The sequence below is a fragment of the Chlorocebus sabaeus genome, chromosome 29, assembly GCF_047675955.1.
Source record: "Chlorocebus sabaeus isolate Y175 chromosome 29, mChlSab1.0.hap1, whole genome shotgun sequence".
Lineage (NCBI taxonomy): Eukaryota > Metazoa > Chordata > Mammalia > Primates > Cercopithecidae > Chlorocebus > Chlorocebus sabaeus.
Genome location: NC_132932.1, coordinates 11263809 through 11335897, shown reverse-complemented (window position 1 = coordinate 11335897; position 72089 = coordinate 11263809). Strand labels below are relative to the sequence as shown.

Here is a 72089-nt window from a genome sequence, read left to right as displayed (position 1 = left end):
TTAAACAAGAGGATATAACAATTATAAATATGTATCTAACCAACACAAAAGCACCCAAATATATAAAGTATTATTATATCTAAAGAAAGAGATAGACTGCCAAACAATAATAGTAGAGAGCTTTAACACCTCACTTTCAACAATGGATAGATTATCTAAACAGAAAATTGACAGATAAACATTAGATTTAACCTGCACTATAGAGCAAATGAATCAAACAGACATTTACAGATTATTCCATCCAACAGCTAGAGAAAACAGATTCTTCTCAGCTACATATGGAGCCTTCTCTCCATGTGAGATAGATTATATGTTAGGCCACAAAACAAGTCTTTAACAAATTTAAGTAGCTCATATGAAGTATATTTTCTGAACACAATATATAAAATTAGCTATGAGCAATAAGAAAAATTTTGGAAACATTACAAATACATGGACATTAAACAACATACTCCTGAATAATCAATGAGCCAATGAATAAGTTGAAATGGAAATTAAAAATTCTGAGATAAATTAAAATTGAAGTGCATCATTCTAAAGCCTATGGGACACAGCAAAAATAGTTCTAACAGGGTGGTTTATAGCAACAAATGCCAACATCAAAAAAGAGGAAAGATTTTTAATAAATACCTAATAATGCACCTCAAGAAAGTAGCAAAACAAGAACAGCCTAAACCCAAAACTGGTAAAAGAAAGGAAATAATAAAGCTCAGAGCAGAAATAAACAAAATAGACACTATAAAAACAACTCAAAAGATCAGCACAATGAAGGCTTGGGTATTGGCCAGATAAACAAAATCTACAAACCCTTAGCTAGGTTAAGGAGGGAAAAAAGAGAGGACTCAAAAATAAAATCAGAGATAAAAACAGAGACATTAAAGCTGATACCACAGAAATACAAAAGTATAAGAGACTATTATTAACCACCATATGCCAACAAATTACATAACATAAAATAAATAGATAAATGCCTGGACACTAAAATCTACCAAGATTAAATTGTGAAGAATTGGTAAAATCTGAACATAACAATAACAAGTGAGAAAATTAAATCAGTAATAAAAAGTATTTCATCAAAAGCAAGCCCAGGACTTTAGTGCTGAATTCTGCCAACATTTAAAGAGAACTAATACCAATTATTCTCAAACTATTCCAGAAATTTGAAGATGGGAGAATACTTCTGAACTCATTTAATGAGGCCAGCATTACCCCAATATCAAATCAGACAAAAACATCACCACCACAACAACAAAACTACAAGCCCTGATGAGCATAGATGCAAAATTCTCAACAAGCTATTAGCAAACCAAATTTCATAGCAGATTAAAAAGATCATTTACTATGATCAAGTGGAATTCATCCAAGAAAAGCAAGGGTAATTTGACACACGTAAATAAATAAATGTAACATACCATATTAACAGAAAAAAAAGGCAAAACCCATATGATCATTTAAATAGATACAGAAAAATTATTTCACAAAATTTAACACTCTTTCATGATAAAAACTCTCGGCAAATTAGCTATAGAAGGTATCTAATATACTGAACAAGGAAAAACGTATTCCTTATCAGGAATAAGATAAGGATGCCCAGTTTTATTAATGTTTTTCAATGCAGTACTGGAAGTTCTAGCCAGATCAATTAGGCAAGAGAAATAAATAAAAAGAATTCAAATTGGAAAGGAGGAAGTCAAATATCTGTTTGCAGATAACATGATCTTATATGAAAAAAAATGACTACCAAAATACTACTAGAAGTAACAAATTTTGTAAAGTTGCAGTATACAAAGACAACATACAAAAATCAGTAGCATTTTTATACACTAATAGTAGAATACCTGAAAGATAAATCTAGAAAAACTTTATTTATAATAGCTACAAAACGTAAGATATCTAGGAATACACTTGACTAAGGAGGAAAAATATCTCTACACTGAAAACTACATAACACTGGTAAAAGAAATTAAAGAGGGCACAAATAAATGGAAAAAATAGTCCATATTCATGGTTTGGAAAATTTATTGCTAAAATGACTGTACAACATGCAATGATAAATTTAATGCAATCCCATCAAAATGCCAATGACATTCACAGAAAAAAATTATAAAATTCATATGGTACCACAAAAGACCTTAAATCACCAAAGCAATCCTGAGCAAAAAGAACAAAACTGGGGATATAATGCTACCTGATTTCAAAATATAGTATAAAACTATAATGATCAAAATACCATGGTGTAGGCATAAAAATAGACACATTGACCACTACAGCAGAGAGCCCAGATATAAATTCACATACCTACAGTCAACTGATTTTTGATAAAGGTTTTAATAACACATATGGGGGAAAAGGCAGTCCCTTCAATAAATGATGCTGGGAAAATTGGATATCCACACACAGAAGGATGAGAATAGATCCCTACTGCTCACCGTATTAAACAACAACAACAACTTAAAATTAATGAAAACTTTAATGTAAAACCTGAACTCTTAAAACTACCGGAAGAACACATAGGGAAATGCTTCATGACATTGGGCTGGGCAAGAATTTTTAAAAGAAGCACAGGTAACAAAAGCATTAGTAGGCAAATGAGATTGCATTAAACTAAAAATCTTCTTCACAGCAAAAGATATAATTAACAGAGTGAAGTGACAATCTATAGAATGAGAGAAGCTATTTGTATACGTCTGATAGTGGTTAATATTCAGAATACATAAGAAACTTAAAGAACTCTATAACAACAACAACAAAAACCCTCAAATAACCTGATTTTAAAATGGGCAAAAGGTGCTCATAGACATATCTGAAAAGAAAATATATAAATGCCCAACAGGCATATGAAAAATACTCAACTAATCAGCAAAGAAATGTAAATCAAAGCCACAATGAGATACTATCTCACTCCAATTAGAATGGCTATGATAGAAAAGAAAAGAAAACAAGTGTTTGTGAGAATGTGAAGAAAAAAGAACACTTACACAGTGTTGGTGAGATTGTAAACTAGTACATCCATGAAATAAAACAGTATGGAATTTCCTTTTATTTGCTGTTTTTTTCATTTGGTTGGTTGTTTATTTTCAATCTCAAACTTATGGAAAAGGTTCAAGTAGGTTATAAGAATTTTCCTTCCTGAACCATGTGAGAGTCAGTTGCTGATCATCTTGTGCCCGCCCATGATACAGACACTGAATCAGAAGTCAGCATGGACATAGTACTCCCAGCTGGTCCTCAGGCTTGTGTCATGTCCTCTAGGAAAGGGATCCAGTTTGGCTGGATCCCTTCCTTACATCTTATACAAAAATTAATTCAGGATGGATTAAAGATGTAAATGTTAGACCTAAAACCATAAACACCCTAGAAGAAAACCTAGGCAATACCATTCAGGACATAGGCATGGGCAAGGACTTCATGTCTAAAACAACGAAAGCAATGGCAACAAAAGTCAAAATTGACAAATGGGATCCAATTAAACTAAAGAGCTTCTGCACAGCAAAAGAAACTACCATCAGAGTGAACAGGCAACCTACAGAATGGGAGAAAACTTTTCCTATCTACCCATCTGACAAAGGGCTAATATCCAGAATCTACAAAGAACTTAAACAAATTTATGAGAAAAAATCAAACAACCCCATCAAAAAGTGGGCAAAGGATATGAACAGACGTGTCTCAAAAGAAGACATTTATGCAGCCAACAGACACATGAAAAAATGCTCGTCATCACTGGTCACCAGAGAAATGTAAATCAAAAGCACGATGAGATACCATCTCACAGCAGTTAGAATGGCAATCATTAAAAATTCAGGAAACAACAGGTGCTGGAGAGGATGTGGAGGAATAGGAATATTTTTACACTGTTGGTGAGACTGTAAACTAGTCCAACCATGGTGGAAGGCAGTGTGGTGATTCCTCAAGGATCTAGAACTAGAAATACCATTTGACCCAGCCATCCCATTACTGGTGATATACCCAAAACATTGTAAATCATGCTGCTATAAAAACGCATGCACACGTATGTTTATTGTGGCACTATTCACAACAGCAAAGACTTGGAACCAACTCAAATGTCCATCAATGATAGACTGGATTAAGAAAATGTGGCATATATACACCATGTAATACTATACAGCCATAAAAAAGGATGAGTTCATGTCCTTTGTAGCAACATGGATGAAGCTGGAAATCATCATTTTGAGCAAACTATCACAAGGACAGAAAATCAAACACTGCATGTTCTCACTCATAGGTGGGAACTGAACAATGAGAACGCTTGGACACAGGATGGGGAACATCACATGGCAGGGCCTGTTGTGGGGTGGGGGAGGGGGGAGGGATGGCAATAGGAGATATACCTAATGTAAATGATGAGCTAATGGGTGCAGCACACAAACATGGCACGTGTATACATATGTAACAAACCTGCATGTTGTGCACATGTACCCTAGAACTTAAAGTATAATTAAAAAAAAAAAAGGATCCAGTTCGGGTTCATGAGTTGCATTTGGTTGTCATCTCTTTAGTCTCCTTCTGACCAGATGCTTTTTGACTTTCAGGACGTGGACACTTTTGAAGTGTTCTGAATTTATAGAATGTTCCTCAGTTTGTTTGGCTGGTATTTTCTCATGACTGAATTCAGGTTAAGCATCTTTGGCAGGAGTGTGACAGCAGTGACATTCTTGGGTGCACATACTTTCAAGGTGCCCATTACTGATGTGCATTTTGACCACTTGGTGAAGATGGTGTCTACTGGGCTTCTCCAGTGTGACTTTCCCTTTCTAACTGAACGGTGTTTTGTGGGGCACTCTCCAAATCTCTAAATATCCCATTCCTTAGGAAACTTCCAGATCAATTCATATGTATCGGTATGAGCATGTAGTTCCCTATAAAGGGCTGTAGTGTATTCCATTAATAGTTAATTGTTTTGATACTCAGATTGCCCCAGATTGCCCCAGATTTGGCCAGCGGAAGCCCCTTCACATAGGATCCTGCGTCCTTAAAAAATTAAAAACAGAAACATCATATGATCTAGCAATCCCACTGTTGGGTATATATACAAAGGAAATGAAATCAGTATTTTGAAAAGATATCTGCATTCCCATGAGTTTATTGCAACATATTTGCAATCGCAAGATATGGAATCAATCTATGTGTCCAAAAACAAATTAATGCGTTTTTAAAACGTGGTATATATGCATAATGGAATACTATACAGCCATAAAAAGGAATAGAATTGTGTCATCGTGACAACATGGCTGAACCTGGAGAATATCATGTTAGGTAAAATAAGCCAGACACTGAAAGTCAAATAGTATATGATATCAGTCATATGTAGAATCTATAAAAAAAGTTGATATTATTGAAGCAGAGAGTAGAACGGTGGTTTCCAGAGACTGGAGAGGCAAGGGGAGAGGCAAGAATTGGGACAGGTTGGTCAATGCATACAAAGTTACTATTAGGTAAGAGGAATAAGTTCTGTTGTATTATTGCAAAGTGGAGTGATGAAGGTTAACAGTAAGATATTGTGATGTTACAAAATAGCTAGAAGTGATGCTTTTGAATGTTCTCACAACACAGAAATCATAAATGAATGAGGTGATGAATATACTAACCACCTTGTTTTGATCATTACACAACATATATATGTATCAAAATGTAAAACTGTACTGTGTAGATTTATGATGTGTAAACTAAAAAAAAACCTGTAGAGCTGTTTTCCATCTGATACAACCTTGAGTATTTGAATAGCTACAATGAGTTTTCTCTTCCATTATGATCACAAAGTGTGAACCAGAAATCAAGTTTTACTGGTTTTCGTTCTAATATTTTGATTTTGGTTGCTGTCACAGAATGATAGAATTTACTTTTCATGATACATACATTGATTGATATGAAAATGTATTCTTGGCACATTGTCCCACTGAAAGGCAGGTTAGAAAATATATACCATATGATTCCATTTATCTGTGTGTGGCAGAGGCAAGGTTAAGAGAGTTTGAAAGGGTTAAAAGTGGCTGTCAGTGAGTAGGTGAAATTATGTTTTCTTTCTTTCTTTTTATTTTTGTTGGTGTTTTATAATTTTTTCTGTAGTAAAAAATTATAATATATAATTTTTTCTGTAGTAAAAAATTATAATATATAATTTTTTGTAATAATAAAGATAAATTACTGAACTAATATACCAAGTATACTCATCACAGTAGTTTTGCACTGCAGATCACAACAAACACAGTCTATACTGGTCATTCATTGGCACATCTGACCCATGGCATTTTCTTACATTACAAGTTCTTGGAAAAGTTTTGGCAGAAGGGGCAGTACAAATAACCCTCAATCTTGGAAACCTAGGTAATATTTTATTTTTTGTTTCTGCTTAGTAAATACTGGAATCCAAATACTATTTTTTAAATCATTAAAGCTAAGGTTTTTGTTTTTGTTTTTGTTTTTGTTTTTTTTTTGGTCAACTAGCTTCAGCTGAATTGCCTGCTACTTCCATTTACTGATAGCATATAAATAAATACGTGTATGGTGGCCATAAGGACAAGTTGTGGCAGAACATCCTGTACCCAGGCAGAGAGGCTAATCTTGGTGGAGTTGTTGACATCCTGTGTGACCTTGAGTGAATCATTTGACCACTGTTTCTGCCTGTCTTCCCTCTTCAAAAAATGGGACACATAACAAAAGCTTGATTTGGAGACTAAATTCGAGCAAAGAAAATAAGTTTATATAATAGTAAGAAATACAAATGAATAAGCTCAAGAAACAGGAAACAATTAAGTTTGACATTAGGAAAATAATTATTCACAAATGGAGTGGTAGTGCTTTTGGACAAGGACAAACCTCTAGAAATTCTAGAGGTTTTTAGTAAATGCAGATTTGACCTAAAATAAGTGTTTTAGATAGATTCAATTTTTGAAGCAATTTTTTCTTTTCTTTCTCTCTCTTTTTTTTTTTTTTTTTTTTGAGATGGGGTCTTGCTCTGTGGTATGATCTTGGCTCAATGCAACCTCTGCCACCTGGGTTCAAGCGATTCTCCTGCCTCAGCCTCCTGAGTAGCTGGGATTACAAGCATGCACCACCACACCCAGCTGATTTTTGTATTTTTAGCAGAGACAGAGTTTCAGCATCTTTTCCAGGCTAGTCTTGAACTCCTGATCTCGTGATTCACCTGTCTCAGCCTCCCAAAGTGCTGGGATTACAGGCATGAGCCTCCGCACCTGGCCTGAAGCAATTTTTTTCTACTCACACAGAATTAAAACAAAGAAACTTTTGTATTGTTTCGTTTAAATTATTCTCAAAAGAAGTTTGGAGTTGAATACTGTCATTTTTTCCATTTTTTCATTTATTTCTAATATTAAGATGCCAATGATAGAAAAATTTATTAGTTAAGATTTACCAGATGATCACGATGTTTTCAGATACTGTGCTAGATTCATTCACTTGATAACCTAGCAAATATTTGTTGAGTGCCAACTACATGTTAGGCTCTCTGTAATAACTACACACTTCCAGCTGCTGTGAGAACCAACCTGTGCTGTCATATAAAGACAGTATTTGCATTGAATAAATTTCCCATCTAAGTGAGAGAACAAATGCAAAAATAAGCCATTTAACTGCAGGACAAGAACAGAAGTTCATACTTGCACTAATGCAGGTGAGATGAGATACGATGGGAGTGTGGACCACAATAACCTTTAAACACAGTAACCTTTAAAAAGGATGCAGAAGAGGGAACAAATTCACATCAGCTTTAGTTACTTCATCTCTCTCGAGTTGGTGGTCAAGGGAGTGGGACAGAGAAGGAATGGAGAATTGTGTCCTGGGTGATCTTCATTAATACAGATTATGAAAGAGAATGTTGGGAAATTGAAGAGGTGATCAACTAATTAGGGTTATTTTAAATTTGGGATGTATATTAAACACAGAAGGTCCCTGAAACCCTTGAATATAGGATTCTGGAAGCACAAAGTTTGGTCTGTCCTGGATAAAAAAGGTAGTTGAGTATAAATACATGCTGGAAATTTATATTTTTGTTTCTCATATTTGGCTATGGATAGATTCTTCTTTGGAAATACAGAGACAGAGTAGAGATTCACAAAGAATTACTCTGCTGATAATTCTTTATGGTGCAATAGTCTGTTTTGGTGGGATAAGCAGAAGGTTTAGAGTAACAAGGCCAAATTCAAATAAACTTTTACCTACAGGATAAATGACCATGAGGAAATAAATTTCTCCAGGATTCAGATTTCTCATTGGTGAAATGAACTAAAGACTGTCCATTTTCATTTCTAGACCTCATGTTTCTTATTCAGAATTGCTTAAGCCATTAACTTTCCAGCTGCACTTGGATTTAGGGCTGGCAGATTGTTTGCATCTTCAGAATCTGTACTTCTAGTATGAAGTCAAAGAGGAAATCCATATTATTACTTATAAAGTCAAATCCAAGTTGCGTATTTGACTATTGACTCCAACTGTCTGGCATTTTCAGGTAGATGCAGTTTGGTTATTCTATCTGAATTTGACTTAATTTTTCTTGAGGGTCACGAAGGTACCATAAGTGTATTTTATTCTGTAAGATATAAAGGGCAATTATTCAAACAAAAAAGATCTATAACCGGATCCTGGAGCATGCATATTTCCACAGGTTTTTCTTCCATTTAGAGATGGAGTGAAGCTCTCAATTTATCAGTTCAAGTAATTTACATCAGATATTAGGGGAGTAGTCTCCAGGGGCCCTTGGTTATTTATTTAAAACTCTTATATTCTCTTTTCCCCAACATTTTTCTCCTTACATTTTTCTTTTTGATCTCATTTACTTGTAAAGTAATTGGGAAAAGTGTCACTTCCTCTCCATTCTAACACTTTTTAACAAGCTTGTACTATCAGTAAAGTTTCTATTTATTTGTATAGTCGTATTAACTCATTTATTCAACCAATATTTATTGACTACCTACTAAGTGCTAACAGGCTGCTGGGCTGGTGCTGAGGATGTAATGACAATAGAGAATGATGTGGCCCCCTGCCTCCGCCCCCATGAAATTTCCAGTCCAGCCCTCCCAGCGAGTCTGAAGGTGCAGTTCATTTTGTAATTGACATAGCTGAATGATCAGTAGTCAGGAAAGGGGAGGAAAGCTGCATGTACCATCTGTCCTGAAAACTGCAGGGGAATTTTAGGGAAATCAAACGTAATCACAGATTATATTTAGAATAGCATTGAACAGAGAATATTAACTTAAGGTCATAACATACCTTGCAAGTATTTATTCACTGTTGTGACATGACTTTATTAAAGCACTTAGACAACAGACAAAATTAAGTCTTAGTTTTTGTAAGATTAAAAGTTGAGTAGAAAAAGCAAATATAGGTTGGCATGGTATTTCTACATATAGTATTGCTGAGCGTGTTCATTTTATAAGGATGCTGTCAAGTAAAGGGTTTCTTAAGTGTAGGGTTAGAATCCAAAACTGGTATGATATTCTACATCAATTTAAGCAAACATGAAATTGAATAAATATTAATGAAATGTCAAAAACAACTTTATTCTGTATACTCTACTTGCTCTTATGAACATGGCTGTATTCAAGTACCTTATGAAATATTTTGTTTTCACCCAATTTCTTATGCCAAATACACCATCAGTTTTGAAAATTGAGATGGCAAAAGCTACTTTATAGTGATCAAAATGTATCTTATCAGGAAATTACTGACCTGCACTTCATTGTATTAAGTTGAATAAGAATGACTCCAAATCTTGATTTTTCCCTCTAAAAACATTCATCATTCATTTTCTTAAGATGATTTTTTAAAAAACAAACACGCTAAGCTTTCTTGAAAATAAATTAAAATGGTTAAGTTTGTTAACAATAAACAATTAGACAACTGAACTGAAGTAGGGTCCTCTGGGTGGGCAAATGACAATGTGTATTAAATCATCAGTTCTGGGACGGGATAAGGAGAGGGAACTGGGCCTTAGGGACTACATGGTTCATATTTATAGTTGAAGGTTCTGGGGAAGCCCACAGATGTGATCTTTATTAATCCCAATATTTTATTTTATACCTGAATTTATAATTGAGTCTTAAAATCAAATGAGATGTCATTGCATCACCATCTGTTGTTTCAAAAATAAGAGGCACACTCAGATGTTGTCAACGGCCACTTTAAACAGATGAATTCTTCTCGTTTTCTAAAGCTGTTTTTGAAATATTTTCGGAAAAGTTTTCAATTTAATAGAAAGAAAAATTACGAAGGTAAGTGGAAACATTCCCAACAGCCTTGCATCTACTGCTCAGAATAAATAAATGGCAAGATATGTTTTATTTCCTAGCGCTCTTCCTCACTCACTCACCACCCCACTGTGATGCTCACAATGATTTTAGTTCTTAGATGATGGAAGGACTGCAGTCTTCCATGCTCAGGCCCAGCCTAGAAGTCAACAGCATGGCAGAGAGTGGGTGCCATTTTGTTCCCGGGGCAGCCCCTTTTTAGACGTTAGTGGTGACATATCTACATCATATATGCATGGTGTGGGTGGCAGGATGTCTGGAAAAATTATATTGTCTCATTTTTCTAGATCTACCAATATGACATTGGGCCAAAACATGGGAAGATAGAGGCAAGGATGCTTTCTACTTTGTTTTGATTTTCTTTAACATACACCAAATAGTTTTATAGCAATCATTTTATTTTGTCCTCTAAATTATGCTGTAATTATTTCTGAGCTGTTTATCAAGTTATGCAAACATGTGTGCATATAGATTTTTTAATTTATGGCTACCTAAAATTTATGGACATATATACATACCATATATAATCTTGGTATTACATATGTGTATGTATATGTAAGCATACACATGTGTGTACAAGCAATTCAGTACCGTGAAAGCAATAATCCCAAATGAAAACACATTCCCGAAGTGTGACTTGTCATTCTTTATTCATTTGTCATCGTAACTCAAATATGAATTCAGGTTTCTAAAACCAACAGATTCAGTACAGAAACTCAGGGTATCATGTGCAGGGGTGGGGGTGAAATGTTCTGTTCATTCTGACCTGAGGGCTGGTTGCACCTGTCAGAAGACCTCAATTTTAACAGAACTAACGTCCATGACTAGTATGTTGCTTTCAAATCCCAAAGCCTGCATGTTCCTGAATCACACCATTAAATTCCACAGGAGAGATCCCTTTGAATGGTCTTCTACTTTAATAGAGGAAATTTCTGCCGATCACAAGAAGTTTAAGGAACAACCATTTTCTCCCGGTTCCACTTTCCCTACCTTCTTTAACCTACCTGTCATGCCTGGATAGGCCATTCTTTGTTTGAATGTCTAAACAAAGCATAGAGGAAAAACATTTAAAGAAATAAAAAGGAGGGTAACCATTCCAGCAATTTGTCATTGGAACTTTAATGGTGTATCTGTGGAAAAGTAATAAATGGGCTATAGTTCATTAGGCAAGAATAAATTTCCCTCCATAATTTTATCTTTGTTTAATTGAATATTTAATTAGTATAAATATAAAACTAATTTTTGAATGTGTTCAGTACATTTAGCAAGAAGACTTGGTGCTGAGCTCTGTCCAGAAACACTTCTGCAGATACGGACAGCCACTGTGCCCTCCGTGTCCTCCTCAGTGTGCTGATAGAAGTGAGTGGGTCATTTGGCATTAGCAAAGGAGTAAGTTCGCATTTGCACTGAGCTGGATCTTGCCAGACTGTGCATATTGGAACCCGCAGACAGAGGCTGCTTTCACGTTGATGAATGGGTTTTTTCAAGCGTTCTGCTCCCTAGTTATGAGAAGGGTGACCCGGTCAGGAGACGACTTTATGAAGCTATAAAAAATGTATGTCACTTCGGACTCTCTAATGTCATGGGGAAGGGAAAAAAAAAAAAAAAAAACCTGTACAAAAATGGCAGGGTAATAAGGCTGTTTTCAATGCTCGAAATAGCTTTCTGTCTGCAGTCATATGTAGCCCTGAAACCCGGGCCATAGAGGGTGTCCTGGATGCATTGTCATTGAGTAGATTAGAAAAAAAAAATATATATATATATATATATAGAGAGAGCTTTGTTTGGCTTTTCTTGCCTTCACAGAAATGCTTATGGTGATGACAGTAAGACATTTCAAAATGCAGGTCTGGTAGCTCTGTGTCAGAACTAGGAAAGGTGCAATGTCTTTTTAAAAGTAAGCAATCTACTCAAGGTGGTGATGACTTTTAAGTATGCAGAGAAGCTAGAAAGGGAAGCACTACAAAGCAAACACATTTTGAAAGGGCTTTTCTCATCTAATATTTTATAAAGTCTTTCCTCTGTATCACAAAGATGTTTCTTTCTTTTTTTTTTTTTTTTAAGGGAGGTTTTCCAGGTACACTTACCCCTTATGCTTTCCATCGAATACTCTGGGGTTTACAGATAGGGACATGTCGATTTTAACAAAAGCAGCCCTCTGTAGACCCATAATTTAGCATTCATGGAATTCTTTCATTCCTCTCATCAATATGCATATTTCCCAGTATCAGGTGCTTTCCTTTTTGATATGTCACGCATTTCATAACTCATGTTCAGCTGTTAATTTACACAAGATAGGGAACACAGAGGACAAAGGTCAGAGGTTTTGCCTTTATTAGGGCTTCAATTAGTCATAGGTGAACTTTGGAAAGCCTCAACTGGATTCAAACAACTGGTTGAATCTTACAACAGTGGAGCATTCCCTTCCAAATCCAGGTATACTTTATCATTCCTTCTCTGGGACTTGTAGATTTCCCCCGTTAACATACCTAGAAAGAGGAAAAATATGTAAAAGGCTGTAAGCTCAATTTTTCAGTTATAGCAAATGTGAGGCTCATAGATAGTTCTGAAGAGAGAAGGAGAGAACTGAATTTTTCACCTGTAGACACTAATATGACATTTCTTACCCTTTTCCTCATGAAGATGTATGCCTATCAGGTAGCTTTCTAGTCCCATTCTGAAGAACATTGGCCATGGACATTGATTTTGCTTGCCCCGGTCACTATGCTTTGCAGCATGCAGTCTCTCCATTCTGGTCCCAACTGACCCAAAGCCCATGAATTGCCTTGCTCTAAGAATATTCCCCCAAATGGGAAACTACTTTGTGCAACAACAAAACCACTCAATAAAGTCCACTCTCTTAAAGAAATAGGCATATGAGACACATACAAGGAGCTGGCAGTTAACATAAGCAGGCAGAGAGAAAAGTAGAGACAGGAAAATGCTGAATCATAGGAAGGTAGAGACTACTGAGATTGTTGTCCTGCACCAAAAAAGTAATGGCATCAGAGCACATTCCGGGACTCCTCAGGACCTCACTAATTAACCGCTCATTCTGACCTCCCTGGGAATTATAAAACTCCATCACCTGTAAAGTCCTGAGCTGTTTTCTTTGCAGCCTGAGTGAACTGACCTAATACAAGAGCATATGTTCATATTTTAAAAGAAGTCTCATTCTACTAAAGAGTTTTTTTGAACTTTACATTAAAAACAACCCAGAAATAAAAGGGGGACAGACTGATACTTGTCTTTAAAGCATTTTAAAGAAGAGAGTAAATATGTACTCAATGGAGGCTTAAGATGCAAGTTAAGATGAGAAACCCCGACGGGTGCGGTGGCTCATGCCTGTAATCCCAGCACTTTGGGAGGCCGAGGCTGAAGGATCATGAGGTCAGGAGATGGAGACCATCCTGGCTAACAAGTTGAAACCTGGTCTCTCCTAAAAATACAAAAAATTAGCCGGATGTGGTGGTGGGTGCCTGTAGCCCCAGCTACTCAGGAGGCTGAGGCAGGAGAATGGCTTGAACCCGGAAGGCGGAGGTTGCATTAAGCTGAGATCAGGCCACTGCACTCCAGCCTGGGCGACAGAGAAAGACTCCGTCAAAAAAAAAAAAAAAAAAAAAAAAAAAAAGGGAGACCCAGGGGGTAAAAGACAATAAAAGCAGGTTCATTAAAATTGCAGTGAACACTGATATAAGAGGGAGATCCTGTGGCATTTTCAGTCCTGGATCTCATTGGCCCAACATATTCTCATGGTTTAATATCATATGAAGGATGGGCGAGCAAGGAGTGCCCTCTGCCCAGGAGACAGGCCAAAAGGGGGTGCGTTGTCTGCAAAGAATCTTAAAATAATCATAAAACTGACTAAAGTAGATCTTTTTATTAACACCACCATTCCTTCCCTAACCTCAACCCTCAGAACTCTATTGCTATTTTGCACAGTGAAGAATGTGAGTCTTCACAGCATAAAACGGAGTTCTTGAGTAGAAAATTTGTGACTTTTCAGCCTCAAGAAATCAGAAGGTCTAACTTTGTCATAACAAATGCTCCCAAGAGAACTCTGAAGACAGATATTTAGTGTGAGGTTTCATTTTTCCGAAGTACCCATGCTTTCCAAGTCTTTTAGTCGATAGCATAAAACAGATTATTTTCTCAAGAAAAATTCCACATCACTTAAGAATTTATTAACAATTTGCATAATTGCTTAAGTAATCTGCATAATTGACAGGAAGTTTAATTTGACCCTAGTTCAACTGTAACACTTAGGTTTTAAACTGAAATTGGTATAATTCATTTATGAAAGTAATTAAGCCGTGGTGTCTAACAAATACATCGCATGCTGCCTGAGGCCCCCAAGACCAGAACATGCTATTAGAATGTTTTATTTAAATATGTCGAATCTGTTCATCTCCACAGTCACCCATGTTAAACTAGAGCAAATGGCTTATTTGACCTTGAGCTTCGTGCTTTTGAGAAAAGGGTGTTTGAGGCACATTAATTCAACTATTTTTCTAGACAAATCCACAAGCCAAAGTTTCTAAGAAAAGGCTGAGATTTACTTATATTTTACTTCCGGAAAGTGTTCACATTCTACGATAATCACAAAAGTGCTTAGACATATATATTTGTAGTAGCAAGACCAAGTAAAAACCCCAAAATAATGAATTATGAAGTTATAACAAGATGACGAATATTCACAAGTGTGAGAGAAGTGGTGACTCTGTTTACCTTCCCCGAAATGCATACTTTTTATATTTAAATGCATAGTTAATTCAACTAATCGAAGGGCACTCATCTCAAACAGAAAATAGTGGTACTGCAAAGTGCCACTGCATATGCCTAGGGAAGGGCAAAGATTAATCTGAGCAAGAGTTGGTGGCAGGTAACATCTCTTCACTTGGAAAACATCAGATCTCAACTTCACTTTGTGGCTGCCACCAGTGCAACGTTAGGGACCTAAAGAATACGGATGAAGACCAGCCTTCAGTGGCATGGTTATGTAGAAGAAGTCTCTGTTGGGCACACCCAAAGTGTATCCTTTTGCAACACTCCCATAAATATTCTGAAGAATATCTTATAATGCAGCCTCATGCTTGATACCAGACTCCAACACTGCAGGCCTCTTCACTCCTTCCCCTGTTCTGTCCCCAGCACTTTTTTTTTTTTAAGACTGAGTCTCACACTGTCGCCTGGGCTGGAGTGCAATGGCGCGATCTCAGCTCACTGCAACTTCTGCCTCAGAGATTCAAGCAATTCTCCTGCCTCAGCCTCCCGAGTAGCTGGGACTACAGGCACCCACCAACACGCCTGACTAATTTTTTTGTATTATCAGTAAAGATGGGGTTTCACTATGTTGGCCAGGTTGGTCTTAAGCTCCTGACGTCGTGATCTGCCGACCTCGGCCTCCCAAAGTGCTGGGATTACATGCATGAGCCACTGCACCTGGCCAGGACCTTTTTTTTTTTTTTTTTTGATGTTCCTTTTTTCTCAGTGATCCTTCACTTTCTTGTGCAATTTTTTGATTGCCCTCAATTCTCATATTCTCTCATATTATTCACTTCTTTCTGAATCTAGATTCTCTACCCAATCCTTAAGTTCCACCGTTTATTTGACAGTTATAGTTATCACTCAATAAGCATTTCTCCAATGACAAACACCACGTGAGGTATTTGGCATAATTTATGTTATTTAATCATCATTGCAGCCCTGCAAACTATGTTTATCGTGAAGATGAGAAAATAGAGACTTAAGAGGAGTTAAATGACATGCCCAAAGTGTCAAAACTTAGCCTGAGTGGCACCATGATCTTGTGACCATATACACACTTGGAAAATTCTATTCTGTTACATAACATATGTGATTATGACATTGTTTCCATTTTATTGTAAAATAAAATAATAGTAATAATTGTCATTATAGTAATTAAAAAATACAAATAGGGGAAACCACATAAAATAAACTTATAGTTTAATAAATTGTTGTAAGTTGAACAGTCTTCTATTTATTATCCTTGTCAAGAAATAGAATATTGGTCAGGCACGCCAGAAATCCCTTCTGTGTATCCAGTCCCAATCACAGTCTCTCTCCCATGCCACCACATCATTACAACACCTTCTGAATGATAAGGATCACTTCTTTGCATTTCTGTATAGTTTTATCATCCAAGTGGGCATCCTTACATACTATAGTTTAATTTCTTTTAAAATGTGATGTCTTTTAAACTTCTTTTAGCCTATTGATTTTCTTTCTATCTTTTATTCTTACGGTAAACTGTTGAAGACTTACAGTTTCCCACAGTCTACACGTTGTGGATTGCATATTCACAGTATAGTATTTCAGGCTCCCATGTCCTCTGAATTTTTTGAAAAGTGTCAAGTGAAGCCACAGACTCGACGAGAGTCAGGATTGATTCCCTTGGCAAGAGAGAAAGTGGTACTCTGTTCTTCTGACAAAAGGCTTCTAGTCTCTTCTTGTGTGTTTTTGTGATGTTTCCAATCATTGATGCTCAATGTCTAGATCCATTCATTCACTGAAGATTTACAATACGAGAGCTATTCTTATTTATTTATTTATTTATTTATTTATTTATTTATTTACTTTGAGATGGAGTTGCGCTCTTGTTGCCCAGGCTGGAGTGCAATGGCACGAACTCAGCTCACCGTAACCTCCGCCTTCCGGTTCAAGCCATTCTCCTGCCTCAGCCTCCCGAGTAGCTGGGATTACAGGCATGCGCCATCACTCCTGGCTAATTTTGTATTTTTAGTAGAGATGGGGTTTCTCCATGTTGGTTGGGCTGGTCTCAAACTCCCGACCTCAGGTGATCTGCCCACCTCGGCCTCCCAAAGTGCTGGGAGTATAAGCGTGAGCCTCCACACCCAGCTCTTTCATTTATTATTTTTTTACTGTGTTATCTAAAATATTCTTTATAAAGAGGTATTTTTCATTTGGTCATGTAATGGAATCATTCATGTAGTAAGCCAGGATGAATGCTTGATTCTTTCTCTTTATCACTTTGTATAAAATGAATATGTTCTTATCATTCTTTTGAAACAACTAATTACTTTGTTTTTAATATCCTTATGAACTAATGCATTTAAAACTATTTGATGAGTTTTAATCCATTGTAATTACTATCTTTGCTGATGCTCACATTTTCACATCTTTTGCAGTGTGAGTTTTTAAAAATTGGCTCTTTACTCCCTTTGACACAATGTTGGTAATATTTAGTGAACTTTGATAATTTTCATGCTATTTGGTAAGGCAAAATGTTTAAGGCTTATATTATTTATTTCTTGCCCCAAATCTGGAATCAGCCATTTCTCCTTTAGTGGGTGTTATGAATTTAATTGTTTCCACCTAAAATTCATGTGAAGTCCTATTTCCAATGCGGCTGTATTTAGTGATAGGGCCAAAAAGAGGTAATTCAGGTTAAATGAGGTCATAAAAGTGGGATCCTGACAAAACAAGATTAGAGTCCTTACAAGCAGAGGAAGAGACACCAGAGATCTTTCCCTTTCTATAAGGCCACATAAGGATGCAGAGAAAACGTGGCCATCCACAAGCCAGGAAGAGAGCCCTCACCAGAAACCAAGTCTGCTGAAACCTTGATCTGAGACTTCCAGCCTCCAGAACCATGGTAAAAATATATTTCTGTTGTTCAAGACCCTCAGTTTGTGGGACTTTATTATGGGAGCCCTCACAGACAACCACAGTGGGAAAAGGTGTTTCAGTACAGGATCAGTGTATTCAAGATAATTACTGCTCCTGGGATGGTTGCTGTTTCAAACACTATTCAGTGGACAGAGTTAGGCAAGCTGGATAGATATGTAGATAGATAGATAGATAGATAGATAGATAGATAGATAGATAGAAAATGTATCAATTCCTATTGATAATTCCAATTAAAATTCAGCACTACAAGATTTTACTTAACTGATCTTTGCTATTACATCATGCCACCTTTTTTATAGAACAAAAATTCTGGCTCCTAAGAGTATAAGAAATGATAGAAGTGAGTTAGGTGCGGTAGCTCATGCCTGTAATCCCAGCAGTTTTTGAGGTCAGGTGAGCAGATTGCTTGAGCCCAGAAGTTCAAGACCAATGTGGGTGACATGGCAAAATGTCATTTCTACAAACACACACACACAATAGCCAGGAATGGTAGCATATGCCTTTAGTTCCAACTACTAAGGAGGCTGAGGCTTGAGCCCAGGAGTTTGAGGCTTCAGTGAGCCGTGATTGTGCCATTGCACTTCAGCCTGGGCAGCAGAGTGAGACCCTGTCTCAAAAAAAGAAAAAAAAAAAAAAGAGACAAAGGTGAAATTCCCTAGATTTACTACATTATGCGCATATTTCTCTCAATATAATAATGCAAATATTACCAACACTCATATGATTACTGAAAACAGTAAATATTTTTGCTTATGTTCTCATTTTCCCCAGATTTTATTTTTATGGTGGTACTGCTTTTATAATATTGCAGCATATTTTCATTATATACTATATTTTCTGCTTTTTAACTCTCATGTAGTCATGGTTATCAAATAACTGCATATTTAATGCTCACAGCCAGTCTTACATCAGCACCTCTCTACTCATTTCAGATATTTCAAAATTAGTTTCTAGTATATTCATCAGGAAGATTTTATAAAAATTTTTCTGAGTTCTTGCATGTTGATAAAAGGTAATTTATAACTATTAAATGTATTTAAAAGGTAATTTCTCTGGAAATTTTTCATCTTTTGAAAAATTCATCCCATTTTCCTCTGAAATAAGCATTGATTTAAAAATAATAATCTAGTTTTATTTCTTAAGTGAGTTGCAGTATTTTAGTTTTTAATTTGATTTCTCTATTCTATATTTCATGTTATTTTTAAAATATGTTAAACTTCTTTTGAAATAGTAGAATATAAATGAAATTTCTTTCGTGAGCACATCTTTCCGATATACTTTAATTATCTATAGGAATGCTATTATCTTTCTTGTTAACTTTTTTCCTCTCCACATTGCATGATCTTTGGACTAGATAATTTTGTATTATTTACTTTTATGTGACATTGATTTTATGAACATTCAGAAGGAGGTGCAGTATATATCTGCTAAGAGTTCAGTATCCAAAATATATAAAGAACACTTAAAACTCAGTAACAAAAAAGACAAACAACCTTCTTTAAAAATGGGCAAATGGACTGGGCGTGGTGGCTCACGCCTATAATCCCAGCACTTTGGGAGGCTGAGGCAGGCGGATCACGAAGTCAGGAGATCGAGATCATCCTGGCTAACACAGTGAAACCCTATCTCTACTAAAAATACAAAAAATTAGCCAGGTGTAGTGGCGGGTGCCTGTAGTCCCAGCTACTTGGGAAGCTGAGGCAGGAGAATTAGGTGAACCCGGGATGCGGAGCTTGCAGTGAGCCGAGATGGTGCCACTGCACTCCAGCCTGGAAGACAGAACAAGACTCCACCTCAAAGGAAAAAAAAAAAAAAAAACAGAGCAAATGTGACTTCAAACCCTACTACAATCCTAAAGTAACCAAAGCAGCATGACAGCGTGATGCTGGTACAAAAACAGACACATAGACCAATGGAACAGGTTAGAGAATCCAGAAATAAAGCTGCAAACTGATAACCATCTGATCTACAAAGAAGACAAAAACAAACCATGGGGCAAAAACTCTCGAGTCAATAAATGTTACTGAGATAACTAGATAGCCCTATGCAGAAGATTCAAACTGGGATCCTACCTTACACCGTATAAAAAAATCAATCCAAGATGGATTAAAGATTTAAATATAAAACCTGAAACTACAAAAGGAAATAAAGAAAAAGGAGAAAACCTGGGAAATACCATTTTGGATATCATCCCTGGCAAAGATTTCATGACAAAGACTCCAAAACAATTGCAATGGAAACAAAAATTGACTAGTTGTATCTAATTCGAAAAAGAGCTACTGCATGTCAAAAGAAACTATCGACAGAGTAAACTGACAACCTACAGAATGGGAGAAAAAAAATTCACAAATATGCATCTAACACTGGTCTAATATCCAGAATCGATAAGGAAGTTAAACAAACAAGCAATAAACAAATAACCCCATTAAAAAAAACAGGCAGAAGATATGGACAGACACTTCTCAAAAGATACACGAATGCCAACGAACATGTATGCTCATCATCACTAATCATCAGAGAAATGCAAATCAAAATCACAATGAGATACTATCTCACACCAGTCAGAATAGCTATTATTGGAAAGTAAAAAAATAACAGATGCTGGAAAGGCTGCAGAGAAAAGGGAACACTCATACATTGCTAGTGGGACTGTAAACTAATTCAACCACTGTGTAAAGTGGCTTAGAGACTTCCAGAGAACTTAAAACAGAATCACCATTTGACCCAGCAATCCCATTATTAGGTATATACCCAAAGGAATATAAATCGTTCTTCCATAAAGACACATGCACACATATGTTCATTGCAGCCCTGTTCAAAATAGAAAAGAGATGGCATCAACCTAAATGCCCGTCAATGGTGAATTGGATAAAGAACCGGGCGCGGTGGCTCAAGCCTGTAATCCCAGCACTTTGGGAGGCCGAGACGGGCAGATCACGAGGTCAGGAGATCGAGACCATCCTGGCTAACACGGTGAAACTCCGTCTCTACTAAAAAATACAAAAATCTAGCCGGGCGAGGTGGCGGGCGCCTGTAGTCCCAGCTACTCGGGAGGCTGAGGCAGGAGAATGGCGTAAACCCGGGAGGCGGAGCTTGCAGTGAGCTGAGATCCCGCTACTGCACTCCAGCCTGGGTGACAAAGTGAGACTTCGTCTCAAAAAAAAAAAAAAAAAAAAAAAGAAAAAGAAAAAGAAAATGTGGTACATATGCCCCATGGAATCCTACACAGCCATAAAAAAGGAGATCATGTCTTTTGCCAGAACATGGATGCAGCTGGAGGACATTATCCTAAATGAATTAAGGCAGAAACAGAAAACCAAATACCACATGTTCTCATTTATAAGTGGGAACTAAATATTGAGTACCTGTGGACACAAAGAAGGGAACAATAGTCACTGGGGCCTACTTGAGGGAGGAGGCTTGCAGGAGAGTGAGGATCACAAAACTATCTATTTGGTACTATGCTTATTACCTAGATGATGAAATAATCTGTACACCAACCCCCCATTACATGCAATTTACCTATATAACACACATGCACATGTACCCCTTGAATTTAAAAGTTGGAAAATTTTTTAAAAAGCTAAAACTAAAATAAAACTGTGCAAATTAATTGAATAGACATTTTTCCAAAGAATATAAACAAATGGCCAATAGGCGCATGAAAAAAATGTTCAAGATCATTAGTCGTTAGGGAAATGCAAATCAAAACTGCAATGGGATATCTCTTTTAGACCCATTAGATTTGTTACAACAACAAGAAATAGAAAGTACTGCATATAGGCCAGAATGTGAGAAACTGGAACGCTCTTACATTGCTGGTGAGAATGCAGAAGTTGTCACCGCTGTGGAATACAGTTTAGCGGTTTCTCAAAAGCTTTCTCACAAAAGTTCTTGTAAGTTTCTACTTTGGCTCTCCAGATGCTCTGTTTGTTATGAAGGAATTTGGGGGAGTTCAAGAACTATGCCTCCTAAAAAGAAGATAATCTCTCTTTGCTCTTTGAATTTAGTGGAATCGTGTCTTTCCAAGTTTTTTCTTGCCTCTGCCATTCCTTATGCAATTCCTTTCAAGTGTTGATGCTCATCAAAGCACAGTAATCATTTATGTATGTTTAATATATGCATTTTTTCCCTTTTTTCTGTACACCTCTATTTTCCACTTGTTTCCTCACATACACAACCCAGTGTATCATATTTGCAGTTTTCTGACTATATCGTGCTCTTTAATTATACACAAATGTGCTTAGCTATGACCTTAAGCTTAACACTTTATCCCTCAAAGCTTTTTAAAGGAGAAGTAAAACTTGATAGCTAATAGGACAATTGAATTCCACCTCAAATCCCAGTTCCAACACTTTTTTTTTTTTTTTTTGGCAACCTTGGTTGCCAGAATTAGTTGATTAAATTGTATTTGTCTCTATTTAATCTATAAGAAGAGAGCAATCATTTTCTATTAACAAAATCTATATGAGTATTTCCTGGGTAAAAAAGAATGTTCTCTTATTTTCATCTAACTGTTCATAAGTGCATCACATTAACACCAGGTATGCCCGGCTACGTATTGGCAAGTTTATACTATTCTATACCTTCTATCTTCTCTCCTGTATTGTAGGACTGAAAACATGGCAACCACACCTCCCAGAATCATTGAAAGCAAATCTGGTTTTAGAGTCTGTCAGAAAAATTAATGAAAATGCCACATAGAATATTTGAAAAGAGGAAGTAAAGCAGCAACAGAGCTCTTCAACAGCAGCTAGAAGGTAAGGAGCTTTGGTAGAAACAATCAGGGGTTAGGAACTGCTGATGGCTTACAAGAATTCTGCTAATTAACCACTTTAGTGCAGAAGGGTGCTGAGATCATTGGTGTCTGTCTCCTATAGTTCCCACTGCCTCTGAAACCTAAAATCAAATAGTGTTTCCCCTAAGATTTGTTTCCTCGAATCTTCTAAAGGTTTTGTAAGTAACTACAGTCATGCATAGCATAACGATATTTCAGTCAACAACAGTATAGATGGCTCAGGTCCCATAAGATTATAACACCATATTTTTATTGTACCTTTTGTACATTTACATATGTTTAGATACACAAATATTTTCCACTGTGTTACAATTGCCTACAGTATTCAGCACAGTTACATGTTGTATAGGTTTGGAGCCTATGTGCAATAGTGTGTAGTAGACTATATCATCTACATTTGTATATGTAAGCACACTCTATAATGTGTGCACAATGATGAAGCTGCCTAACGATGCATTTCCAGGAACATATCCCCATCCTTAAGTGATGCACGACTGTATTTTCATCTATTTAATATCTTCCTGCCTGGACCGTCTATGGAACTCTCCGTTTCTGAAAGAACTTCAAGTGGTACATGGAGCATGCTTTTCTCCTGTTGCTGGTACATTTCCATCAGCCTGCATTTTACCAAACAGACCAGTTTTATTAACACTGGAAATCAATTGAAGCAGGCATTCCTCTTCTTTTGTGAATTCCACAAACTTTATCAGGAATGCCTTAACAGCTACAGCAGTTTGACATTTAAAAGGGCTTTGAACCTGTAAAACTTTCACTGTTAATCTTTAAGTTCTCCAATAAATTCCCAGATTTCTCCAGAATTATCATCAGAAAACCAGACATCCAGTGTTGAAACTGACCTTCTAGTCACACCCTTGGAAAGTTTTCTTTTTCCTTTTTGACAATCCCTTGTTTATGTATTTTTTTATTATCATCTGTTGCACAGATTAACACATTTTACATGTTTTATGATTTGTTTTGTGTCCTTCAAAATATTTGTCATCATTTTTCAGCTTCAAAATATGTCCTGGAGGATTTCCACTTAAGAAAATATAGAGTGGACTTTTTTAAAAAAAATTATCTCACTATATACAACTGAAAAGCCCTGAGCATTATGTAGAGAACAAATAAAATAAGACGCTCAAATGTCAGAGTGGAAGGTAGACAGTCTAGGAACCTCAGAACTTACGGAATAGCACATTGGGGAGCTCCGTGAGTTTTCTTTTTGCTTCATTATCACAAACCAGGAGCTAAAGAAACCAGCAACCCAGAAATGCCAAAGACCCAGAAAATAAATGCTCCAAAAAAGGCTTCATCTCTGTAGCTATAGGATCAAAAAAAGGGCAACTTAGCAAGACATCCAAATTGTAGACAATAACTATACTACTTCAGCCCAATGCCACAGTAAAATTGTAACTTCCTTTCCTCCCCAGCCAACAAAGCCCAGCTGGGCACCCTACACTTTCTCCTTCATGAGGCTCTGAAAAGAGTCCAGCACTCACTGAAGTGATGTCAAAGAAGTTGAGCAAAAATCTGGGACTTTCATCTCCATGAGGTGGTAATGGTGCTTCCTCACATGGTGTCAGTGGGAACACATAGGGCCTGAAATCCCTCCCTGACTTGGCAATAATGAGGCACTTCTTCCTCTCCTTTACCAAGTGATATCAGAGGAGGCCTACTGGAGGGTCAGGATTTTCAGAATCACCCACAATAATGAGGCCACCATCACTCTGTGTCAGCGAAGACCATGTGGGGAAGCAAGGCCTCCTATTCCTACCAAAGAGGAAAAAGAATGACTCCTGTAGCATGCCAATGGAAGCTGAGAGGAAAACCTGGACTTCTGTTTCCACCTGGCAGTAATGAGACAGTGCCTCTCCAGGCAAAGATTTTATGGCAAAGATGCCAAAAGCAGTTGCAACAAAAGCAAAAATTGACAAATGGCATCTGATTCAACTAAAGAGCCTCTGCACAGCAAAAGAAGCTATCAACAGAGTAAATAGACAGCCTACAGAAGGGCAGAAAAGTTTTGCAATCTATCCATCTGACAAAGGTTTAATATCAAGCATCTACAAGAAACTTAAACAAATTTACACCAAAAAGAAAATTAAAAAGTGGGCAAAGGACATGAACAGACACTTTTCAAAAGAAGACATACATGCAGCCAATGAACCTATGAAGAAAAGGTTAACACCACTGATCATGAAAGAAATGCAAATCAAAACCACAATGAGATACTGTCTCACACCAGTCAGAATGAGTATTATTAAAAAGTCAAAAAGCAATACATGCTGGCAAGGTTGTGGAGTAAAAGGAAGACTTTGACAGTGTTGGTAGGAGTGTAAATTAGTTCAACCAGTGTGGAAGACAGCATAGCTATTCCTTAAAGACTTAGAAATACCATTTGACCCAGCAACCCCACTTCTGGTTATATAACCTAAGGAATATAAATCATTCTATTATGAAGACACATACATGAGTACATTCACTGCAGCACTACTCATAACAGCAAAGACAAGGAATCAACCTAAATGCCCATCAATGATAGACTGGATACAGGAAATGTGGTACATATACACCATGGAATAATATGCAGCCTTTAAAAGGAATGAGATTATATCCTTTGCAGGGACATGGATGGAGCTGTAGACCATATATCCTTTGTTATAACTAACAAAGGAGCAGAATACCAAATGCCACATATTCTCACTTACAAGTGGGAACTAAATGACACAGGGAGGGAAATAATACACACTGGGGCCTGTCAGAGGAGAAGGTGAAGAGAAGGAAAAAGATTAGAAAGAATAGCTAATGGAGGCTTGGTCTAATATCTGGGTGGTGGGATGATCTGTGCAGCAAACCACCGTGGCACACATTTACCTTTGTAACAAAACTGCACATCCCGTATGTGTACCCCTGAACTTAAATAAAAGTTGGAAATAAAAAATAAAAAACATAGTGTCTCTCCTTCGGTTGCTGGAGCAGTGGCAGAGAAAGCCACCTGAAGCAGAACTTTAAATAAGATCCAGACTCTCATAACATGATACCATATGTCAAGGCTTCATACTGTGAAGCAAAGGATTAACCTTGCCTGAAGAAAGACTTAGCCTTTCCCCCTGGATCCTGGGTGCTAACCTACAAGTTCTCAGAATCTCCTGCTTAATAAGGGTATCTTTGTTTACACGGGAGCCTTGTGCTATGCAGCATCGTCTGTGATAACAATGTGATTTACAGTGGGTCTTTGGGCCACGTGACTTCATCTCTAAAGGGGCTAAAAACTAAGGTCAACAACATGAGCAGTCAACCACGTATATGTAACCAATACCCAAAGAAAACTGTAGACACCAAGGCTTGGTAGAGTTTCCCTGATTGGTGAAACTCCATGTATTGTCACCCATCACTGCTAAGACAAATGAGCACTGCCTTCCCATTTCCAATGGGAGAAGACAATTGAAAACTCCAATGCAATCCCATCACTTTAGGAAGCCAAGGTGGGTGGATCACCTGAGATCAGGAGTTCAAGGCCAGCCTGGTCAACATGGTGAAACCCCATCTCTACTAAAAATACAAAAATTAGCTGGGCATAGTGGTGGGCACCTGTAATCCCAGCTACTCGGGAGGCTGAGGCAGGAGAATCTCTTGAACTTGAGAGGCGGAGGTTGTAGTGAACCGAGATCATGCCACTGCACTAAAAAAAAAACAGAAAGAAAGAAAGAAAGAAAGAAAGAAAGAAAGAAAGAAAGAAAGAAAGAAAGAAAGAAAGAAAGAAAGAAAGAAAGAAAGAAAGAAAGAAAGAAAGAAGGAAGGAAGGAAGGAAGGAAGGAAGGAAGGAAGGAAGGAAGGAAGGAAGGAAGGAAGGAAGGGGAAAGGAGAGGAGAGGAGAGGAGAGGAGAGGAGAGGAAAGGAAAGGAAAGGAAAGGAAAGGAAAGGAAAGGAAAGGAAAGGAAAGGAAAGGAAAGGAAAGGAAAGGAAAGGAAAGGAAAGGAAAGGAAAGGAAAGAGGAAAGGAAAGGTCCAGTTGAATACTCCACCTCAAATGAGAGAAGACGTCAAAAACTTATATCCCTTGGACCCTGCCCTATATGCCTTTTCTGGTTGCTGATTTTAATCTCTATCTTTTCTCTGCAATAAATAACTATAAGTTGCTTGAAGACATAAAATGATCTTTGTTGAGTTCTAAGTTCTGTGAATGCGTCAGTGAATTACTGACTTGAGGTTGATTTGGGAGGTCTCCTAAACTTTTCAACCTGCTGAAAACCAAGAGATCTCAAACTGTATTAAAAAAGACAATAAATAGATGCCACCATTGAGATCACAGAAATATTAGAACTATCTAACAAAATTCTAAACCAGCTATAATTAAAATGCTTCAACAATAAGGTATACAAACCTTCTTGAAACTAATTAAAAAAAAAATAGATGGCCTCAGCAGAGAAACAGGAAATCTCAGCAAAGAAGTAGAAAATATAAAGAACACATTTTATAAATTTTAGACATTTGAAATTATAAAACCAAAAAATACAATGACCAAATTAAAACAAAACAAAACAGAAAAATTTGTGAATGAGCTAAACAGCAGAATGGAAGGGTCAGAGCAAGAAATTAGTGAACTGGAAAACAGAATAATAAAAATTGCCACATTTGAACAAAAGATAAGAAATAGACTAAAAAAAACTGAACAAAGCCTCAGGGACCTGAGGGACCATAACCAAAGTTGTAGCATTTATGTCTTTGTGGTCTGAGAGAATGGAGGAGAGAGAGCACAGATGAAAAAAATACTCAGAGAAATAATGACTAAAAATATAGTTTTTTTGTCAATTAAAAAAATAAGAACAGCATTAAATGTTGAAAAAGAAGTCCAAATTTTTCAAATCATAAGATATAAATCTACCGATTTAAGAAACTGACAAAACCTCAAACAGAAGAAGTCCAAAGAAATACATGCCAAGACGGATCACAATTACAATTCCAAAAGTACATAAAAACAAAAAAAAATCAAAGTGGTGAGAAAGAAAAAGAAAACCTTACCTATAGGGAAAAAATTCAAATGATAGGAAATTCATCCTCAGAAACCATAGAGACCCGAAAAATGTAGCACTATATTTTTCAAGTGCTGAAAGCAAAGAACAGCCATCCCAGAATTATATATCCAACAAAATTTCCTTCAGTAATGAAAATAAAATCAAGATACTTTCAGATAAAGAGAATCTAAGAGAATTTGTTGCCAGTAGATGTATTCTAAAAGAATAGCCAAAATAACTCATTTAATCAGAAAAAAACAATAAAGAAGGAACATTAAATATAATGAAAGAAGAAAGTATATGGTAACCCAAAATATGAGTAAGTTCTACAGAATGCCCTTTTTTCAGTTTCCTCTATTATTTCCCCTTCCTCCTTGTGTGATTCTAAATGTATGCAAAGAAAATATTTAGGATAATTATATTCTAATTGGGGGAAAGTAAAGAAATATAAAGGTAGGCAAGATTTCTATAATCAAAGTTGTAAGATCACTACACTAGTAGACTACTATTAGTCATGTATATTTAATATAATACTTAGAGAAAACACTAAAATAACTGTAAAGGAGACACACTGAAAACATTATATCAAAAGAGAATTCCAAAATATGTTCAAGTAACCCACAGGAAGATAGGAAAGATATAACAGAAACAAAAAACAGAATGAATAAAAAGAATGCAAAACAATAACATGTCAGACTTCATCCTAACATACAAATAATTACACTAACTATAAATGGTCTAAATGCACCAGTTAAAGTACTGGTAGAGTGATAGTAAAAGGAAGAAAAAAGAGATCATGCAAACATTAATTAAAGCAGTAGTGATTATATTAATATCAGATAATGTTAATTTTAGAGCAAGGAAAATTACCAGATATAGAAAGGGACATTAATAATAAAAATGTTATACAATACTCTTTAAGATTCAATACAAGAAGACATAACAATACTAAATGTATGTATAGCAAATAACAAAGCTGCAAGATATGTGAAGCAAAAACTGACAGAACTGAAAAGACAAAGACAAAGTCACAATTGTAGTTAAAAAGCTCAATTTCCCTCTTTCAACAGCTGATAGAATACCTCAACAGGAAATCAGCAATGATATAGAATAACTCAACACCATCAACCAACAGAATTCAATTGACATTTATAGAATCCTTCATGAAACAGCATGATACACATTCTTTTCAAGTACTCACAGAACATGTACCAAGATAAAGCATATCCTTAACCATAAAACAAACCTAAACAAATTCAAAAATAATAAAATCATACATAATGTGACATAAGATTACAATAAAACCTAGATAGAAATCGACATAAGAAAGATGGCAGTAAAATCTTCAAACATTGAAAAACTAAATAATGCATTTCTAGATAGAAGGTCAAAGAGAAAGTCTCAAAAGAAATTTAAAAAACTAAATTGAACCAAATTAAAACGAAAAACAAGAAATCAAACTAGTGGGATGCAGCTAAAGCAGTATTGACAGGAAAATTTGTAAGTCTAAATGCATACATTAAAAAAGAAGAAAAGTCTCAAAATAATCTAGTCTCTTACCTCAAGGATTTGAAAATAAAAAGAGCAAAATAAACACGAAGAAAACAGAAGGAAGAAAATAATAAACATAAAAACAGAAAATGAAACTGTGAAAAAGAAAGACAATAGAGAAAATCAATTAAACATAGCTGGTTTTCCATAAAAAGTCAATATAATTGACAAAACTCTAGCATGATTGACAATGATAGAAGAGAGAAGACACAAATTACCAATAGTAGGAGTGGAACAGGAAATATTACTGCAGATCCTGCAAATATCTAAAGAATAAGGAAATATTTTCCATAATTTTACACACATAACTTTGACAATTTAGTGAAATGGACCAGTTACTAAAAAAACACAAACTTCCAGAATGTATTCAATATGTCATAGATAATTTGAATATTTGTATAAATATTAAGAAAATTAACTTCATAATGAATTAACTCTCAGAAAAGAAATAGCTAGGCATGGATCAATGACCAAGAGAGGTTTATTCTAAGGATACAGAATGGTTCAATATTCTGACATCAATCCATGTAAGCCATCATATTAACAATCTAAAGAAAAACATATTGCATGACTCTATCAGCCCGTGCAGGAAAAAGCATTTTATGAAATTCAACACCCTCTCAGGATTAAAGGAATCAAACAGACAACTTGCAGATTAGTAGGAATAGAGGGAAAATTTCTCAATTTGAGCTACCAGGAAAAATCTACAGCTAACATTGTACTTCGTGATCAATAAGAAAGGGCAGAGATTAGTAGGAATAGAGGGAAAATTTCTCAATTTGAGCTACCAGGAAAAATCTACAGCTAACATTGTACTTCGTGATCAATAAGAAAGGGCAGAGAACTCAGACCCACACAAATATGCCAGATTAATTTTTGACAAAGCTGCCAAGGCAATTCAATGGAGGAAAGATAGCCTTTTCAAGGAATGGTGCTAAGGAAATTAGCATACTGAGAGGCAAAACAGAAAAATGAACTTTTATTTAATTCTTACATCTTGTACAAAAATTAACTGAAATGGCTCAAGGATTTAAATGTAGAATTTAAAACCATAAAACTTTTAGAGAAAAAAAAAACTAGGAGATCTTTGGAATGTAGGACTAGGCAAAGAGTTCTGAAACTAGTCACTAAAAACAAGTTTTATAAAAGAAAAAATTGATAAATTGGACTTCCCCAAAATTAAAAACTTTTTTTCTGTGGAACATCTTGTTAAGAGGATGAAAAAACAAGCTTCCAACTGGGAGAAAATATTTGCAAACTGACAAAAGACTGGTATCTAAAAATATATTAAGTACTCTCAAAACTCAACAGTAAATAATAATGATAACCCATTCACAAAATGTGGGGAGAAAACATGAAGAGACATTTTACCCAAGAGAATATACAGATGGCATATACGTGTATGATAAAATGTTCAATTTGATCAGTCTTTGGGGGAATATAAATTAAAATCACAAGATAGCCACTGCACACTTAACAGTATGGCTAAAATTTAAAAACTGTATACATATATATGCATATACATATATATGTAGACACACACATAATATACATATGTACACACAATATACATATATACACAATGAATTATGTATACATATATATTCAAAAGCAAAAAATAGTGAAAGGCAAAATATATATGTAGTCAAAAGCAAATATATGTATATATTTTGACTATATAGATAGAGAAAGAGAAAGAGAGAGAGAGTCAAAAGCAAATACTAGCAATGCTGCAGAGAACCTGGATCACTCATACATTGCCAGTGAGAAAGGTAGATGTCACAGTCATTCTGGAAAACAGTTTGGCAATTTCTTAAAAAACTAAACATGCTATTAATATGTGGACATGCGCTATTAACAAGTGCTGGATTTATACCAGAGACAGGAAGGCTTATATTCACACAAAAACCTGTACATGAATGTTTGTGGCTGTTTTATTTATAATAGACCCAAACTGAAAATAACCCAGAATGTTCTTCAATGAGTGAATGGTTAAGCTAACTGTGGTTCATTGATACAAAGAAGTATTACTAAGCAATGAAAAGGAATGAATTATTGACACACTCAACCTAGATGAATCTCCAGAGAATTATGTTGAATAATTAAAAAAAACTTCAGTCTCAAAAAGTTACATAGTATATAATTTCCTTTACATAAGATGCTCAAAATGACAATATTATAGAAATGCAGAACGGATAAGGGGGATTGGGGTTAAAGAAGAGGCTGAGAGAAGGTAGCTAAATGTGACTATAAAAGGGTGCCATTGTAAACCCTTGCAGTGATGAAAATGTTCTCTATTTTGACTGTATCAATGCCATTATCCTGGTTATAATATTATATTATAGTTTCCAATATGTTACCATTGGGGAAAAACTAGATAAAGGGTGAAAGAGATTTCTCTGTATCTCAAACTTTTTAAAACGTTTAGTAAAAAAATAAAATTGTTGATGTTTTCATTGTAAGAGTATGTATTTTTTTTTACCAATAGTTCCATTACTCTCAGTGCTTTTGCATGTCTCCCACATGATAAGCTTAATAATGCTGATAAAATGCTTCACATCTAAGCACAAGTACAATGCACATGCTGTAAACTAGAAAGCACAACGGATCCAAATGAAATTGCTCTTGCTACCTGTGAGTGGTAGCCAGAGGTGGCAATCTGCTGCTCTGAGGTAGAGCTTGATGTATTACAACTGATTGATCTCACAGCTTTTAAGTGTATGATCTTTCGTGAATGTTATCAGAAATGTATTAATAGAAATGCTATTATGGCTGATGCAGTGTAAATTTTGAAAATCGGAGTATTATTATTACTATATATAATTGATTATCAGGATTAAGGAAGCAAATAATACAACGTCTCATCATCATGCTTAGGAATTTCTCTGTTTATGCACATTCAACAATTGACTTTATACTTGCTGCTGTGGGTCCCCCACTTGTCTCTGGTGAATCCATTTCCCATTTTTCTGGCAGGACTTCAACTCCTAGGCACGCTCTGTAATTATCTTATCTTTGGTAATTCCTTTTGATTATCTATGGCATTGTACTCCCCTGCTTCATTTGCTCTACTTACTACCCCACCCCACATTCCCAACCAACACACTCACACACAAATGTGCACACACACACACCACATACTGCCAACCCCGCTTCAAGAGCCTATCCTTTACTCATACCTCAGGGCTCAGGTTACATGACTTCACAAGATCCACCTCTTTATCAGGTCAAGTGTTCCTGATGTTATTTTAATTATGGATTTTTATTTTTTATTTTATTTATACTTATTTATTTTGAGATGGAGTTTTGCTCTTGCTGCCCAGGCTGGAGTGCAATGGCACTACCTTGGCTCACTGCAACATCTGCCTCCTGGGTTCAAGTGATTCTCCTGTCTCAGCCTCCCAAGTAGCTGGGATTACAGGCATGCATTACCACACCCAGCTAATTTTTGTATTAGTAGAGACAGGGTTTCATCATGTTGGTCAGGCTGGTCTCGAACTCCTGACCTCAGGTGATCCACCCTCCTCACCTCCCAAAGTGCTGGGATTAAAGGAGTGAACCACTACGCCTGGCCTAATTATGGGTTTTTATATGACTTCTTTGCTAGTGTGTAAGCTTTTGGAGAGTAGGCTACATAATTGTGTTCTTCAACACTGTGTTCCAAATGCCTAAGTCAATGTCTGCCTTAGAGAAGGCAATCAACAAGAAGACATCCAGTGATGTATCATGCTATTCTGCAGAGGATGAAGATGACATGGTGCTGTGGTACCAGTGCTTGGGAGTGATCTGTGAGAAGTCTGAAAGTTTCAAAGGAAAAAAATTAAAAATTTTAGTTCACATACATTTTAAGTTTAAAATGTAAACTTTTTTTTTTTTACTTTTATTTTATTTTATTTTTTATTTTTATTTTTTGAGATAGACTCTCACTCTGTTGCCCAGGCTGGAGTGCAGTGGTACGATCTCGGCTCACTGCAAGCTCCGCCTCCCAGGTTCACACCATTCTCCTGCCTCAGCCTCCCCAGCAGCTGTGACTACAGGCGCACACCGCCACGCCCAGCTAATTTTTGTATTTTTAGTAGAGACAGGGTTTCACCATGTTAGCTAGGATGGTCTCGATCTCCTGACCCTGTGATCTGCCCGCCTTGGCCTCCCAAAGTGCTGGAATTACAGGCGTAAGCCACGGGGCCCTGCCTATTGTTATTTTTATAGAAATTTTCTTGCCTCATTATTATCAGTTTCTTAAAGATAGTTTTTTATCAAACGAAGAGTGAATTCGTCAGACAATGTTTATTTGTATCAATTCACCAAGGTACAACTCATCCCTGCTAACATTTTACAAATCATTTGAAGTTGTATTTTCTATGTTTCATTAACTACATAGTTTTTAATTTTTGCCATCACGACTGTATTAGGTTGTTCTTGCATTGCTCTAAAGACCGGGACCCTATAATTTATACAGAAAAGAGGCTTAATTAGCTCACAGTTCTGCAGGCTGTACAAGCATGGTGCCAGCTTTGCTAAGCCTTCGGGGGCCTCAGGGAGATTTTACTCATGGCAGAAGGCCAAGCAGAAGCAGGAATAGAGCAGGAATGTCACACGGCAAAAGCAGGAGCAAGTGAGCACTATATACTTAAACAAACCTTGCAAGAACTCACTATCACGAGGACAGCATCAAGTCATAAGGAATCTGTCCCCATGATTCAATCACCTCTTAGCAGGCCCCACCTTCAGCACTGGGGATTACATTTCAACATGAGATTTGGACAAGGGTAAACATCCAAACTGTATCAATGACTATATTGCTTTGTATCTTCAACTGCCCAAAATAGATATTCAGCTAGTTCATTGAGATGTAAAAAGTAATGCACTATTATAACCTAGAATATCAGCATACATAGAAACAATGCCCAGGTCTCCAGTGTGAATACATATTGTGAACCTGCATGTATTGTTACAATTTAATTTGGCCTGGTGGCCAGAAAGAAATGTGATTAGAAGCATGACAATGAATATCTGATAATTGAATTTTATAGTACAAATTAACCTTTCACTGGTTCCCAGAGTGTTAACTAGTGTGAAGTTCAGTCAAAGACTAACAAGAAACAGGTGCTTTGTGTTCTTACAAAACATAATCTATCACCTTTATGATAAGCCAATTGAGTTCTGTTTTTTTTTTCCTCCCTAAAATGAGCATAAAATACTTGTCATGCTTTTTAGTAAAAATAAAGAACAAACTGGAATCACTCAGAGGTCTTTCAAAGTTGCACAGCTTTCACCTTGAATAGCTACGAGTTACACAGGAGACTTGTGAAATTAGTCACATGTAAAAAAATGTATTGTTCTTGGAAGAAAAACGAAACTATCAATTGATCTTTTTTTTTTTTTTTTTTTTAAAATGGAGTTTTGCTCTTGTCGCCCAGGCTGGAGTGCAATGGCACAATCTCGGCTCACTGCAACTTCTGCCTCCCTGGTGCAAGCAATTCTCCTGCCTCAGCCTCCCGAGTAGCTGGGACTACAGGCGCCCGCCACCACGCCCCACTAATTTTTGTACTTTTAGTAGAGATGGGATTTCACCTTGTCGGTCAGGCTGGTCTTGAACTCCTGACCTCAGGTGATCCACCCCCCTAGGCCTCCCAGAGTGCTGAAATTACAGGCATGAGCCACTGCGCCTGGTAGATAAAATTATTTTATCAAGCAATATTGTTCTTATATAGATAACACTTTTCATAAGGTGGGAGCTGCAGTTCTAGGCCATGGATGTTCTTGCAGCTCTGGCATGGGTATACGTAACTTACATGGAGCCAAAAGAAAAAAACTTCATTCTCTCACACCTTCCCTCCATTATTCTTCACCCCTCCAAACTCACGCAGCGGGGCTTGCCATTTCCTGGCCCCTGAATTGAAAGCTAATTTGAGTCCTATGATTTTCAGACTTGAAAAACATCCTTTAATCTTTAAGATTTAAATAGTCTTTGTTCAGGAATTAAATGCCTAGGCAATAAGCAAAAACACATTTCAAGAAAGCTCCTTCTCTCCCCTTGGTTTGAGCCAGCTTTGATAGTTTCACATAGAACCTGTGATAAGTGGCCACCACCTTTATTCCCTTGATGAGTTTTTCTTCCTCTCTCTCATCATTGTGAGCCGAGGCTGTGTTTTTCTCTTGGCTGGTATCAGTATGATTTGCTTTCCTCTGGCCATGTTGGATTGATTTCCTCTGGCCATGGTGGATATCTTGAGCTAACTTTGTTTGGTCTCTAATGGTAGATAAATTCTCCTCCTTGTTTGGGGCCTAGTAAGGATACTACTATTAGCCCCCACTAGACCTTAGAGTCTACTTCTTATAATGAGAACAATTTAGTTTCTTCCAAAAAGTCACTCAGGTATCTATCAGCTATACTGTGTTTCATCCTATGTTGGTTCAATATTTCCTCCAGGCAGTTAATCTGGGAAAAATTAATATGTCTCCAGGCTGTTCCCTCTCCTTGACCTTGTCCCTATCTAGTCTGTAAGAAAACCCTCACTGATTCTGGTGGCTTCATGAGTGTAAATGCAACAGGCTTCTAACATGGGCCATTGATTTCCCCTTCTTTCTCCTTTGGCCAGTAGTGACAGGCATTCCTACCTAGATTTTCTATTGGTTAATATGTACTTAGCCTCCTATTTTTAAATTTTGCCCACCATGTCCCGCCTTAGCCTTCCAAACTTCAAGAATTATATACTAAAATTATCTAAGTAATCTCTAGGAAGCCTACCTCAACAGATTTAAGATAAGGAGAAGTATATCATTCTTCTGCCCTTTAGGAAGAGGAGTGAAAAAAACAGGCTGTAGGATTTTTAAAAATTCTCAAAGAAATCCTCCAATCTCTATCTTAGATTTTGTAGTCTGGAGGTAGGTGATAGGAGAAGGTTGCAAAACAAGTTTTTATATATAGTCTTTGCAAATCTGAAAATATTGCCTAATATCTTTTTTAGGGAATATGGATTTGATTGATGCTATTTTTAGGGATGCATAAGGGGGGACTCAGCAAAAATTGAGACAAAAACCCTGATTTTAATATTCTGTTATATATAGTGCATATATGAAAGAAGAGTGCTTGATGAAGTTGTGTTTACTGTTGAAAACCTGTGCTCCAGAAGATGTGAGTATTTAATTAATTATTGATCATTGGGCATAAGGTGAAGTAAGATTAGAAAAGTCACATTGGAACCAGGAACAACAGAACACCCTCCAAGTGTGCAGCAATAAACACCATTGCTGTAAGAATAAAACAGGTTGTAAGATAACAACAGAGAATAGTTGGCCAACAAGTTTACCCCAATCTACACTCAGTATTAAGAAGTTCTATAGAAAGTTGTTACTGTGATAATATTGAGGCCAGCCTCTTCAGCGTCCTGGAGGAAGAAATTATTAGTGAAGCCAAGAATCTGATTTTCCAAAGAAAACAATATTTCATCCATGCTAATGAAACTTTATCACTTGGGTTTATCAACTGTAAAATTATATACAAATGCTTTTTTCATGAGATGGATAAAGTCAGAAGACTCTTTTTATGACTTCAAGTGATACATCTTAGTTATTCATTATTTTGAATTACCTGAACCTAATTATAGGGTATTCATATCATGATTACTATTTTTGAAAAGAAAAATTAGCATTTTTAAGGGGGCTCAATATTTTTCATTTTGACAAAAATGAACTGATAATATATTATTGAGGCTATTAAAAATACTTCAAATACTGTACTACACATGAAGAAATATTATTCAGGGCTGAATCCAACCAAGAGAGGATTAAGAATCCAGTGCAGCCATCTCCCGTTCCAGTTTTTGAAGGTCAGGTGAGATTGAACATGGCACCTGAGGATGTGCTAAAAGTAGTCTTCTGGGAGAAACATCTTCATAATTCAGGGCACATATTAGATCCAAATATCTGGAATTATCTGACAGATGCCACCAAACAGTTGCTGCCATTACTGATAATCTATAATTGTGACTTAAAATATTTTCCAATTCAGGAAAAAGAAAAAGAAAATAAAGTGATAAGCAAACATATGATAGTTGAGCCAGCTGTAGTTTAGATAACAGAATATTTTCCACAGCTTTGAGACTATTTATTTCACTTTGTGTGGGTTACCATGCATTTTATTTTACATAATAAGGATTGTGGAAATTGCTAAATACCCATTACATGACATGAGCACCAAAATCACCATTGGTGTCTTTCCCCATCTTTGTACAGCTATCTCCTAGCACTCTGTGCAATGTGTAATTACACAAAATCTGTGTTACATCCAAAGAAGCAGAGACAATGATTTGCTCTGCAGCCACTGAACATAATAATACTTTTTGCAAAGATCTCTTCAACATATTTAAAGTTTCATTAGCATGGATGAAATATTGTCATCTTTGGCCTCAGTTAATCCTTTCAAAAATCTTATGTCATAGATTGAATAAGTTAAGTATTCGTCTACTTCAATTGGAGAAATTGGGGGTGGGAGAAACTGAATGACTTGCTGCTCTCTCTACAGCAAATTATAATTGAAATTAGGCCTGGCACCTATCGCTCCTGTGGCTTATGCTTTATCACCAAAACATTGAGAACCACAAAGATCCTTGACTCTGAGAGTAAAAGAGTCTTAGCATGGTAAGGAATATGAAAAAAGTACAAAAGTCCAAAACATTTTAAAAAATCATCTTCATTCTTTAAGAGTTTGAACTTACTGCCCATCATGTTCATAAGCCTCCCCTCCCCAGTTTTTTTCAGTAAACTACATAAAATTAATCTATAGTTTTAAAGTTAGGAGTTTCATCTGGGGCACCTAATATCAATTGTACATCATTCACAAAGGAACAATTAGTGTCTATAAATGTATATATACACACATATATAAAAATATTATTTTTAAATGAAACAATAGGAAATTATTGAGTTCATTTTTTAAAAAAACTGACCAGATTCCTCACACTCATTACAATGGCTACTGCCAGAAAAAGCAAAAAAAAATTGCCTGTATGGATGTGGAGAAATTGAAATCCTTGTGTACTGTTGGTGGGTGCCATGGACTGAATTATATTTCTCCAAATTTGTACATTTAATCTCTAACCCCAAATGTGACTGTATTTGCACGTAGGACTATCAGGAGATAGTAAATTTAAATGCGGTTGTATGGGCGGGGCCCTAATTCTATATAGAATTTGTGGCTATAAAAGAAGAAAACGAGAGTCTCTTTCTCTTTCTTTCTGCATCATTTAAGGACATAGTGAGAAGATGACTGTCTGCAAGCCAGGAAGAGAGCTCTCACCATAAAAGGAACAGGTGAACACATTAATCTTAGGCCCTTCAGCCTCTAAAACAGTGAGAAGATAAATTTCTGTTGTTTAATCCACCCAGTCTCTGGTATTTGTTATGGCAGCCTGACCTGACTGATAGAATAGGAATTTAAAATCTAACATTTTAAAATACCTTCATTCTTTAAGAATTTGAACTTGCCCATCATGTTCATAAGTCTCCCCTCTCCCCCTTTTTTCAATAAACTACATAAAAGTAATCTATCGTTTTAAAGTTAGCAGTTTTGTCTGGGTCACCAAATGTCAATTGTACATAATTAACAAAAAGAACAATTAGTGTCTATAAATGTACATATACATATATGTATAAATATTATTTTAATAATGAAAGAATAGGAAATTAATCATTTGAAAAACTGGCCAGATTCCTAGTAGTACAGTCACTATGGAAAGCAGTTCAGCAGTTCCTCAAATAATTAAAAATAGAAATACCATATAATCCAGCAATTCTCCTTGTTGGTATATGCCCAAAAGAATTGAAAGCTGGGTCCCAAAGAGATATTTGCACACCCATGTTCATAGAAGTAGTATTTATGACAGACCAAAGGTAGGAACCACCCTAGTGTCCATGGACAAATGAGTGGATAAACAAAAAGGTGTCACATACCTACAGCTGAAATATTACTCAGCCTTAAAAGGCAAGGAACTTTTGACACATGTTATGACATGGATGAACCTGAAGGCATTATGCTAAGTGAAATACACCAGTCACAAAAAGACCAATATCGTATGTTTCCATTTATATGAAGTATCTGGAGTAGTAAAATTTATAGAGACAGAAAGAAGAATGGGTGATCCCAGAGGCTGGAAGAAAATGGAAATGGGAGGTTATGGTTATAAGGAGTATAGAGTTTCATTTTTCCAGGTGAAAATGTTCTGGAGATTGCACTACAATGTGAACATATTTAATATAACTGAACTGTACACTTAAAATGTAAATGTTATGTTATGTATATGTTACTTAAATTTAAAAACAAATTGACCAGATTTACAGTCGGGATCTGCCGTGAGCATGGCCCTTTGCAGGACTGAGCACTTTTTTAACATTCAGAAACACCAACTCTTAACCACAGTTGATCATGATTGCAAAGGTCCTGTACGTTTATACGTTTATCTACATTTAGATTCCAAATGGTCTCGAATAATGGCTTTAGCTCCCTCTATTTTGCCTGTGTAGGACAATGGCGTTTGTTCTTCACTTTGATGGAAATGGGAGTTAGAGCAAGAAAATAATGGGAAGCCTCTCCACCAGGAAATTAAATGCTGCCTTCTGTATTATTTGTGGGTCTGAGATCCTTGGGCTTATATTATGGCATATGTTTTTAATATGTGTACATCAGTAGACACTTTATTCTTTGTATTTTTTGTGCCGGAGATTTCAAAGCACTTTGTGAATAACAATTTCCTGAGATGTAAGCTTCTGGAAGCTAAATTTTTTTTTTTTTTGTTTCCGAGAAGAGAGCAAGAGCTTTATCTTGAAAAGTGTAGGGGAATGTTGAAAAGAAACTTCATCTGTGTGTAGGTGCGGGTTGTGAAGTGTGAGGTGTGAGGGAAAAACAGAGGAAAGGAAGGTCCCCCTTCGGCCTCTTGAGGTGAGGTTTATAAAAATACTATAATAATAATTATGCTACTTATAATGGGATTTAAACATGATAACTCATTATTGACTTCCTTGAATAAATTAAAAATTCAAAGAGCATGCAACCATGGAAGCATTGAACCCTTGTTAAGAATTGGGAGTTGTGAACGTGAGTGGGGAACAGAAATGAAAAAAGTACTTTCAGTTTCTGACATTGAAGAACTTCCCATGTGTATTAATGTTCTGTTGCTGTGTACTAAATCACCACGAATGTAGCAGTTTGAAACAACACAAATGAGGTAGTCAGCCCTGGCCTCTGCTTTCCAGCGGAAGGCCAGTGTGGTTTAATGTCACAGTCTCTGCATGGACTCTCCTTAGCTGCCGATGTCTGCAGCAAACACATCATACCTCGTAGTCTCCAACTTAAGCTGGGCCTCAGTGTCATTTGTTAGTTCTTCTAAGACTCTGGTGGCCTCATGTAGGCCAGGATTTCTCACATTGTCGACTCTGGTCAAGAGCTCCTCCTCCGTGCCTCATGGCACCTGGAGCATGCAGCTCCCAGCGCATATCATTTTGAAATGACACCTTATCTAGAGATGTCCCTCTTTCCTTGAATAGATAATGTGGTGGGCAGTATTCTAAAATGGTCCCCAAGATCCCCACCCCTTCCTATGCATGCCTTGTCTTAGTTCTTCCTTGTAAGTGTGGGTGAAACCTTTGGATTAGATGGGACTTCACTGAGATTATGTAATCTTACATGGTAAAGGGGATATATAGCAAATATAATTAAGGTCATTAATCAGTTGGCTTTGAGTTAATCAGTAGGGAAATTATCTGCTGAGCCTGACCTCATCACCAAGCCCCGAAAAAGGGCAGGGCCTTTCTGAAGTGAGAGAAATTTAACAGGAGTGATGGAGGGGCTGGTTTTGAATATGGAAGCATCTTTATCACATGAAGTTAAGAACTGCCTATAGGGGTTGAGAGCAGTCTTTGGTCAAGAAACAAGACCTCAGGTCTACAGCCACAAAGAGATGAATTCTGCCAACAACCAGTGAGCTTGGAAGATGATGCAGAGATGAGATTAGAAGCACAGCCAGTCCACAGCTTTGTGAGACCTTGCTGGAAGGCCAAGGCCAGGGATGATTTCCTCATTTGTGACACCTAGTGAAAAATGAATATAGGGGCGCCTTGTTCAAAAAGCAGAGAAGACTGAGTGCGGTGGCTCATGCCTATAATCCCAGCACTTTGAGAGGCTGAGGAGGATGGATCACCTGAAGTCAGGCATTTAAGTCCAGCCTAGCCAATATGGCAAAACCTCGTCTCTACAAAAATACAAAAATTAGCCAGGCATGATGGTGGATGCTTGTAATCCCAGCGACATGGGAGGCTAAGGCTGGAGAGCTGCTTGAACCCAGGAGGCAGAGGTTGCAGTGAGCCGAGACTGTGCCATTGCACTTCAGCCTGGGTGACAGAGTGGGACTCCATCTAAAAAAAAAATAAAGCAGAAGAAAGGTATTTTCCTTTCTTCCATGATCTCTCTCTCTTCATCTGTGAAGGTAGTTTTTACTGGCTATTTACTGCTGAGATGTTCTCTATGGCTCCAGGGTACTCATGAGGTTGGTGTAGACACCCATAGCTCATGACTTGAGATTCAGGTGCCCAACCCTGATCCTCTCGTATGTTTCTCCAGGACTCAGTGCAGGTGAAAGGCAGCAGTGATTTTTAGTAGAGGTGAGGGGGCATACAGGTAAAAACTTATCCCAAGGTTGTGAACAGGGGGTGGCAGGTAGGTCTGTGCATGAACAGAGGGTCCCAGCCCCTGACATATGTTCATTGACCCACTGGACTTCACCAGCAAAATACAAATGCAAAGGTAGTTAGACGAAATCTTAAGATTATGAGCAGAAAATCACCAACCGGCCGGGCGCGGTGGCTCAAGCCTGGAATCCCAGCACTTTGGGAGGCCGAGACGGGCGGATCACGAGGTCAGGAGACAGAGACCATCCTGGCTAACGCGGTGAAACCCCGTCTCTACTTAAAAATATACAACAAACTAGCCGGGCGAGGTGGCGGGCGCCTGTCGTCCCAGCTACTCGGGAGGCGGAGGCAGGAGAATGGCGTGAACCCGGGAGGCGGAGCTTGCAGTGAGCTGAGATCCGGCCACTGCACCCCAGCCTGGGCAACACAGCAAGACTCTGTCTCAAAAAAAAAAAAAAAGAAAAAAAGAAAATCATAAACCACAGATGAGGGCCACCTTCTGAGGATATGGGCCCTCTGAGGGTGTATGGTCTCATGCCTTTGAGGCTGGCCCCAGCAGAAGTAGAAGGTAGAGAGCGTGAGGCCACAGATAATGCTGGTTTGATGATATTTGGGATATTATCCATAGAGTTCCAGGTTAAGCACAGAAAGGAAAAGACGTCAGGAATATCCTAAGAGTAGAAGTGCGAGGATCAGGCACTTGGTGAAGTTGAAAAGTAGGCGGAATATGGTGTATAGAGTGAGAAAGGGCCAAAAAGCTAGGAAGTAGTGATCTAAGATTGAAATGTGAGTCTGACCTTTTTGCAGCTGTAGTAAAGGAGGCTGAGGTGGAATAAAAAGCAAATAATTCTGCGTTGGGGGTAGTGAAGTTGTCATGAAGATGGGTATCCACGGAGGCTGGTCTTCTTCACATCTTCCTCATTCTCCTCCTGCACAACAAACCTCTCTTACCCAGATCACCACAGAAAGTCGGGGGAAAATGGAGTCAGTGTTTTAGTAACATTACTGTGGCAGGGCGCAGTGGCTCATGCCTGTAATCCCAGCACTTTGGGAGACCGAGGCGGGTGGATCACGAGGTCAGGAGATTGAGACCATCCTGACCAACACGGTGAAACCCCGTCTCTATTAAAAATACAACAAACTAGCCAGGCATGGTGGCACACGCCTGTAGTCCCAGCTACTTGGGAGGCTGAGGCAGGAGAATCACCTGAACCTGGGAGGCGGAGGTTGCAGTGAGCCAAGATCGTGCCATTGGACTCCAGACTGGGCAACAGAGTGAGACTCCATCTCAAAAAAATAAAATAAAATAACATTACTGTTTCCACCTGTCTCATGTAGCTCTCAAAATATACATACCCTAATTATCAATTTGTGTGAGACGATCGTGTGAAAACTTCCTCTAGAGCTCAAACATCACAGAACGACTTTTTTATTTTTATTTTTTTCCAAAAAGAAATCACAAATGTGGTATTGGAGACACATCAATGCAACCATTTGTTATTTGTGTGACATATATATATATATATGTATATAGAGGCAAAATGGAAATTTAAACATGCATAGTCAATGTTGCCTGTGTATTTAAGAAAACAGAAAAATGCTTTTAAATAATTTAAACAGCATAATGGAATATCATGCATTCATATAAACACCTTTCATGTGGAAAGGAAGAAAAGAGTATAGGGCAATGTTATTTTCTCTGGTTATGTTTTGTATTCAATTTGTTTTAGGCATAATTGATTAGTATTGAATTTATAATAATCTCCCTAACTAGCAAATGGGTCATTGAGTAAAAGCTTTTTCTAATATGATTCTTTTAGGATATTTTCTTATTGTCTAAGTCCATAAAATTTACTGGGAAGGAAAATGCTGAGAAGAAGTCTCTGGAAAGAGAATTAAATACACGGCAGACTACTACCTAACTATAAGAAACAAATGAATATTAAGGAACTATAAATTCCCTACACTTTTACATTTTTAAAAAGGATTGTTCATATAAAGCCATAATTAAAGTTTACATTTTACAGTACATATTCAGCTATAGACAAAAACATTTTACTTAAAAATAGAAGCCCCACTTGAAATCTAAACATATCCAAGAAGAATTAAATCTGAAAAACGTTTGTTAATAAAAAGTCCTGGAATTCTGCTGCAGCACGTTTTTCTCAGCTAGAGGGAAAACTTCTTGAAGAACAAGTAACCAAGAGGCAAGAATACAGAGTATTGGGCTGGACACGGTGGTTCATGCTTATAATCCCAGCACTTTGGGATGCTACAATGAGGCAGGTGGATCACGAGGTCAGGAGTTCAAGACCAGCCTGGCCAAGATAGTGAAACCCTGTCTCTACTAAAAATGCAAAATTTTTCTTTTTTGTTTTTGCACGCTACTATTGACAGAGAAAGAGAAAGCTTGCAATGATCTTCATTAAGAAGGTGGGACAGAAATATGGATGTGGGGTGCAAAGCTGGGTCAGAGGGGATTTTGGTTTTGCCTGGTGGCAGACCCCTGTAACCCCAGCTACTCGGGAGTCTGAGGCAGAGAATTGCTTGAACCAGGGAGGCAGAGGTTGCAGTGAGCCGAGATCGTGCCATTGCACTCCAGCCTAGGCAACAGAGTGACACTCTGTCTCACCAAAAAAAAAAAAAAAAAAAAAAAGAATACAGCATGTTGTTCAGAAAGTGTCACTGAGAATGTCCCTTTTTAAAAATTCTATAAATGCACGAGTTGCACCTGACTGGACTGTTTCCCAGTAGTTTCCTATGAGACATAGAATGTTCAACTGGACATTTTTATGATAAGAAGAAGGTAGTGGCGGAAAGAAAAGAGAGATAGGGGACTTGGAGCATTTGAATGCCATCTGGATTCCTAAGTGTGACGTTGTGGTGAAATTTTCTGATTAATATAAGAAACCAGTAGAGATCCACTAGCAACCTCTGGCCTTCCAGATGATTAGTTTCACGGCCTCTCCTAATGTGGTGGCTGAATTCTTCGTAAATTCTAAGTATCAAATTGTTTTTTGAGTTTCAATATAGACGTAGATATGCACAACTCAGATTTTTTTTTCTTTTTTTCTTTTTTTAAATGACCTGTTTACCCTTTGCATGGAGATTTTCAGTTCTAAAGTTTTCTGGGTTCTGCTAAATGATAGCGTTTCTGTAGAGGAAAACAAAATCCCACTCATGTTTTTAATGAAAGTAAATTTCATGGTATTCAGCTGATGAAATATTTCAGCTCAGGAAAAATGTACATGTATATATTTGTATCATCAAAACATCATTCAGAAACAGGTTTGAAAAGTATGTGTTCTTGTAACCTATGTAACAAATCTGCATGTTCTGCACATGTATCCCAGAACTTAAAGTAAAATAATAACAAAAAGTATGTGTTCTACAGAGTTTGTATCTCCTTGAAAGAAGCACGAGGTTTTTTCAAAGTGTACCGTTTCAGCTTGAAGCAATATTCTTGCTGTTCACCTAAGAAAAGTGGGAAAAATCCATCAAATCATCTGACATTAGGGGTTTAAGTGTAAGTGAATCCTTTTCAGCCCATTCCAGTGGCTCCAACCAGGCAATGAATTTGCATCTCAGCACCATTAGGTGGCCTGGAGTTCTTAATTACCAAACAAATGGAAAGTTGCTGCCTAGTGCTGACAGCTCCTTTGTGTATCATTATTTGCAGAACATGAATGATTAATAGAATTTTCCCAACACAGTCAAAGTTGTTTACTGATGGAATTAAAGCTGAAATTGGCAAGGTCCTAGTGGGAAGACTTTTGCTATAATGTCATGGACCTGCCAAGCTCTTCAGATGAAAAATAGGAACAATTAATGATGGCTCTGAGCAGTTCTGGATGTTCTTAAGGCTTGGCCCCCAATGAAATCATCTTTATTTGGATGTTGTATTGGGGAAAGGTACTGACATTTAATCTCTCCGTGTGGATTATAAACATCACTGACAGGGTCTGTGTCCTGATCAAAGCACTGTGCCCAGGTGGGCAGTAAGTTGGCATCATTCCAAAGCCTGAGGCAGAGAGAATGATCGAGATCCAGATCATCCATTTCAACCCCACTACTCTGGAAGTCCCAACACCTTTCTGGAGAGGCTCAAGGGTGGTGGTCATGGCATCATGGGAGGATGGGGACAATGGTTAATGCCTTGCTTTATGAAGAGTTGTGACTCTCGAGACAGAATCTTCTTAGTGATTTAGATAAAGAAAATAATAGCAATAAAAAGCAAGTACAGAATAAGAGCATAAATAGGCAGGCATAATTAAGGAGAATCCTACATCTATTCTAAGGTTTTCTCTCAAACTCTGCACAGAACACAGGGTTATATACTTATAATTCTGTATCTAGTAACTCCATCCCAGAGTACTGCAAAACCAAAATCAACTCTGACCCTGCTTTGCAGCCCACATCCATATTTCTGTTCCACCTTCTTAATGAAGATCATTGCAAGCTTTCTTTTTCTCTGCCAATAGTAGCATGCAAATAATCCTCCCTCTTTAATTATTTCCAAAATTGACAGCAACCTCTGTAGCATGGTGGTGAATAAGGAATGATGAGTCCAGTGTTCCAGACACTTGGCTGTGACCAGGCAGATGGCATTGATCCTGGGCTTTAGGGCCAGAAATTTGCCTCATTATTAGGAAGTGGCTTGTGAATTTTTGGCCATTGTTTCTGTGATGTAAAACTGATCACACCAAATATACCCAGAACTGACAATTTCTCATTGTAATTAATCAATGCCGCCATTTTGCAATGAAGGAAGATCTCTTTGGCAGAGCATGCAGCCTCTTAATTACCATGTAGATGAAAGTTGCATATGTCTCTACTACTGGTTTTGACTGGGCATTATTATCCCCTGACTTGTAATTTTTGACTTTCCTTAGACATACGAGAGTATGGTGCTATACGTGTAATTTATAGATTGGTATTGATTCTGTATGTATTATACCTGTTGACACAGAATTTAAACTTCTTTGAAGGTGAGCTTTGTCACTATCTCCTGGAGTGAATAGTGGCTTCTGAGTATTAAATATGCTACATCATGTAATGTGCTGAGTCAGCATAGAGCCAAAGGCTCTGGATATAGTCAACCTGCTTAGTTTTCCCAAATAGGCGTTTCTAAGAAAACAACTGTCACACATCACTATCTTTGCAACACTTAAATTTGCAAGATAAAATGAGCTCACTTGTGAACATAAATAATACTTTGCATTCACAAATTAAGCAGTCTGGCATTGTTAGGTTGAGCCTTGGACAAGAAAGCAAATACGCTCTTAGAAGATGATGATTAATTTGTGTAACACCAACCAAGTGCCAGGTAAGATTCGTGTTTGGTAAATGTTACTGGTGTTGGTGGTGACGTGAATAACAGGATAACAGATAGTGTTCCGTTAATTCCAAATGGCAATAAACTCTGCCAAGTATACTGGATACTGTTCTCTGTTGTTTTCCTGTTGCTTGTTCAAATCAGCTCCAAGTGGGTAAAGCAAAGGGCATGTTTTGATTTTCTAAGAGCTCTCTTTAGGAGATCTAAAGTCTGTGCTCTGCAGACCTTTCTATCTCTGAGTGGATCAGTGTAGTTTTACAGCTTCACCTATTCCACCAAATGATCTCTGCGCCATGCAGGCAGGCAGGTGATCAGCTAGAATACCACGAAGAATGACTCCCTATCTCAGTGTATTTCCAACACCATCAGAGACATACAGTCATCCCTTGGAGAGCAGAAGGAACAACAGACCCCTATGTGTCTCAAGTCACCAGGGGAGTAGTTATTCTGTAATAATCACATTCTTCTTTTGCATCATTCTACTATTCGTCCATAACAATGAATGACCTGGGCAAACCAGGATGTGGAACACAAAATCTTTTCAAGAGAAAAGATTTTAAATTTTTTTCCTAAACCAAATTTAATTGTTTTTATCACTGGCTTTACTATGTGGCTCCTGGTTAGAATGAGGTGAGTATATACAATAAATCAGTCATAAATTGGAGGATTGCTTTCCTTTGGATGTGTAGATTCTGGTGAGTAGTAGTTTGTTGAGATGATGTAAGAATCAGAGAATATCCTGCAGGGCATAAACAAATGATGGCCCACTGTTTGGTAAAGTAGGATCTGCAGATAATGTCGATACATTCCTTGAGGTACACATATCAAGTGAAACTAATGTGTGAGAACCTTGATGTAGCACTTAAGAGCTTGATGTCCAAGAAGAACTGAAGATAGTTCTACCACTTAATCGCCGTATGACTTGCAAAGTTCATTTAACTCTTTGAGCTTTGATTTCCTCAAATCATAAATGCAGTTAAATGCAGTTGTAAAACTTGAAGTATAATTACGGTAGGGATTAAACAAGATAATCCATGTGACTGCAAAGCATAGTGCCTGGAACATGGTAAATACTCAATAAATTGACAATATTATTGCTATTCTGATATCATTCTCATTATTATGGCATGAAACCTCTGATTCTTCAATAAATATTCCACATTGAATGACATGGAGTTTTCTTGCGTAGAGGTGACCAACTAGACTTAACGCTACACTTAAAAGTATGTGAGTGTGTAAGTGTGTGCGTTTGCCAGTCCTGAGACAGGAGTTCAGCACTCTTCATGGTTCAGTGACCCTTGTGATAGAAAGCTGAAGCCTCTAGAGTTAAAAGCCAATGTGTTATTGCACCCAGTGATTCCATAAAACTTATGAATTAGAAAAAAAGGGGAATGAGTCATTCTTTGAACTTGTTACTCCCTGAGATCATTACTTACAATTAGCTCCACCATTTTTCTCTTTCTGCCACAACCAAGTTTTTTCAAATATTCTATTACTGTGAGTCTCCTCTCTTATTTCTTATTTCAGCAAACCTGAAAATCTCATGATAATATGTACAATGAGGAACTGAGGCTACGTGTGAGTATGCAGAAACTACCCATCCACCAGAATGAAGTCTGCCTGGACTTCATTCAGAAGCACAGGAAGTGCTGCCTTCTTACCCAGGCCTAAATGGAGGGAACTCACTCAACAAATTTTGTAGGGAGACACAATGAAGTCAAGAGAAAAAAATTGAGGATGTTTCTTTTCTCTCTTTCTTCTTTTTTTTTTTCTGAGACAGGGTTACACTGTGCCACCCAGGCTGGAGTGCTGTGGTGCGATCATACGTCACCGCAGCCTTGATCTCCCCAGGCTCCAGTGATCTTCCCACCTCAACCTCCCAAGTAGCTGGGACCACAGGCATGGGCCACCATGCCCAGCTAACTTTTTTGTATTTTTTGTAGAGACCATGTTGTCCAGGCTGGTCTCAAACTTCTGGGTCCAAGCAATCCACCCACCTTAGCCTCCTAAATTTCTGGGATTACAGGCACGAGCCGTCGCACCAGGCCAGGAATTTTTTGCTATGTCAAATTTTGACAAAACTTTCTTGAAGTAAAACTATTACTAGCTCTGTGAACTTGGATATGCTATATAACTCCTTGTGATTCAACTCTCTCATGTCTAAAATAAGGATAATAGTATCTAATTTATTAATTTGTTGTGAGGATTATATGAGTCCATTTCTGTAAAATACTTAGAACAATGCTTGGCACAAGGCAAAAGCTATACAAGCATTATTAAATACGGGATAAATTAATGAATAAAATAGGAGAATAAAATTGTTTTATATGTCATTGCTTTTCTTCTTGCAAAACTATACGCATAATTTTTATACCTGGTTGGCCCTCCATATCTGTGGGTTTTGCATCCATGGATTCAACCAAAAACAGATTTTAAAATTCCAGAATAAAAACTACATCTGTAACAAACACATGCAGCCTTTTCTTCTTATCATCATTCCCTAAACAATACGGTATAGGCAACTATTTATAAAACATTTACATTGTATTATGTATAGTTTTTAGCCTAAAGCTGCCTTCTTACATATTCGAAGTTTAGCCTAAAGTTTCTCCACACATAGGTGAGCTGTAACCCAGCTGAATGTGCAAGCTGACTATAACCTACTCTTGTGCCAAGTAGTGAGTTTTGGCCAATCACAAGTAGCTAATTGTTCAAATCAGATAGCTGTTTAAGTAAGGCAAATTCTGAGCTAGAACCAATCCAGGTTTTCCTGGACCTCACTTCCATTTTCTACTTGCCACTTTCCTTTTTCTCTCCCTAAATCTTCTTCAACCATGTGGCAGCTCTGAGTTCTCTCTGAACCTATTCTAGTTCGAGAGCAGCCTGATTCGAAAATCATTCTTTGCTCATTTTAAGTCTGTTAAATTTGATTTGTAAAAGGTTTTCCCTCTAACAGTATTGTAGGTAATCTAGAGATTATTTAAAATATATGGGAGGATGGGCATAGGTTACATGCAAAGGACATGCCATATTGAGCATTTGCAGAGTTTGGTACCTGAGAAATCTCCTGGGGCAAATCTCTCATGATGACTGAGGGATGACTGTATATAAATACACATACATACACACACGAACACACACACACACACACACATATGCATACCACAGATATATGCATTTCAAAAGGAGTGAGTTAACATTTTAGCCAGAAATCTAAACCTTAATTTGATTGATTTTGGGTTTTATTAATATGTAAATGTTTCAATGCACTAAATTTGATAAGCATTTCCGAAATTCTCTTTAGAACTCTAAGAATGTGTGTCTTCTCTCTGGACTAAGTTTTTTTATCTTTGAAGCTCTCCAGGCCTTTTCAAGTCTAAATGTCTTTGATGGTTAACAACCTTTATTATTACATAGAAGGCCACTCTTGCTTTATTTCCTGGCATGAAGTGATCAGTTATGACTCCTGTTCGTTAGTGTCTGTGGACTTACCATATAAAGGCAAGCATGCTGTATTTGTTGGTATTGTTATGTTCTGTGAGCTGATTGGTTATTGCTCCTGTCTAATTAGTGAAAGTGAGAAAGTGAGATTCATCTTTCTTTTACTTTTTTACCTTCTTTAGAAGTTGGATTTGTGGAGTTTCTGAAGCCCAAAATGACATGGGAATTTTAGTTTTATTTCTTATAAAGAAATTAATCAGAAAAAAAAAAAAAAAAAAACCAGTCAACCCATTACCCAGCTATCAAGGCTAATCTCAACTCCTTTCCTTGGCTCCTCTTTCCTGGACATTTCTCCCGTGGCCCTAAACAGCTGCTTCTCAGTCCTGCTTATCATAATTCTATTTTGATAACAGCACCAATGACTCCATCTGCATTAATATCAGAAATAGAACCAAGGAGAAACTTAGGGGCTCCTGGTATGATGCAGCAGCTACTAGGAGAATCTTTGTTGGTACAAGCTAAGGGAAAGGCCAGAAGTGAGGAACAAAAGGAACAATGGCAGAGAAAACACACTCCATTACCATCCTTGAGATTGCTCTGTGGTCCATCAGAATATCTTCTGAATCTAGGACTTTTTTACAGCAGGCATGTGATCCCCCTCCCAGAACATTGTCATGCTATTTTAAACATTTAGAAAAATGGATTAACAGACTCTACTGAAAAAATAAGCCAACACCACATTCAAACGTCAACCACTGTGAACCTGTCTGCTCCATTGTTTTTTTGTTTTTGTTTTTGTTTTAATGAAAAATTGAGGGAAAAGAGAGACAATTGGTTATAGGAAAAGTGCAAACAAACAAAGCCCTGTTAGAACTCAGACTTTCTACCCAAGCAGGAAAGACTCCCCAAAAAGAATTGCCTCCCGGGTTAATAATCCAGAACTGAGTTGACGGTTTCAACTCACAGTAATGTTTGACCTGATATTCGTTTTTAACTCACAGTGGTAAGGGTAAAGTGAAATCTTACAACAGCTGTCAAATTCTCATTTTTAATCCCCCAGTAACTGCTTTGGTACCATTCTGGAGATGTAAGATACCATATCAGCTGTCCAGGATGTTGTTAGTGCACTATTAACACTCTGCTCTTGGGACATTGGTGAGTGAGGCTGATGTTCAGAAACTTCCCCTTAGGTACTTAGGAGAGAGACCTACTAATGTATCCACAGACAACACAACATACACATTCCACAGTAGTGAAGAAATGTGTTTCTTTCCAAATCTCTGCAGGTTAGCACTTCAGAGGCAGGCTCCTGGGAATGTATCTCTAGCTGGACTTGGTTTTTGATATGCAGCTGCTAAACTGCCATTCAGCTTTGTGCTGTGCTGGTAGGTTGGTGCAAAAGTAATTGTGACTCTTGCCATTACTTTCAATGTTATTAAGTTGGTGCAATGTTATTATAACAACTCAGTGTGCTTAAACTCTTCATATGTGATGAGTAGATATTATATGAGGAGATTTCACTGTACTCAATGGAAGTCTGTCAAATGTTTACTATTGGACTTAGAGAGGATTGAGCTAAGATTTTGGATTATTGGATTCATTAGTCAAAGGCTATAGCACAAAGTGTGATAGTATCCATTTTTCTTGAGCTGTGTGTTACTGGAGACATTAGATATCTGTCTCTTGATGTATTTCCCATTGAGTCTTGTATTACAGTGAAAAACAACTCTAGATTAGTACTTAGGAGACCAGAGCTCCAGGTGTCACTCTGCCTCTAACTATTTGACCTTAGATCAGTCTTCTTACCTCTATACTCAGAACCCTGAACCTGTAAAATGGAGATACTGGATTAAATAATTTCAAAGACCTCTTCTAGCTCCGAAAATCAATGACTATCACTCTAATATATGTGTTAAGGAAGTAAAATAACTGAGATACTTTCATGAACTTCTAATAATGACTGGTCAGTAGAGGCTCAATTTTTCTTAAAATTAAATGATGTTAGAACAACATGAAGGAAGGAAGGAAGGAAGGAAGGAAGGAAGGAAGGAAGGAAGGGAAAGAAGGAAAAAAAAAAAGAAGAAACTTTGCCAGCTTCATTAACATTGCCACAGGGCAAGATAAAAGGATGTGCATTTGTGTCTGAATGCTTATAGGGTGTGGTTAAAAGAACAGATTCAGAAAGCGGACTACTTAGGTCCACACCCTTCCTACCTACAAACTGAATGACTTTCAGCAAGTTACTCATTTTCTATGCCTCAGTTTTTTCATCTGCAAAATGCTGATAGTAATAGTATCTACCCCATAAAATTATGACATCTGTGTCAGGACAAGAACAAAGAATCCACTTTATGATTTCTAGGATATATTTTTAGGTAAAACAATCAAAGTATATAACAGTAGTGAGCTACTTTAATGTAAAAAATAAAAGGTTATATATGTGTACATTATTTTTCCAAAGAGAAATATTTGAAGGATTATCAGCAAATGCACAAGAAAATTCTCAATAGAAAGGGAAACAGGGGCACGTGCCTGTAATCGCAGCTACTCGGGAGGCTGAGGAATGAGAATCTCTTGAATCCGGGAGGCGGAGGTTACAGTGAGCAGAGATCGCACCACTGCACTCCAGCCTGGGTGACAGAGTGAGATCCTGTCTCAAAAAAAAAAAAAAAGAAAGAAAGAAAAAGAAAAAGAGGAAAAGAAAGGGAAAAGGGTGGAGGTGGTAGTGATGAGGGAGAAACTTGACAGAGGACACCTTTCTTGTAGGTTTAACTTCTGAATGACAGAAACATTTTACACATTCACAGCATGATATTAAATCAAAAAGAAAAAAATCACCATAAAATTGAATAAAATAGAAAAATAAACCTAACTTTTTATAAAACTGATAACAACACAGAAGAAATACTTCTTCCAAGTAATTTTTGAACACTACTCTGACTATAGGTTTTTAATGAGGTATATTCTGAGAACAGAGAGAATCAAAAGTCAATCTTAAATATACACAGAAAGATCACTGCTGATTGTAATTTTGAATGTTTTTTCCATATTGTAGGATTAGAAACTAAGAATTTCACTGTCACAAAAAAGTACAAAATTTAGGAAAAATTGAGCAAAACACTACAATATTAATATTAACTTTGAATTGGAAATATCCATATAAACTCATGGTTTATACATGACTCTATCTATCTATCTATCTATCTATCTATCTATCTATCTATCTATTGCATCTATTCATTCCTAGCCTAAAAACCTTAATATCCCAGTAGCAGTAATGCACCTAACACTCAAATCTTGAGTTCTAAGTTCCACTGCTGTCTTTGAATAGAAGGGTGAGGGAACAGCTGATTTCACATCTCCTTCAGAGAAAGTGCAAGGTGAGCTGTAGCATGTGCTTGTAACAGAAAATAAGGGCATATCTCAGAAGGACATAGGATCTTGATTTACAGGACTCCCACTGGCCAAATTTGGTAGATCAAAACCAAAAACGGTGATAATGTATTATAAAAAAAAACTTCTATTACAATGAACAAATCCAGCAGTTATAACATTAACAAAATTAATACATCAATTTATTATAATAATTTAAAAACCCAAGAGCCTATAGTGAATTAAAAAGGAAGACAGATAGATAGAGGAGATAATATAGAACATTTCTTTAAGGAAGAATACTAGCTCATAACTGTAGGAGGAATAATATAAGTAGATCACCAATGCTTGCATCACCCAATTACTGACAAAACCCAGGATTATCAATGGAAGTTAAAACTATCAAGTGGTATGTTGCTGGGAAACAGGTTATTTGCACAACACCAAAATATCATGTTGAAGGTAGAATAATGGCCTCCCCAAAAATGTTTGTGTCCTAATTCCTGGAACCAGTGAATATGTTAGGTGACATGGCAGAAGGGGATTAATGTCATAGATGGAATTATAATACCTTGTCATTTGATTTTAAAATAAAGAGATTACACTGGATTATTTAAATAGATCCAGTTGAACCACAAGGGTTCTTAAAATTGGAATAAGGAGACAGAGAGATGGTTAGAGTGATGTGATTTGAAAAGGACTTGACCACCACTGGCTGTGAAGACAGAGGAAAGAGCCAAGTAATGTGAGTGGCCTCTAAAGGCTGGAAAATCCAAAGAAATTGATTCTCCCCTATAGCATTTAGAAGGTAATGTAGTCCTGCCAACACATTGACTTTAGCCTCCTGAGATCTGTTTTGGACTTCTAATCTACAGAACTGCAAGATGATAATTTGTTTTGTTTTATGCTGCTGTATTTGAAGTCATTTGTTACAGCAAGAATGGAAAAACAAGTACAATCACCCCACACAGTAATTATAAATTACAAAAGGAAAAATCTACTGTTATAATGGATAGATCCAGCAGTTATCGTATTAACAAAATAAACAAGTCAAACATCCTAATCAATAAAAGGAGTACTTGACATTATGTAGTTTCTCACGTGATTCAACATGAAGTACACGTTATCAATGGATTAACCTCACCAAAATAGTGAGCACAAATCTAATCAACGGTTTCTATCTAATTTCTAGCTTATATGGGGAATACAAGGGATAGAAGAGAAAAATTAACAACACTTTGAGAAAGTTAATTAGATAAATAAAAAACGAGGCATATTCTACAATCAACTGGCCTGGAGTTTTCAAAACGTCCATGTCTTAAATTAAAAGGTAGGGTAGAACTCATCAAATGCAATTTGTCAACATTAATTGGACCTTAGCTGAAAAATTAATTTATGGAAGATATTTTTGGATAATTTGATAATTTGAATATAGACTAGAAATTAAATATAGTACAATTTTGTATATGCTTAGATGTCATAAAAGCATTGTGGTTTTATAGGAGAATACCCTTATTTGTAGGAGATGTATATGAAATTATTCAGTAGTGAAGTGTCAGTCTCTTCTTTAAAATCTCTTGCTTTTAAATGATTCAGGAAAAAGCAAAAAAGTGAAATGTGACAAGAGGGCTGTGCTCCATCCTGGGCACTGTGCTCCATCCTGGGCAAGTAAGACCCTGCCTCAATCAATCAATCAATCAAACAAAAACCACATATGCACACACACATACAAATAAATATTGAGAGAAAAAGTAAATTCTTTCAAACAGTGAGATGTTTTTAAACAGAGACTTGATCTAGAAGGTTAGAAGGGTTTGAGGAAACTGGAGTTTAGGTTGCATTGACAATTGCATTGACAATTACATTAATCATACAACCAACAGGCTTCGAAAATGTTCAGGCACTAGTGAGCCTCGATAAATGTTAGCTTGCACTTCCATACCATACCTGTGTGTCATGTGCTTTGCCAGGCCACTGAGGGGTTCCTGAGACATTTGAGAAAAGAGCACCCAACTAATAGCAACCCAAATGGTGAGGTAGAGCAAGTACAAAAGACCCTAACAACTAACAAAAATAAAATGTTATTACAAACTTAGTAGCAATTGAAAATCAAGAACAACTCAATAAGGCACTAATGATGCTCTGATAACAAAGCTTTCTGGAAACTATGGGAATTCCAACAATCAGCTTGCCTCCCTAAATGGTAGGAGCTTCACAGCAATGCTAAGCTTTTTGTAGCAGCCAGACTTCCTGGCACCATACTAGATTAAGGTCTAGAGTAAACTCCCTCAGCATGCTAATTTTAGTTTATCAATATCACATGTTAGTGACTCTTCATAACTCTTTTAATAGCTACCAACTTCCAATGGAATTTCATGTCATTTGCAGAAGGAGATCAAACTTGGGGTAAGTTCTTGGCCCTTCTAGAAGACCTTTACAGCCCCACCAAAAGGCCGAAAACCTAACTGTGAGAAACACTTCTTTAGAGCCTAATCATTCCAACAAAATATGTGTTACTCTCTGTTTCTATGTAACCCACATTTAAGATCAACACTGAAATACAGTTACAAGGATTCCAGTGATGCATCAATAATATTTAAGGGTTCTTCTTACTCCTTTTTTCTGAAAGGTTCTTTCAGTGGGCCATTCTTTCTCACATTTGTTCATTTTCCCTTTAACCTTCCCCATGAATCCTAACTCTGAAAAGGCTGAATACCAACACATCAGAGATACTATAGAAAGAATCAAAACGAGAGAATTAATTTGTTTAGAAACAGAAGCCCACTTATCCCAGACAGAAGACAACTGGACATAATTGGTATCAACTTCTTTGACCCATTTTAGCAAACACTTTTGGATTGTTTTAATGATCTTAGTGAACTCCCTAACGACCCTGCCTCTCTTGATACACAACCCTTCCAAGACTGGGAATTCTATCTTGAAGAAAACAACCTCCCCAAGCGACTATCATATCCTTTCCCTTTTAAACTACAACCCTGCGACACTTGAATGATTCTAACATACTCAAGTCCTCTGGAAGTAATGGGATTACTCTGCCATCACAGTTCACTGGCTAGTCTCATTCTTGAAAATTCATCTCTCTTAATGTTGTTAAAATAAGGTGAGGCAGCCCTAACCTATGTCTGATACTTTGTAAAGGAGGAGCTTAGAATAAACCAGGAAAAAATGCATGAGCAGACTTAAGGAAGTAACTGAGTCAAACAGTGTAAGATCTCCACTAGGCTCAGAGGAGTCAACGTTTTCAGTTAACTTGTCATATTCACCGAAGACAAGAAAGAAGCTGTGATAGTGAGACATAGAGACAGTTCACACTGTGCGCTGCCAGGGATGCAGACATTCACACCTGCCCACTTCTTGTAGGGTCAACAGGGAGCAGAGGACATTCTTTTATTTGACTTAGCAGCCATTCATGTCACATCTACCTTGTAGCAATCACTGAATTAAGCCAAGAAATCCATTGTAAAATCTACTCTTGGGTTTACTGACCAGTAGGGAAGGGAATTGAAGTCAATGTCCAAATATTGTAATTGAGTATAGTGTTAGATTTTGTGCAGAGTAGGGTTTGGGAAGGAGAAAGTGGAAAGAGATATATAATGATGCTTAGGTACGGGTTGAAGACACAAGGCTCTAAGCACCGCTTGCTCAGGCAGAGGGAACAGCCTGAGTAAGTGCTGCTGTCAGGCAGTCACAAGGGAATAGGCATAGCATGGGGAAGGAGGCTGTGCCAGTTGATGCTGAAGCTCCTGAAACTTTGTGTGCCAGGCTGAAGGAGTGCATCCATACTTACCTGGGCAGACTGGTATTTTAGGTACTCCCTTGGGACATCGGTGTGTTAGCAACTTGCAAGAGGGAAGGTGTTGGAGTGAAGAATAAGAATCTGTTGAATCTAAAGGTCATTCGAAAAGTGGCTAGTAAGACTGAGGAACTGAGTCTCCAACTTTATTTAATTTTAATTTCTTTAAAAACTAACATATTTATTTTGTACTTTATAAACAAATAAACAATACTTTATTTACAATTTATAAAAATAAAAAGTAGCCTGTAATCCCAGCACTTGGGGAGGGCGAGGCAGGCAGATCACAAGGTCAGGAGATCCAGACCATCCTGGCTAACATGGTGAAAGCCCATCTCTACTAAAACTACAAAAAATTAGCCAGGTGTGGTGGCGGGCACCTGTGGTCCCAGCTACTCGGGAAGCTGAGGCAGGAGAATCACTTGAACCTGGGAGGCGGAGCTTGCAGTGAGCTGAGATCATGCCACTGCACTCCAGCCTGGGTGACAGAGCAAGACTCAAAAATAATAATAATAATAATAAATGAAATAAAATTGAAAAGTAAAGGAGTGGGCAGAAAGGCCCAGTGTGATTTTTAAATCTCTGAGTTTAAGTTTCTTTCTATCTCTCTCTCTCTCTCTCTTTCGACAATGTCTTGCTCTGTCGCCCAGGCTGGAGTGCAGTGGCTTATGTCAGCTCACTGCAAGCTCCGCCTCCCGAGTTCAAGTGATTCTCCTGCTTCAGCCTCTGGAGTAGCTGGGATTACAGGCATGCCTCACCACGCCCGGCAATTTTTTCTTTTTTCTGTATTTTTAGTAGAGAAGGGGTTTCACCATGTTGACCAGGCTGTTCTCAAAACTCCTGACCTCAGGTGATCCACCTGCCTCAGCCTCCCAGAATGCTGAGATTACAGGCATGAACCACTGCGCGAGGCCTGAGTTTTAATTTCTACATTTTAATCATACAACACATAAGTCACATTGCTTGGAAAGTGCATGAATAGATAAAGATGCTTAGAATATACATAAATGAGTTAAAGGGACTCATATAAATTCTCAGATGGAGAAAAAAATGACTAAAGTCCTGGAGTATGATGTTTTTCTAACCGCTATTAGTAAAACACATTATTTCTTTATGTCACCACATAAACATGCCTTAGAATTTTGCCTAATTTTCTAACTAAGGCAACCAATGAATAGAACATGTATTGGAATAATCTGATGTTAGAATATGAGGATGGAATTCCTCTGATGACAGATATGTGCACCTTGACACATAGATTTCTAGAAAAGCTGAATCCCTCTGTTTTGAATCTGAGAAAAGTTGAATTTCAGAGAGTAGAGATATGAGGTCCTGAAGCTCCCTAATTTTTAGGAACTTTACATTTGACTCAGTAGCATAAACATCCATCTGAAGTTGGATGTTTATCTTTGATCGTGGCAAGCTCTTTTATTTATTAATGTTCTAAAAGGTAGTAGCTCACCACTGGTTTCTTAGTGATCAGTGGACTGATCAGAAAGAAGAGGAGGGGTGGTCAGGATCCCTTTGGCAGGCAATTACTCTAGCCCTGGCACAACCCAGTCTGTGCTAAGTGGGTGTCTATGAAGCTCTGATTCAGACAAGTGGAACTTTCAAAGTTCACAGATGCTTCATAAAAGCTATCTGTTATTTTACTTCTTGCTAGAAATTGCAAACATGAATATACATTGCAGGTTATTACAGGAAGGAACCCCTGCATATTAAAGTATGACGTCGTTTTAAAGTTTCATAACCTAAATCACGAAAGTAAGTTGCATTTTCATCTGGAAAACACAGGGCATGTTAAGCTGGGTTCAGTGTTTATAGTAGCAGGCTGTGTCCATGTTACTTACAAACACAAAAGAGACACAACCCTGACTTTAGAGCATAACTGCTGCATCCAAAAGCTTTATTTCTAAGTAAAATTATGCAACAGAAAACAAGAAGCCTTTTAAAGAACTAGTTATCTTACACATTTTAAGAAACAAATAATCTCACTTAAATAAGTTTACTTGTGATAATGAACTTTAGATTCAACATATTTTCCTGTAACATTTGAAATTGCTAATAAGTCCCTAAAGCTGCTTTATACGTGAAAACAAATTAAATCCGACTATTGTAAATAAATTGCACCAATATATGAGATGTTCCAAGATACAATGTTTTTAAGTACTTTTTTCAAGGGAGTCCTTTAGGAATGCATGATAAAGGATGTAAAGTTTGTTGCTTTTTTTTAGCCTTAGCAAAGCCATTTATATTTGGAAATGCCATTCTGAGTAGGCTCTGGAGTAGATGTGGCATCTTCATAGTTTTTTTTGGTTGTTTTTTTTTTTTTTTTTTTTTTTTTTTCAATAGCCTGCATCCATGGATAGGAAAGGGGCACAATGTTGACAGCTTTTTATCTAACACAGTAGTTACTGGGGATAATAAACCTTTTTACATATTAGGCCTTGGAGAACATGAACATGAAAAATTATATTCAAGGGAATTTATCATTTGTATAATTGATCAATTTAGCATATTTGAAATGTTTGTCATATTAAAAAAGGAGAATCCTTATAAACCTGGAATTGTAAATGTTTTTCAGAAAATCCCACGTTTAATCAGTCATCGAAATGATGCATTAAATTTGAATCTCCTTTAACTTGCATGACATCATGGCCCATGCAAGAGAGCTGAAATTAATCAAGATAATTCTGTTGTATGACCTACTTTGGCATTTTCATCTGATGGAGCCAGGAAATGGGCTAGCTAATAGTCCATTTTGGAGTATTCTAAGATCTTAGCAATTCCATATTTAAGGAGGTTAATAGGATACTAATTGGGGCCTAGGTGAAAAGTTCACAAGAAAAATGAACTCACCTGGATATGAGGAGTATGCATAGCCCAAAGCCCTCCCCTTTACAATGGCTCTTCCAAATGGTTTCACCTCCTAACTCAGACAGAAAGAAAGCTCGCACCTTGGGAGACTTGCACAGCCAGCATTCTGTCTCCTGGTCCCTGGATAACAATGGCTGGCCAAATGCCAAGGTTGCAGGCCAGTAGCAAGATCAGCATTCTGCTTCTGATGAAACGAAAGTAAAGGGAAAAATTCCACAGGGGGAAAATAAATGTCAAAAATCAAACCTTTCTAAGAGTTGTTATGAACTTTTAAGAAAAGCTCATGTTGTTAAGACTTAAGAAGTTCCAATTTTTAAAAATCAACTTTTATTCATCACTTTTGCAGAAGTAAAGGTAAACCATGTTTTATTGTTTATTTTTTCAACAAACGTATGACAATCTTGGGCTTGGGTCATTATTATTGACTAGCTAGTGGCTCTATTCATCAAGACCAATAGGGAAGATAATATTCTTTCTCAATTTTCTCTCCTGTAAATATTTGCAATAACTCCTGGGTGACTTGGAAAATTTATCAACATAAAATGCAGTGCTCTGAAATATTGCAGACTCTCTCTGTTGCATTATGGCCCCCGTGGCAATGTTAGACTGTCCTAACGGTGTCTCAGTACTGTCATTCCTCACCTTGTTCTCATTACAGTGTACCCAGAGATAGCACATTGTGCTTTTCTTAATATTTTCTTAGCCTTTTATGTACAGAAAGAGTTAAGGATTTTTCTACCGTTACGGCTTATGGCATGTCTTTCCATCTCTCTCTCAGTGTGCGATCCATCTTCCAAGTTTCCAGAAGCGGCTGAGATTTTTAAAAACAGCTGTAATCTGTGGTCATTGATGGTGGAGTAGATTGTTTGCCAAACTATTACCATAACTGTCAACCGAAATCAGAAAAATAATCTCATTGTGCTGGACAGACGCGTTTCCTCCATTATTGATATAGTCACTCTAGAGTAATAGAGAAATATAAAGCATTGTTCTATTTACAAAAGGAGATTGGCCAAGTCCTTGAAAGTGAGTATGAGGGACAGGCACTTACAGGAAGTGAGATATAGTCAACTCAGTAAAAGTTATGTGTCAGGGTCAGGTGACCTCTAGAGTCAGCAGAAGAATCTCAGGGCTCTCCCTCCAGTCTCCCTCCTCACTTCCAGGCCAGTTCTGTGGTTTGCTCTCAGTCTGAAAGTGTTCTCAGAATTTCTAGATAGAGCCCTATGGAATTAGTTATGCATGCTTTATCCCACACCCCAACAGTTGCCCCGAATACGCAAAATGTTCTAATGGGTTCATTACACACCTCTGGGTAGCAAGTGAATTGCTCTAGACCACTACATTGCAGAATAATTGAATTTGTTTATTTCAAGCAGATGATCCTCAACATCCCTCTGGAGCAATAAGTTAAATATACCTTATGCCAAGTAGCTTTGCAAGAACGGTCAGTAGTCTTGCACGCTCAGCAATTGCTCCACCACAATTTGAGCTGTGAGTAATGCTGTGTGATTCTATTTGTTGAGCACACATACCGTGAAACACTTAGCACTCCACATTTATTATCTGTAATCCACAGAAAACAAACTTCAAGGTAGGGACACCTTTTTAAATTTCCACTTTACTGCTGAAGAAACAGATGAAAGAGGCTGTATAGATTTCCCAAAGTGACAGAGCTCTCAAGTGGTTGATCCAGGATTTGAACCTAGGCCTGACTCTGGAGTCCATTCCTGCTAGATCATGCTCCCATCCATTTTATTGAGACATAGGCAAAAATATATTATGCATTGGAATATTTGTATCTATTTAATGCAACTCCCCCAAATATTTGTAATAGCCCCCCACATACACGCACACACGCACACACACATACAGAGAGCCATTTTTCTTATGAACAGAAAGCCATCTTTCTTATGGAAACAAAGGGCAATATCATCTCTGTCCTGTGCCTGCACTAAAGGTCATTTAATGAGACTGGGGTGGGGGTGGGTGGGCAAGTGACCTTATTAGCTCCTAAATACGTGCATCACAAGCACCTAGACTTTAGCAAGATAGTGCCAGGTGTCTCTGAACAGTAGTTCATGAATTCTGACAACTCCATTCTGAGTACAAGGCAGAGAGCCAGGAAATCTAAATTCTAACCTGGGCAAGTCAAAGCCTCTGTGACTTGGTTTTCTCTCTGTTTATGAAAATGCATAGTCCTGGCATACTTCTTAGAAATAGCATGCCAGTTCATATATAAACATCCCATCAATATATTGTAAGCAAAAATTCCTGTGAAATATTGTGTAGTGTCCATAGTGGAAACTTAAATTCATATTAAAATTAATGGTCATATAATAATTCATGTCCCAAAGATCTGCTGTTGTTGCTGTTTTATTCTTTTGTTAATTATGATTTCCAGAGAAATGGGTCAGCATTTTGAGATTCTGAGACAAAAGTGACAGGGAGTATTGAAGCAGTTGGTAGGACCATGTAGCACTCTTGTTGGGAGGGTTATTGTATTTATGCTGGCTTTCTGGTCTGGGGAATAGGAAACAGGAGCAAGACATGTGCTGACACTGTTTCTGGGAAGGGTGGGCTGTGGTATGTGATGAAAACCTTGGGCAAGGAAAATCCAGTCCTTCAGGGCCTAGACTATCACCTACACTTCTGGTTCAGATGTTCTGCACCCCGCCAACCTACCACCCCCATTCTCATAGAGGAAGCACAGTTCACTGTTCCACCTGTGGAGGCCCAACTGCAAGAACCCTGCCTTGGCATCACCCTACCTGGGTTCTACACTGGGATCGTGTTTAAACCCACAGCAAGAATTGTAACACAGCACTCCCCATCTTGAATTGTATTTCCTCAGCTGTAAACTGAAGGAGCTGATTTAACTGAGCTTCAAGACCACTGGCAGATCTGAGATTCAATGATTCCCCAAAACAACATTATATGACTCTTCTCAAATTATTTATTTTAATTCCTCCCTGGGTGGTGATGGTTTTCATCCAGCCGACAGTTTTATTTGTCTTGTACTTTTGTTTTGCCATCAGGATCCCCCAAAACGCTGACCAGCCTCTTGTATAGAGTCTCAAGCCTGTGGCCAGAAGCAGCTGTGTGAAGTAGCCGCTGTGATAGATCCGGACCCCAGACACCACTTTGGAAGGAAAGGTTCCAGAAAGCAAAGCATGGGCCATGGGTCTCTGGGAAACTGCAGCAGGTAAGTTCTACCTGATCTGGCTGCTTTCTTCTTGCTGATCTATTGTTTTTCAGACTGATAATTGTTTTTCCTGAGGCAAGAAAATAAAATAAAACCCACAAGTCTGAAGAACATAGAGTAGGGACAGAGGAGTCATAAGCAGGGAAGAGAAAAAGGTACAAACTGATGTTGTATAAAAATAAATGAATAAATAAATAAATAAATAACTCTTCAAATAAGAACCTTCTCCCTCCCTCCTACACACATCCTTTTCTCAGTTTCACACTGAGGTACCTTTCCTCTCTTCTAAAAATATCTTCTTAAAGCAACATATAAAGAAGGAGCAATTATTTAATATAACTCATTTCTAAAAGTGAACTTTCTCCCATAGACACAAAAATGATGGAAAATTATACAACCAGGAAATGAGACGATAGCATGTCTTTTTAAAAATTTGTTCTGTCAATTATGTAGCAAGGATTTAATTTAATAATTATGTTAAAATCTCCAGGTGTGTATCTATTTTTTTTCTTTAGGATGTATTCCATTTTTGTTTCACATATTTTGAAGCTGTTATTAGTCAGATATGCATTTAGGATTATTAAGTTTTCTTGATGAATTGATTCATTTACCACTATGAAATTTCTCTGTCTCCAGTTTTACTCTTTGTCTTGAAGCTTTTTTTTTTTTCTGATATTGGTATATTAATAGCTGCATTATGTTTCTTGAAACTACTGATGGAATAGAGTATCTTTTATTTGCACTTTTAGTTTCCACCAGCCTGTATTGATATATTTCAAGTATGTTTCTTGTAAGGAGAACATAGGTGATCTTGCTAAAAAAAATTCAGTCTGACAATCTTTGCCCTTTAAGTGGAATAATTTATCCATTTGCATTCATTATAGTAACTAATATAGTTTTTTAATCTCACCCTTCTTTGTTTTCTTTTATTCCATTTGGTATTTGTTCTTTGGTTTGCCCCTTCCTACCTTCTTTGTGTAGGTCCTATAATCTTTAATATTCTATTTTAGCGTCTATGTTTACTTTTTAGCTATTTTTCTCTTTTTAGTATTTGTTCTAGGGATCATAATAATTAGCTATAAATTATGGAATACATTTGAAGCACATTATGCTACTTCATATACCGTGTCAGTATCTTACCATAGTACCATTTGGCCTGGCTTTATTTTTAAACATATTTTTCTAGAATGTTATATACAAATGCCATAGTGCAGCAGAACATAACTGGGCCATGGAACCATTGAGAAGCGGAAGAAGGCTCTGGGTCTCCAGTTATACATATACACAGAAAGAACTTTGCATGTAACTTCAGGAGATTTATATACACCTGGAGGCCAGTTTTGTGGACTCTTTGTATAGGAGAAGGTCTGTTTTTTCCAGCTAGCATTAGTATGGAATCTGAAGCAGAAGCTTACTGATAGAACTTGAAAAACAAACCAAAATAATGGAAATGCCATCAGAGGATGAGGGCTACAAAAGGCTTGGGGTCAGAGGAAAGAGAAAGAAAATATAAACTAAGAATTACTCCAAAATTACTTTGCTGAGGTATTTTTATAGCACCTAATTATCATCCCGTTACCATGGGCAATACATGATGCTAGCATTTGACCAAGTACTTTAAAAAGTTATTGTAGGCCAGGGGCAGTGGCTCACGCCTCTAATCCCAGTGCTTTGAGAGGCCAAGGCAAGCAGATCACCTGAGGTCAGGAGTTCGAGACCAGCCTGACCAACATGGTGAAACCCTGTCTCTACTAAAAATACAAAAATTAGCCAGGTTTGGTGGCACACACCTGTAATACCAGCTATTCAGGGGGCTAAGGCAGGAGAATCGCCTGGACCCAGGAGGCAGAGGTTGCAGTGAGCCGAGATTGCACCACTGCACTCCAGCCTGGGCAACAAAGAGTGAAACTCCATCTTAAAGCAAGACGGGAAATGTGTTTCAGTGTAAGCTGGTTTTCAGGACTTATTTCCTATCCTGAGCACTTGGTACTCTGAGAACACCCCAGTAATGTAAGTAGAGCAATTGTTGAATGGGATGAAGACAAATGAACTCATCCTCCGGGTGAGGAGGGAGTTAATTGCTCTGCTTATGGGCACCATAAATTATTACTCAGTACAATTTCTAAAAACCTGTGGCCAAGGAAAGGGTGTCCATCTCATTGATAAAATTTGGCTTGTTCACCCAGAGACATGCCATCTTGTTTATATGTATATATAACTGGGCACTGGGGTTAGGGTGTTTTCTCCTGACTTACTGGATGGCCTTGAGAGAATGCTATACACCTTAAATTGTCTTCTTTGTTTAAACTGAAAATAATACCTTCTCAAAAGGTAGCTAACATTTACAAAACAGCTAAAAATATTTCCTTAAAGGAGTTGTGATAGGAAAGCCTGATTTGTTCAAATACCACTATTTCCAAAACATGTGCAGTGACTCAAGGAAGTCACCAAAACAATTAAGAATTGATTTAATTAACCGTTGTATCTTAGTATTGACCCAGCCTTTATAACAGCCTCTTAAACTCTGGAATACCCCAAGTCCAGAGTGTAGGCGTGTTTGTTTGCACATGTACACACGCACTCACACACATTCACACGCACACCCAAACACATATACTCTTGCGCAGATACACCAACTGCAACAGCATTTTTAATTGAAAAGCATAAATTTGGACTGCTAAATCTATTAACGATTTGTTTTAATTAGGAACCCAGCTGCTTCCTGAGATTTTGCAGTCTGGGTTTCAGAACTTTTGCCATACTGAGAACGAGTCTCAAGTGGGTTGCTTCGGTCTTCCAGATCAGCATTTTTAAAGACTTGTTGGAAGGGGGAGCTGCAAATGCTTCTGAGCTGTACAATTACAGCTGCATTTGTCCTTGGATGAGGATGGGGCTGCTTTGTTATTGTAGCCAGCACCCTGCCCCTGACCTCTCACTTGGACACGTTAAGTCTAGCAGGCTGCCTGATCTTTGGATCACCTTGCTTTACACCTTGCCAAGTTGGCTTACAGATATGCAGCATTGTGGTTGATTTTGAGGTCCCTACTTATCCCACCATCAGCAGGGGGAGCTGTTACTTAATTGAAGTCTAAAGCATCAAATGTGTCTCTTTTTTAAAAAAATACTTGACAAGCTGAGAAGGTAGTTCTCGCAAGTCAGTTAAGGGAAGTAGAGTCTGAGGAGCAGTAACATTTTTACATGCCTCTCTTCTGATGTTCAGCTAATGCCAGCCATAGAACTTGTTATTTGGATAACATTAAATGGAGTATAACACATTCTGTTCATCAGTGAGCGTGGAAGCCATTCATTAGTCTATTCACTCACTCACTAATTTGCTCATTTATTCATTCAATCTTTCTTGATTGCCTACTACATAAAATGCGTGGTGCTAGGAATGTGAAGATTACTAAAACACTGCTTCTGCCTTTTAGGAGTTTAGAGTCTAATGGATGAAACACAGAAACAGGAAAAAAATTACGTAGATATGATAAAGATTAATAGAGGTATGTACAAAGCACATTGGGGATAGAGGGAAGGGAGTTGGGAGAGACCTTCTTTCTGTGGTACTGGGAATGCATTTACCAAATATTAATATTTGTTAAATGAATATTGGTAAATGGCCAGTGGATGGATGAATGAATGGATGAAGAGAACAACGAGCTGACAGGAAAGTGAGCACAGGCAGTCTAGGAAAACCAGTTTGAAGAAAAGCTTAATGAAAGGACATGTTAAAGTTGGAAAGCGTGAGAAGAGCAAGGTGCCATGGAAAGAGACTTAACAGGATGCTGAGAGGTGAAGCTTAGGAGAGGAGAAGGCAGCTGTTCATGAAAGGTTTTTTGTGCCATGCTAAGGAGCTTGGACTTGATGATCAAGAAGCTGCTGGACCAGGGGAGAGATAAAAGGAGAGCTACAGTTTAGAAAGGTCCTTTGGGCAATGATGTGAATGAGGGTGTAGAAATGTAAGACTAGAGGTGGAACAGAAAAATTCACTTGAAGATATTTTTAATACAATGAAACTTTTCTAAGAGTCTGAACTAAGACTGACAGATTGGAAGGATACGTAGAAAACAAATCAGCAGGACTTAGCAGGTTATTGAATGTGGGACACTGGTAGTTTTAAGGAAAAAACAGTGTACATGGTACTCCTTTGTAAGTACAGACATGCTGCTCTGCAGAGAACCATTTTCCTGAAATTTATATATATATTATATAAATTTATATATATATATATATATAAAAATTGCAATGGATAGCTTGCTAGCTATTTGGAGAAGTCACCTGGAAAAGTCATATTGCAACTTAAATATCATAATGATGGAGTATAAAGTTTGGACTGGACAGTGTCAATATTTACATAAATTCAATTATGAATGGAATAGTTTGAAATATTTTGTGATTTAAAATAGACAATTCATTCAAATGTATTTATCAAGAAAATTTGTTCAACATTGATACAATAGGAAATAACTATAGAATGGATGTTGGTAAATGACAACTCATGGAGCAAACCCAGTGCCTACACTTCCCCACCTGTTTTTGTAAACGAAAGTTTATAAATAAAGTTTTATTTGAATACAGCTATACTCATTCATTTATATATTATCTATGGCTGCTGTCCTGCTACAATGGCAGGGGTGAGTAGTCATGAGACAGACTGCAAGCAGTTCATTGGTTGGTGTAAGATAAGAGGTGGATCATGCTTGCGTGGCCAGGAGAACTCAGTATAGAGTATGGGGTGACCTAGTTAAAGGGTCACTGGAACCCACAGACAAAAACCAAGACCCAGGCACCCCAAGAAGTAGCCACAGGAGGGCAGCAAAGTCACATGACATTAAAAACATCTATTTGAGAGCAATGGTGGCCAGCAGTGTGTAGATTACAAACCATTTGGTATTTCATGTGATAGCACCAAAGTCCAATGGAAATTTCTTCAGAATGAATGTATATGCTCAGTAGTCTCTGTTGGATCCAAGTTAAGAAGTATTCACAAATCAAATCTGCTTTTGGGAGAAGCCAAAATTTTTAAAACAAGAAAGAATTTTTACTAGGATAAGATGTGTCAGTGCAGGATACTGACATTTTTACTTCATAGAGAACATTGATACAAGTCCATTTAAATAACAAGCATTTCCATTTTAACTGCCTCTTTCACAAGAAGAGCAAGATGAACACATTGCAGCACGTAGTTCTTCCATGGAAAAATACAGCGTCCTTTAAAAAAAAAATGAACACTGAGAAATAGCATTTGTTTATTTTTTTTTCTTCTTCTTTTTTTTTTTTTTTTTTTTTTTGTCCACATTGATTTATTTTGTAGCATACTTGGGCCAAACATTGCACTGGAGAAGAAGGATACGGCATAAGAATAAAAAGAGAGTGATGAAGTTATTTTATAATTTTAAAATCACACCCACATCAAAAATAATAAACATCTCTGGAAAAAAGCATGATTTAAGATGTACGTCTTGGTTTATTTTCGGTTTTCTTGCCTTGATTTTGGCCCTGTATTAAGCCACTTCTCAATTTCAACATGTAGATAACAGTTTAAAATCTCTGGCTTGGGCCGGGCACGGTGGCTCACGCCTGTAATCCCAGCACTGTGGGAGGCCGAGGCGGGTGGATCATGAGGTCAAGAGATCGAGACCATCCTGGCCAACATGGTGAAACCCCGTCTCTACTAAAAATACAAAAATTAGCTGGGTGTGGTGGCACGTGCCTGTAGTCCCAGCTACTCGGGAGGCTGAGGCAGGAGAATCGCTTGAACCCGCGAGACAGAGGTGGCAGTGAGCCGAGATCAAGCCACTGCACTCCAGCCTGGCAGCAGAGTCTTACTCTGTCTAAAAAACAAAACAAAACAAAAACTATTTGCCTTGGTGAACGGAAGTTCTTAAGTTGAATATAGATGAATTTACCTAATTTTTCTGTTACGGTTTGTAACTTTGGACAAGAATTTTTAAAATTAAGTGGGTTTAAAATATTAACAGTAATAATTTTTGAAAACTGTATTAAATGTTTCTCTATACTTCTAAGTCATCAGAATACTGACATCTATATTAGTGCTAACAAATCGTCTCTTGAAAGTGATCTGGTTATCACTGATCCTTACCTCATTGACTTTTGTCAACAGTAGATATTCCTTGTTTGCACATACTGCATCTGCAATAAATGGTTGTAAAAAATTATTTTTAAATCTCTTATATTTGGAGGACAAGTTAATAATTTACAACTCCTTAATTAGGATCTATTTTGACAGGCCTTTCCAGCTGAGGAAAAATATTAATTGTGACAATTAAAAATGTAAAATTCTTATTCTTTTAATTGTTTCAATAGTTAAAGCCTTAGACTTTGGGAATTAGAAAAAAACTTTGGTAAAAATATCTAACTTGGAAAAACTGTGGGTGTGTGTATATGCGTGTGTGAGGTGTGTGTATCTCAGGTTTGGTGTAGCCATAGAAAGATGTGTATATGTATTTATAGCTCTTGTTTTTTGGCCATAATACATATAGTGTCTAGAGTTAAAAATGTTCTGAAGAAAATAGCACATTTGAATGTTAAATACAACCTCCCTTTGCTTTAAACAATTTCTCCAGTGGAGCATGACTTTTTCATCTTGAATCCTCTGAGATTCACTTACAGGATGTTTTGTCAGCCTGTCAAGTGTGAAGAACTCTTAATTTAGGCATGATCTCCCACTACATATTTGGATTCCCCAAACCGAGTCACATTTAGTAAAAGGATCCTGAAGCCTATACAAGCAGACAGAAATTTCAATAAACATGTAGAAGATCTGGCATTTTAGCTAGGCAGCCCTACATTTCAAAGAAACATGTTCCCAGCAGAAAACACATTCTTATATGGTGGTCTTGACAAAAAGTCAGTTTATCAACACATGGCACAATATATAATTTTCCTGATTTTCTGAAGTCTTGATGTTTTCCAAAATTCAGTCTTCTGTTAGAGATGCACATTGAATTACAGTCATACTTTCTCTGATTAAGAACAAAAACAAAACAAAAATCAGATGAAAAAGTGAAAAAAGAGAATGGAAAAGAAATAGGAAGATTATTTCTTAGGAATGCGTGAAAGTGTGGCACCTATTCGCAATCTAAATGTTTCTTAAGCCCCTTCATATTAGAACATGGATTAGAATAAAAGTGAACACTCATGCCTTTGAGAAGTTTACATTTTAAATGAAGATAGAGTAAATGTTTCATTGCATGGTGGTATGTGGCATTTGGATTTTTAAAGAATGTTCCAGGTCTCTAAATCGGGAAAATGTTGTAGCTATTAGGGAAAGGGAGAGCCTTCTTTCCCTAGAAGCTGGTCATCATATGATCTATGTGTATGTTTATATTGAAGATAAAGACACAATGTCAGTGTTTCTACATAACTGGGAGAATAAAACCACACCCCCAAAAGCTGGAACACCAAAAGGACCTTATGTAACAAATAGGCCCTTAATTCAAACGCTTTAGCTGATTGTTTGTGTTGTTAAGGGAATGACTAAGAAGAGTCACACAGATTTTAAAGATAAAGTTTAGTAACATTTAGTTAAACTAAAAAGAAAATTCCTGTTAGAATTTTGGTTGGAATTAGATTGCAGTTATTTAATAAATAGGAATATAGAAAAGTTTAAATTTTTTTCTTTTTAGATGAGGTCAAGCTATTTCTTCCCATTTATTCATGTTTTATTTTGTGGTCCTTAAAAGAAGTGTAAGGTTTTCTTAATTTTAGGTTTCTTTCCAATTATCTTATTTATTTTTGTTATTGCTACTATTGATTTCTGTCTTAAACTTTCTGCTTGTTTGCATAAATTTCATTAAAATACATTTAAGAATAAACAAGATATTTTTAAAAAGAAAATATAGCAAAGCTTGACTAACCCTAGCACATAGTAAAATATTTCTTACAGGTACAATAATTAAAGCAATTTGGCAAAGAATTGCACTAAAGAATACACAGATCAAAAGAATACAATAGAGAGTCCAGAAGTGAATCTAACTGCATATTGGAATTTAGTCATTATAAAACTAACATTTCAAAATAGTGAAAG

General features: G+C 37.2%; 1 long non-coding RNA gene across 1 annotated transcript; it reads right to left on the bottom strand.

The window, feature by feature from the left end:
• Positions 1 to 12597: 12597 nt before the first annotated feature.
• On the bottom strand, positions 12598 to 60906 carry LOC103231231 (uncharacterized). The gene is made up of 3 exons (XR_496842.3): positions 60820 to 60906; positions 57955 to 58053; positions 12598 to 12769 (listed from the first exon to the last, which is right to left on the bottom strand). It is a non-coding gene; the product is annotated as an uncharacterized lncRNA (long non-coding RNA).
• Positions 60907 to 72089: the final 11183 nt, after the last annotated feature.